At 33.4% G+C, this 72089-nt stretch overlaps 2 protein-coding genes across 7 annotated transcripts in view; one reads left to right on the top strand and one right to left on the bottom strand.

Annotated features, from left to right (window-relative positions):
* LOC143239301 (uncharacterized) overlaps positions 1–4588 on the bottom strand; it is a 15668-nt gene extending 11080 nt beyond the window's left edge. The window contains exon 1 of the mRNA XM_076480230.1: positions 4267–4588. Within this exon, the coding sequence (XP_076336345.1) occupies positions 4267–4565 (299 nt within the window). The 5' untranslated portion in view covers positions 4566–4588. The remainder of the gene's footprint in view (positions 1–4266) is intronic.
* Positions 4589–18627: 14039 nt separating this feature from the next.
* On the top strand, positions 18628–68995 carry LOC143238207 (poly(rC)-binding protein 3-like). 6 transcript variants are annotated; one of them, XM_076478224.1, is made up of 14 exons: positions 18674–18871; positions 25000–25131; positions 33308–33782; positions 35911–36019; positions 45974–45997; positions 47081–47113; positions 48396–48551; positions 51020–51145; positions 57253–57381; positions 59267–59383; positions 60604–60685; positions 62729–62936; positions 65844–65963; positions 68164–68995. In XM_076478224.1, exons 4-14 carry the CDS (start codon positions 35939–35941, stop codon positions 68411–68413), a joined length of 1326 nt encoding a protein of 441 aa, XP_076334339.1. In that variant the 5' UTR covers positions 18674–18871; positions 25000–25131; positions 33308–33782; positions 35911–35938; the 3' UTR covers positions 68414–68995. The 6 variants fall into 6 exon arrangements, with proteins under 6 accessions (XP_076334342.1, XP_076334340.1, XP_076334344.1 ...); XM_076478227.1 differs by lacking the exon at positions 33308–33782 and having other exon boundaries at positions 18628–18871; positions 48396–48512; XM_076478225.1 differs by lacking the exon at positions 33308–33782 and having other exon boundaries at positions 18628–18871.
* The last annotated feature ends 3094 nt before the right edge of the window (positions 68996–72089 follow it).

Genomic DNA, 72089 nt, shown 5'->3' with positions numbered 1-72089 from the left:
ACTGAAATCTATTAAAGCTTGACTTATTGGCAACTACCTGGCTTTAAATATCAGAAAATCAAATTATGTGATTATATCTAGAGAACTGATAAATGAGAACTTGATGTCTAATGCTCATTCATTAAATATTTTTAGAGTGTTTATTCAAAGAAACCTCTAATGGGTTGAACAAATTTTAATGATTTCAAATAAACTTGCAAGAGCTATTTACATCATGAAACGATGCAAGATTTTTTTTCCTGTATGGGTTTATAAGATATATTTTCCATTATTTATATTCCAATGATTTATTCTTTAAGTGTCTTGGGGCACAAATATTAGTGCTTTGAGACCGATTTAGATATCACAAAAACAATTTTTGAGGCTTGTACTGGGTACATACTGTTCAACTGTCGCAAACAAATTCAAGGAATATGGTCTTTTCATTATTTATCAGGCTTGTACTTACCAAATCATCCGTAATGCTAAAGATATCAGTACTTTTAATTCTGAACTCAACTTGTTAATTTTTTCTACAGAAATCCATTACTCTTTACATCACCACAAAATTTTTCTGTCCAAGAAGTGCATTAGCTCTTAGTTCAAAGCACTTTTACTGCTTCGCTTCTGTTATTTTAAACTGAATGATCCCAAACATTTGGACTATCCATAGTTTCAGATTATTCAAATTAAAGAATTTGAGTTTTAAAATACTCTTCTATATGTGGATTAATGGCTATGTAAAAATCTGTGTGTGTATGCTTTTGCTTACTCATCCTACCCAGCTGTAAACCTTGTAAAATGAATGACAAATACTCCATAAGTTGTGTACTTGTCCAATTACAAAGATAATTTTACATTATTTTCAATAACAATCAATTATCAGCACTTCAGTCACAACTGAATGTAGAAATATTAGTATTATAAAGAACAAACATTTTGAAACAGATCTCAAAAGAGCTTCAACACTCGTATTCTCTCAATCAGCAATTTTGAATTTGTTGTCCACAGCTACTTTCAAGTGGTCTGTGGAAAGGAAGCGACTACATAATGTTTAGGCCCCACTGCAATAAGCCACAATAAAAAACACATTCTGGTGAGCCAAGAACAAAAATGTTCGAGAACCACTTTATTATAGTATTTCTCATTTTCTATATTAGATCAACTTTCTAATCTTTTCCACCTATTTTATAAACATTCAACTTACAGCAGTAATTATCATAATGTAACTTATAAACTATTCTCTAAAAATCTAAATATAGAATAATATTAATTCAGAAAAGAATTATTTCTAAAAACTGTTATGTTTATACTACCTTAAAGGGATAAAAGATTTATTAACTGAAAGACCCCCTTAAAAGTCCAGAAGTACTGTATTCTCTGTTGTTAAAGATGTTATTTTTTCCTCAAAATAAGTCTAAAAAATGTACCCTGCATCTTCCAGGCCAAAGATTACATTGTTCATAGGCCTAAACCTAAGCCTAGAGGAAGCATTTTGATACTAGACAGTAATACAAGTTTTTTTATATGATCCAGAATGAAATGTACAAGTTATTTAGTATAAAATAACAAATAAATAAACAAGAACAGGTCACTGTACATATGTTGCTGTAATACCAGCACTCTTTTTAACTCCCCAGTCTTAGAAAAATGTTATTACTGATAATAATACATATATTTTAGTGGTAATATATGGTATACATTTTCAAAGGTAGATATGGTAAGCATATAGCTAAAAAAAACAAGAAGTCGGCAAGAGGATTCATGTAATGCAAGATTGATAGAAGTGATGCAACCTTATGTTTTTCATTTTTATTCAAAACTTAGCTAATCAAAATGGGTGTGTGTTTTTGATGCTCGGAAATACAGTATATCTTGGTTATGAACCAACACTATATATCTTCTGATTTTACATAAATTAAAGCACAGCAAATGAAAACAAATACTTTTTCCAGGCAAGTTTCAAATTTTATTGGTATTTAATTAATTATCCTTTTCCTCATTAATTGTGCTTATATTCTGCACTAGAAAAGCTTATTTATAGTTTTAATATTTATGCAAATAAATATACACTGTATAAAACAAAATGATAAGTTAAAAATTTTTTATATCTGAAACAGGACTGTTCAGTTTGATTTTTAATTTCATGCAAAGCTACTCATGGGCTATCTGCACTAGCCATCCCTAATTTAGCAGTGTAAGACTAGAAGGAAAGCAGCTAGTCACCACCACCCACCACCAACTGTTGGGCTACTCTTTTACCAATGAATAGTAGGAATAACCATCACATTATAATGCCCCATGGCTAAAAGGGCGAGCATGTTTAGTGTGACATGGATTTGAAACTGTGACCCTCAGATTACGAGTCAAGTGCCTTAACCACCTGGCCATGTCAAGCCTAAAACTGGATGATTGATTTATGAAACAAGCTCTCAATTCACAATAGTGGAGATCAACACTTTAAGATGAGAATTAATGATTCATTGAAAAAAAAATGGCTTTAACTTTTTACTTTCCTTAAGGGGTGATATGCAAAGACAGCCTTAAAGAAATATTTTTCAAATTAATGGTTGAAGCTCTTTCATAAATTTCATCAAAGTTTTTATGATGAATTTTGTGAGAGTCAACAGCTAAACTAAATTGTCCAATTCTTTCAAATACACTAATAAAATCTAAGGTCAAGAAATAAATGTCCCCAATTTTAAAAGCATTTTTCACATATTTTATTAACAATCTGAAATTATCATCACAATTTATATTTTAGCCAAACTGATTTTTCTTTGTAATTCATTCATGCACAACCTTTTAAAAGTTATATCTAAAGTTTCACTGTAGGTTAAAAACTTACATAATCCCTCTTATACTAAAATAAAAAAAAAGTTCTTATTTGTACTTATTTCCACTTTTTAACACTTACTATTATACTTACAAATTTAATACTTTGAAGTTTATCACATCTTACACTAAAAATGTTATTCCTCCTTGTGGTGGAATTACAAAATTTTTAAAAGTAGTAAAATTCCTTTTCACTTGACCTGAAATAACTAATAACAACATGACCACTGAGGTGTTTCCAAAGTTTCAAAGCAGAGGATCTGAGAAAAGATGAATTGTACCTTGAGAAATATATATGCAAATATGAACTGATAACTTTAAATAATGGATATATTCATAAAACTGTGTCAACAGTTCTGTTCCAAAACAAACATGTATTCATATTTGTAGTGAATACAACACAAGTACTTGTAATAAGTGTTTAAGTAAAGGTTTGATAGATATAAATAATGATAAAAACATATCAGTATTATCTATAATTTATGTTATCAAGAGTATATTTGAAATAACATGCAGGTTTGAACAGATGAGGCACATGCTAAACATGGCTTACATTTTCAACCAACTGAAATCAACTTCTTGTCTGTACAGAACCCATTTTTCACATTATCACTACACAATCTATAGCTTGTGTAACTAATTGCTCCTGTTGGCATAACAATGTGTCGTTCGGGCTGCTTCAGCATGGTTTAATGAATGAAGTTATAGTTTCCTCATATGGGCATATTCAGTTCTGATTAAAAACTTTAGTAACACGTGATCTTTATTATACTCTCAAACTTATTACAATTAAAGCATAATTAATTATACATAACATGCTGAATTAGGAACATGGACAAGAAAATACTACACAAGGCAAGACTCACTTAACAAACAATTAATGCTAACAGGGTTTTTTTTGAGCAACTTTGAATTTTCCTAGTGGTATTTATGTGAAATGACATCATTTCTTTCTTTTCTTAATAAATCCTTTTTTTTCCTTGTAATTTTACACACACCAAATCATGTAATCATGTTTTTAATGTTTCATATATTTCCTCATTTTATTTTCCATATGAAGTTAAGCCTGCTGATATTTTTGAAATTAAATAATCATGGTGTTTGATGTCATAGACAAAGGTGGGGGGTCTAAAACTTAAAAGTGGAACCCAAAGTCTGGGCTACATGCAACCTGAACAATATGGTAATTACAAAGTCAGATAACTTTCCTATAAATTTATAGCTAGATCTACCTAATATAGTACAGTAACAAGTTACAACTACAAACTGTTCTTGAAGTTCAATACAATTGTTTTTAAATATAATTCTTTGGTTCTTTTTACCAACCTTCTCACCACATAAAAGAAAAATAAGACATTAAACTGCTTAAAACATTTGCACTCAAATTGCTTAATAATACACATATGCGATATACATAACTAACTCATCTAAAGTTACTTAAATTACACTTACTCTCGTACAGGCTCTGCTTCCCAAGGATGCACACAAGGAGGATCAGGTAAAGGCTGAGATTTCAATTTCATAAAATCTTCATCACTTTCCGTGTATCGGTCAGCAAAAAGTTTCTCAAATTCATTTAAACGTTTTTGCAGGATTTCAGAATTTTCCGAACTCCTCTTAGCTTTACTGTTACCTTCTTTTTTTTCGCAGTTTGCCGAACATGTACTAATATTACTCTTGTTTTCTTTTTCTTTTACTTGTTTAAGATTTTCTTCGCTACGAGACTTATCTTCTAAATTTACTGTCGCCATTTCAAATTATTTCATCAAATCACATTGTTTCTTAGCGCTACCTATGTTGTAAATTGCACTTGGTATAAGTCTAAACAATGTTATTAATTATTAATTTTGTAATATTCTGACATATTCTGCAAATTTTCAAAAAAGGTATTTCCATAGAGAAAAATTGAAGTGTTTTTGTCAACTTTTAATGAATATTCTTCAGAAAATATATATAAGAAATTCCGTACAAGATGTTTCAACGTTGCAACTTTAAAAAAATGTATGTATACAATTATTCTTAGCTTTGTTCAACATAAACTGAAATTTTTTACTATACATTCGTTACCGTAAATAAAATAATGTTTTCCAAAATGTAAGTCTATTACATCATTATTTTATATTACAGCTTTGTCAAAACTACCCATTACCTACAAGTTAGTTAATACAGTTGAAATCAAATAAGAACACGCTAACCATTTAATTAATAAAACATTGAAACACGCATCTAAAAGATCAGAATAATATTAAACATTCATGGATTTATTTACGAGATTTTTTAGTCATTTCAACTGGTCATATGGTTATCTAAATTGACGCAAAGATTATATTTTGAGTTTTATTTTTAATGCAAAGAAATCTGTAATGAACCGCTATATAATATCGAATAATAAATTAAGTATAATGCCGTAACACTATTCACATATGTAAGTTAATTTAACTTAATATAAGGTGAGTTAAAAAGTACTCACAAACCCCATAAATCTTATATACACATTAATATTATAGCAGTTATTTTTGAATAGTTTTGATTGGTTAACCCAAGCTGTGTTGATAAGTTTTGAATAACCAAACCTGTGCTTCATGTCAAAGGATATGGCAAATTATAGAATATTTTACTTACAGATTGTATTTTCAATCTTATCTTAAGAGAACACTACTATGCAATGTATTCTTCAACTTAAAACTATCTGAACAAACATAACTTATAACGGTAAGTAAATAACGTGTAAATTGATTGGGAAATTGTTAAAATAATAGGGTTTACGGAAGGGTACGTTATGCATGTGGAATACGTCATCAACTTTGTACCTATCGATACGTTTACAAATATCAATGCTCTTCTGTCCAAATAATATCAATATATACATATTACAATATCAAAATTATATTTTAATTATTATGGAAGTGCATAGGTATTTCGTCAAAGGCCCGGCATGGCCATGTGATTAAGGAACTCGACTCCTATTCGTCGAAATACAATGAAAATCTCTACACTAAAGGCCAACCTATATATGTTTTAATTTTTTGTTCTTGATCAAAATGTATGTTTCAGTCTTTCGGTTTAGAAAACTGCGACATTTACATAAAATCTTAGCACCCGATAAGATGATATATGTTTATTGTGTAGAATGCTGTTCATTATAATATTGGGCCCGGCGTGGCCAGGTGAGTTAAGGTGTTCGACTCGTATTCCAATTTTAGTGGGTTCGAATCTCCGCTACACCAAACATGCTCACCCTTTCAGCCGTGGGGGCGTTATAATGAGACGGTCAATCCCACTATTCGTTGATAAAAGCGTAGCCAAGAGTTGGCGGTGGATGGTGATGACTAGCTGCCTTCCCTCTGGTCTTACACTGCTAAATTAGGGATGGCTAGCGCAAATAGCCCTCGTGTAGCTTTGCGTGAAACTCAAAACAATCAAACAAACTGGGCAAGTCTGTAAGAAAAATTCTGCTGTTTGTATTTTTTTTTAAAAAAAGAGATAGGATAAAGATAATTGAACTTCCGTTACCTGTCTTTTGGTTGACCCGGCATGGCTAAGTGGTTAAGGCGATCGACTCGTAATCTGAGAGTCGCGGGTGGTGATGATTAGCTGCCTTCTCTCTAATCTTACATTGCAAATTTAGAGACGGCTAGTGCAGATAGCTCTCGTGTAGCTTTGCGCGAAATTAAAAAAAGCAATTATAATATTGAAATAGCATTATTAATATTAAGTTTGTGGATGTTATACTGGTGTTCAGGTATTATAGAGTGTATGAGTCGATACTTTTTTTTCATTTACATATTAGACAATATGTATCACTGAAGCATCTTCACATTTATATATCTGAAGCATTTTCTAAGTTCAATACCAAAAAGATTCTTAAATTGTTAGAGACTTCTTGCTGTAGCTCATATTCAGTCAGTTCTATAAATATAATTTTAAACCTGAAAAACACTTGTATCAAGTAATTAGCCACAAGTACAATGGTTGAGTCTAACAACGCAAAATGCATAATTTTTCTTTATGTTCATTGGCCTTAAGATTTTGGCCAGCAGTGTACATTCCAAAATTATCTTCGTTAATATTTACAGGACATACTTGATATTCACATTAATAGATAGCGCTGAAGAGAATTAACACGGTATTTTATCAAAACTAGAATTTTGCAGTATTCAAAGGTTTTAACATAAATGGCTTATTTCTTTGTTTAAAATTAAGCACAGAGATACAGAAGGAGCTATCTCCGTTCTCTGCTCACGCGGGTATTGAAACCCCGTTTTTAGCGGTCTTAATCTGCATACATGCAGCCGTGCCACTGGTGTCATGTATAATTTAAATGTGACTTTTGTCTAACATTTATTATATTAATTTTTTGATGTTTGACTCCGTAATAAAAATCAGGGAAAGTATAGTTTTTGCTTTCTATGAGCTTAAATAACTTGATTAAAAGTTATATTTTCAAAAAGCTGAAACATTACTCAAAAAGAAATTGTTAATTCATAATAATATATATTTCTCAATCATAAAGTAACAATTAACATCTATATGTATTTTAATATTCTCGTGCCAAACAAATTAAATCGTGAAACAAATTTCTAGAAGAAATTCAAAAGACCAAGCCTTCGAATTTTTAACGCAATTTTGAGTATCTGCGGATTGGATTATCTATTTAGTCTTAACGTATATCCAAACGATTAAAGTTGATACTAAAAATAAAAATACTCAAATATATCAGATTTTAGTATGAATGTTAACTAGATTATAATATTTCCAAAAAAATAAAGGAAAATAATCTTAGTGAAGTATACTGTTTTGTTTGTGTCCAGCGAAATATTAATGATCTTTATTAATTTAAATTTAAACTAGCCTCTTTCTATTAGGTAAGTTTTTAGTTAGGTTATAGCATATTTGGAGAACTGAGGTATCAACGAAAGTCGAAAAGTTTAATAATTGCTATTGATTTCCTAAAATCCTCGCCAAAATTTAAATTTTCGTTCATAATTTCTCAGGGATTAAGTTGATCACAATGTGTTGAATAAGTTACTTTGCTAGAGAAATTTTTCAAATAAAATCGTTGATCGAGCGCAGCAAAGCTCAGTTTATAAATTAAGTTGGTTATGGATAATTTAAAATGATGAGGCGTAGTTGACAGAATCGTCTGCTAACTGCATCTCTGGTGGTACTTTAATAGTGATCTCTAAACGAACCTTGGGCTCATTAGCAGGTTGATTTATTTCTGGTAAAGTTTTCTGTGAAACTAACCATTTGGCTGCTGTCCTGTTTACAAAAGCAATCAAGATGAATGACTTTTGGCTTTAACGACCCGTCTTTCTGGATTCTGTTAAATTGCACTTTATTCTAGATGTTTCCATTGTCATGTTCTTCTATCTTTGTTGTCACTGGAATTGAATCATTTGGTGATGTAATTGCAGTGTAGTACATAAGAATTTTCTGATCGCAATTGTGAAACTAGTTGAAGTTAGTTTCTACACAAAGTATATTCCCAGTATGGACTCCTCAATGTTAGTTACTTATATATCATGCTGCGACTTCCTATTTTTCTCTTACTGGAAGTTTATTATCATTTGCTATTTGCATCAAAACATCTCATGTTTTTATTTATGAAGACGATTTCACATATTTCAATACCGAATAAGGTCAAATAATGGTATCTGTAAAACCAGTGTTGATAGATCAACAATGTTTCAAAACTTTACAATAATTAATTCATTAACTCTTGGACTAATTACTTTGAATAATAAACTTCTTATCTGAGATGGGGAATAGGAAGAGTTTTATCTGGATTTTGCCCTTTAAATCCAGTTATTGTGATGTCTAAGAGTTAACTAGGGCCTTAGGCATCTTTAATGTCCTTTCTTCAGTCTGTTTAGAACTCTGGAAATCATCCTCAGATTACTGTTGACTTGATTTATTATCACAGTATCGACTGCAATGTCCATATGTTCAATATTTGTATCAGTTCGCTTTTGATTTTTTATATCATGTTTAATTTTCTACATCTTTGTGTCTCAGTTCCTAAAAATATGTTCCTTTCTTAAGTTGCAGTTGAATCAGCTAATGTTCTTTAATTTACTTCTTCCATTCCAAGGAGCCAGTTGTTTGACGCATTTGAGTTATTTTAAACTTGCATTACAATAAGTAATTACATTCTTTGTTTCTCTTCTCATTTTCTGTCTTTTTCTTCTGAATATTTTAATTTTCTCTAATTCTCTTTGTGTTTTTTCTTTAATTTCTTATATGACGAACCAGTTATATCAGGAAGGTGCTTTTAGTTGTTTATCTACAACTTCAGTTTATCCAAATTAGATCGCAAACTGAACAGATTACCTTGGAAATATATATCTACTGTGGTTTAATCGAATTCATATTTAGCCCCACTAGTTGCTCAGCGGTATGTCTGCGGACTTACAACACTAAAAACCGGGTTTGGATACCCGTGGTGGTCAGAACACAGATAGCCCATTGTGCAGTTTTGTCCTTAATTCAAAACACCAACAACTGATTCATATTCCCGCCACCTACAAAGTTTTATACGTGAATTGTTTATTTATCAACCAATCCTTCAATTCTGGGTGAAATAATTTTGTAGACCCTGGATATTTTAATTTCTTCCTGTTTTTCCTTTAACTCTTTATATTTAAAAACATAATCATGTTTCCATTGTTTTATCTTATTAAATAAATGCACGATCTCACTTCAAGATCATGTCGACGTCTGGCCTAATTTCTTTTTTTTTCTCACCAAATCATTTATTTCTGACACGTGCTTTTAGATTATTTTTTTTAAAAACGAGGTACTGTCAAACAGCAAAAAAAAGTTTTATTTCATGAGCTGAAAATAACTTATATTTTACACAGTTTCTCTGGAAATAACGATGTGCCTAACTTTACAAATAACCCTAAAAATGCAACTCAGTAATTAACTTCTCTTATATTTCTACTACTATGTCAAAACAAACTAAAATTTTGCGAAAAATAATTAATTGACCAATGAACAGACAAACTGATTAATACATCAATTACTTTTTTGCGACATTGTACGTGAAGGTAGTAGGAGAACCGAAAGCTCGCAATTAAAGGAGAAAAAAATATCTCAGAGAGTTATCGGTTTATATTTGTCGTATTCTGTTTTACATTAGGCTTAGCATAAGATGATGGTTAGAACATTTGACTAGCAATCTGAAGGAAGCGGGTTCAAATCTCTTCCCTAAACATGCTTACCTTTTCAACCATGGGAAACTTATAATGGGAAGGTCAATCCCACTATTCATTTGTAAAGACTGGACAGAGAGTCGTGATGAGTGGTGTTGACTAGCTGCTTTTCAAAGGTCAACTATCATTGCGAGAAATTAAAAAAAACAAAACAAATCAGCTAATTTAAATGTCGTTTCAAATAACGGGGTAGCTACACTCCTGTTTCAGACACACCCATGGAGGATACGAAAACTAGGGCCATTACAGCTGTCGACAAACCACACCATGTAACAAGCATAACGACACACCACCATGCTGTAATTGGAACTATACCCACTCGGCAAACTACAACTCGTGCTTCACATACAAACAAATAAAAAAAGAAACCAATAATATGAAAAATAACATATGAGAAACAAACAAAATACTAGAGAAAACCAAAAGCTGACCCTTACAAAATACAGAAAAACAAAACTTTTAAAATATACCAAACGGGAGTAAAAGCTATAACCACAAATTGAGGTGAAATAACAACAAAACGAAGAATACCGAACATCGAATCACAAAATATCGAGGAAGATGCGTAAACACCAAATCTACCCTTCCAAATCCCCGTAAAGATGAAGCTCTGACGGCTTACACCCCTCAAATAGTTTCTTAAATGTTCAAAAACATTCAAATCAGTAGTTTAAGATTTTATCACGTAACCTTAAAACACAAACATACTCCAGCCATAAACAATAATGAAAACGTCTAGGTTACAAAAAATACTGGACATAAATAAGAATCAGCTACTGTACTGAAGGTTGAATAGTGTATTTCTACATTTTTTAAAGGCATCAATGTCAACTAGTAGTATGAATAAGTACAATAGTGACTTAGATAAGAAACTAAACTCCAAATTTGATACTTTGGAGTAATGTGCCAAGTCAATCAACTTTTATCAGGAATACTTCTCTATCAAAAAAACCTCACATATTGGATTTCTGCCATCAAAACATCGATTAAGCAATCAGATTCTATTCCAGAGTATGCTTTAAAGGAGACCTAAATTTCTAAGGGTGATATATATTATCTCTGACAATCGTATAGATCGAAAAGTAGTAAAACGTCTGGACATACAGTGTTCTGGAAAATAGAATAAAAAAAAAATTCTTATCAATAAAAAAATCGAAAAGTAAACACTTCAGTCTACAACACCAGATTAAAATAATCTTTAACAATCTATTATCCGATACTCTAATAATTATAAAAAGTTTTAATTTGAAACGCAGCGTTGATGATGAAGTTAAAAAAGAAACTTCTGACGAATATTCTTTATTCCTAGGCCTAGCATGGCCAGGTGGTTAAGGCACTCGACTCGTAATCTGAGGGTCGCGGGTTAGAATCCCCGTCATCCCAAATACGATCGCCCTTTCAGCCGTGGGGGCGTTATAATTTACTGGTCAATCCCACTATTCGTTCGTAAAAGAAGTATCCCAAGAGTCGGCAGTGGGTGTTCATGACTAGTCTACCTATTCCTCCATCTTACTTACCCTGCTAAATTAGGGACGGCTAGCGCAGATAGCGATCGAGTAGCTTTGTGCGAAATTCTAAACAAACCTTTACTCCTATGAAATTTTTAACTTCAGTATTTTTATGACTAAGTTTATTATTTATTTTTCAATTGTCTATTACACTTTGGAAATACTTATATCAGTTAGGTTAACTTCATCTTAAATTAAAAGGTTCAAAAGACCGCAAAATTATACTTTGAGCATTAAATCGTTTTCTGAACACAATAAAAGTCTAAAAAATTATATACAAAGGACATCAAAATAACAATCATAGTTTACCTTGAAAATAAAACTTTGATGTTTGGATGTATATTAATTAATTTTAAGGCATTCAAAGCTATTTCAAATTTCAATAATTAGATCGTGCGATAGGCCTAACTACAGGTGTAATAAATTCCATATCAACAGACTTCGTTAAAGCAAGATAGCGATTTCATGAATCCTCCAACAAAAGAAGTAATTTTTAACACACACACGTATGTATATATATATATATATATATTGTATAATATTTCGTGGAATGTTATATTAAATAAATTACAATGGAATTGCTCTCGGTATAAGGCAAGCACCAGAGTATGTAAATACACTATGAACATATCAAGAATAAAATCAATATACACTGCTGACCAAAATCTTAAGGCTGATGAACATAAAGAAAAAATATGCCTTTTGGGTAGTTAGACTCAACCACTTATTTGAGTAGAGTTTCAAAAGATGAAAATACGAAAAGGTAAAATAAAAATAAAAAGAACTTTTTTAGCATTTATTAGAGAAAATGTGAACACTATGAAATTAGCCTAAATACTAGCTGGTAAAAAGTTTAAGACTATACTGAAACGAAGCGTTAATCGGTAAATACGTAACAAAATTTAGTCATTTGTGTGCAACCATTAGCATTGTCAACATCTCCCACTGACATCTCCTGTGTTACATTGAGTAAAAACATGGCAAAGGCTAAAAGGTTGACAGAGTTTGAACGTGGCAGAATTGTCGAGCTACAAAACAAGGTCTCTCTCAATATGCCATCGCTGGTGAGATTGGGTGTAGTAAAACTGCTGTTGCAAATTTCTTAAAAGACCCTAAGGGATATGGAACGAGAATTTCAAGTGGTCGGCCCAAGAAAATTTCGCCGGCGTTGAGCGGGAAGATTCGACTAGTTATCCGGCAAAACACCAGCCAATCATCGACCAGATTAAGGCTCTCACGGACGCAGAATGCAGTTCAAGAACAATAATACGGCATTTACGATAGAAAGGGTTTAAAAACCGTAAACGTTTTCAAATGCGCCATGAAACAGCTCGGTTAAACTTTGTTAAAAGCACCAAACATGGGACGTAGAAAAGTGAACGAAGGTTTTGTTCTCTGATGAGAAAGAATTTATCCTGTATGGTTCAGATGGCTTTCAACGTTACTGGTACGATAAGGATATCCCACCGGAGACATTTTTACACGACACAGTGGCAGAGGTTCCATCATGATCTGGAGTGCTTTCTCCTTCCATGGAACAATGGAGCTTCAGATTATACAGTGGCGCCAAAAAGCAGCAGGCTACACTGACATGTTAGAGAGAGCACTCTTATTGACTGAAGGCCATCGCTTGTATGGAAATGACTGGATCTTTCAGCAAGACAACGCTGCAATCCACAATGCCCTAAGGACAAAGGAGTTTTCCATGACGAATAACGTGATTCTTTTGGACCATCCAGCGTGTTTGGCCGAACTGAACCCCATTGAAAATATTTGGGGGTGGATGGCAAGGGAAGTCTATAGAAATGGACGTCAATTCTAAACAGTGCATGATCTTCGTGAAGCCATCTTCACCATATGGAGTAACATTTCAGACAACCTTCTACAATGGTTTATTTCGACCATACCAAAGCGAATGTTTAGAATTATTCGCAATGACGGCCGTGCAACTCACTACTGAGACCTCTTGTTGGTCATTTTTTACCCTGTTTAGGACTTTTTTTTGGTATGATATTAATCTTTTGACCAGTTAGTATTTAGGTTAATTTCATAGTGTTCACATTTTTCCCTATTAAATGCTAAAAAGGTTTTTATTTTTATTTTATCTTTTCTTATTTTCATCTTTCGAAGCTCTACTCAAATAAGTGATTGAGTCTAACAACGCAAAATGCATATTTTTTCTTTATGTTCATTGGCCTTAAGATTTTTGACAAGAGTTTATATAGATTGCTTTTTCATGATAATCAAGTTATGAGAAAAGGATAAATAAACACATGCGAAACTTTTATTGTGGACTATTACTACTTTCTAAATAAATAAATATGCACATATAATTTAATTTAAGATATAATTCGGTACACAGGAGATGGAAACTTGGGATTAGAATATATCAAACTTCACACAGTAGTCGTAATTTTTTGTAGTTCAATGTGTTTTACTTCATTCAGAAACTTATAACCACTACAATAATCTTCGGGCTTTCATTTTGTGTATCTATATTTGACCGATCGTCTTTTCACCCATATGTCGGAAATTTAGATTAATGTTTTAGAGCATTGTTTAGGCGACCACTCCACTGGTAACACTCTAAACGTTTTCTTTTGATCATATCAGGCATAATCTTGCAAAACTTAACCAGAGGGCTATTGTTTCGTTCTATTTATACACATTGTGAACATTGGTGGAAAGTTTTATTCTGAAATATTTGTTTCTAAAATTACCTACTTACTTACGAACCCAACGCTACGCAGGAGGCCTTCTGTGTTGTGTCCACTGTAAGGATTAAACAGATCTACAATTTTGTTGTTTTAAGCTACGTTACCGCTAAAATAACAAAGAAGAAGGAGAACACAGCACACTCACACATTTTCTTATTTCATATAGTTTGCAAAAGTAAATTTTTACAAACAGTACGACCAACCATTTTATTTGCTCTTTTCTTTGCTTTTCCTGAAAATTATTATTATATAAGATTATTAGATTATTGTATAATTATTTGATAGCAATAAAGTTTAAAAAATTTATAAGTGTGGAAAAAAGTTCCTTTAAATAATTTCGATAACAGACAAAATAAGAGTCAAAAGTTAGTAACTGGTGAGCGGCTATCAGTTGGAGCCAATCAGAAGTTGATTACTGGTGAATGGGTATGTGGTTGGAGCCAATCAGAAGTTGATTATTGGTGAATGAGTGTATAGTTTGAGCTAACCATAAGCTGATTACTGGTAAATGGGTATGTAGTTGGAGCCAATCATAGCTGATTACTGGTGAATGGGTATGTAGTTGGAGCCAATCATAGCTGATTACTGGTGAATGGGTATGTGATTGGAGCCAATAAGAAGTCGATTATTGGTAAATGAGTGTGTAGTTCGAGCTAATCAGAAGTTGATTACTGGCGAATGGGTATATGATTGAAGCCAATCATAAGTTGTTTAATGGCGAATGGGTTTCTAATTGGAACCAATCATAAGTTGATTACTGTGAGATGGAACCCAACAGTGATAAAAGCTTCTTCTGTGTTTGTCGTTCTGTAGAAACAAAGTAAAATTTCGAGGCTTTCAGTTAGAAAAATTGAATATATGTCGTCGTAGTGTGTGATGTAAGTCAACTGTAAGATATTAGCGGTAGCTTTAATGCTACGAATCAGTAATCTTCGCAAGGATTGTTGTTTTGAATTAAGCACAAAGCTAATTAATGGGCTATCTGTGATCTGCCTACCACGTGTATCGAAACCTGGTTTTTAGCGTTGTAAGTCCGCAGGCATGCCGCTGAGCCACATGCACACGCTCTCCACGCGATTGCTGCGCGTGTGAATTGAATGTAAGTACACAAACGAAACTCGGTGTACTGATTATATGAATATTTTGTATACGATTTGTTTTAGTGTTAAATTAAAAAAAAATCATATTTCTACAAATATAGGTACTCTGCTAAAATTGTGGACATTAAATGGATTATCTCACTCTAAATCTTTTAGTTTACAAGTTCCTGGAAGTCATAATTATATACAGAAAACCTGATGAATAGTTCGATCATCTATTTATCTAAAGCAAAGTCGTTCATCTATCCGTCTGATGTCTCAAATTGTGCTTTAAGGAGCTGATAGAACCAGTTTATATGAGACTCGAAAGTGGAGTTCATGTGTGCTTTCCACCCAAAAATCGAGTTTAAACTGATAAGTCATCTGACGAACTGCTCGAGTTTGGTTTCAGTTTTACGTATCCAGTGCCACAAAAGGACTCAGTTTGGCAAGACAGTAGATAGTAAGTTACCGGAAGTTGACGTCAAACGAAAACGTCTTTTAATGCTGCGCTTATCACTGATAATTTTGGATAGGACGTATCCTGTGCCATGGCTTGGAATAGTGTAAAGGGACAGCCGATACCCCATCCTAAACCACACGTTTTAATATATGGTATGCGTGAGTAATTAATATTAAAACATGGGTTATGTTATTTACAATTTTGAAGTTAGAATATTGAAAGTAAACGACATTTTGTAGCCACGTGGACTAAACACCGTCAAGTCAGAGTTCTGTAAAGTTCGGATGTAGTTGTTCTTGATGTTAAACAGAAGGTAGTTAATAGGCAGTGTCTGCTGCTAAAAAATGATTTGTTAAGCCAACGTTCATTTATAACTTTTTAAAAAAGTTACATACGATATGTTCTAGATAAATCTCTGCTGTATTATCGTCTAGTTTTCGTTGCTAAAACTTCGTGACAGGTTTATGCGTCATTGCATCTTCTATTATCAAGTATTTTTTATAGTCTGTTCATACACATATGTGTACTTTTTATCCCAAATACGACGAAGATATTCACAGACCATAATTCTAAGTGTCCTTCTAAAAATATATTGTTTGCTTAAAGTACTTAAAAGTTTTTAAGGTCCTAATCTTTTTCTAAGAAAACTTTAAGAATTCTAACTTTTAAAGAAAATCGGTTATTTTACTGGGTTATTAAAAACGATATGGACTTTTGTTTTCATACAAAAAGTGTGGCTTCACTACATTATAAAATACTCGTAAAATAACGTTGTTTTTGTTGCTTTATTTTTATTTTACCTTGACAAATTCACGTGAAACATGAGGATGTAATTGAAAACAAACAAAGTAAACTTGAGAATCTTCGAAACGTTTTACAAGAATATTAAACCTATTGGGTCTTACATACCTATTTCACATATATCTACATTAAGTTGTACTTTACTATCATTGTTGAATACTGATTACCAAAATATTAAATTATGATACAGAAAACCCATCAACTATAATAAAATATGTTAACTGAGATTGTTCAGGAGTTTTATTATGTTGCATATTTTAGTAGATATAGTGTAATCCGTTATATTGTATACTGAAACAAGTATAATGTGATCCATTATATTCAATAGTTAAATAGGCATAGTGGAATGTTTATATCCAGTATTTAAATAGGTATAATATAATATGTTATATACAATAGTTAAATAACCATAGTGTAATACGTTATAATCAATACCTATACAGATATAGTGTAATGTTTTATAGCTAGTACTTGTTTGTTTGTTTTGAATATAACATATTATATTATATCTATTTAAGTACTGGATATAAAACATTACATTATATCTGTTTAGGTATTGAATAATTTAGGTATAATAATATAATATGTTATATTTAACAGTTAAATAACCATAGTGTAATACGTTATAATCAATACCTATACAGATATAGTGTAATGTTTTATAGCTAGTACTTGTTTGTTTGTTTTGAATTAAGCACAAAGCTACACAATGGGCTATCTGTGCGCTGCCCACCACGGGTATTGAAACCTGGTTTTTAGTGTGTAAATCCGCAGACATGCTACTGTGCCACTGTGGGGTTAGCCAGTACTTAAATAGGTATAATATAATACGTTATATTCAATACCTAAACGAGTATAGCGTAATTTGTATATCCAGTACTTAAATAGGTATAATACAAGACGTTATATTCAATAGTTAAACAGGTATAGTACAATACGTTATATCCTTTAGTTAAACATATATATTATAATGCCTACTTAAGTAGGGTAGAGTAATGCGTTCCATGTAAAGCGTAATCAGCGGATTACAAAATATTCACTTTAGTTTATAAGGTGAAACCCACCACATAGTCAGCAGGTGACAAACGAGTTAGTCGTCCTTTCTTTTTTTTGTACCGAGATTTTCTATTTGAGAAATAAAATCAGATGACGAATCAAAATTAAAGTCTTTAGTTTGTGTTTTGTTGAATTTCGCGCAAAGTTGTCCTTAATTTTAATGTCATAACCTAAAGAGAAGGCAGTTAATAAACATTTCTCATTGTCAACTCTTGCGCAATTAATGTCAGATTTCTATCGTTTGACGGATTATTTAATTATTTAGTAATAATAATGGCAAGTACATCCCACCGTAATGATAACAAAATAATGTATTTCTCAGAAACGTTTCTTACAACCACATCAATTTGTAGATCTAATTTCGTAAATAAAATTTTAAGCATAAACTCTTCCATTAAATGTAGGCTTAGCTACAAATAGAATGGCTCAATATAAACTGCAAGATGTACGCCTAATTTGTAAAATTTCCTCACAAAACAAGTCGGCCAAAAAACAACTACAATTCACTAAATAACAGAAGAACAGACGTGATAACTGTTGCTACAAGCTGAATTGCTCTGCTGAAGACTCATTAGCTCACGGCTTAGCTCAAAAACTGACTGGCAATGAACTAGCTTAATTATCACTGATTACTCATATCGTATTCTTGCTCTTACATATGAGGCGCATCTTTTCGACTGTTAACCTTTAAACGTCGTGCGCCCTCTAGTGAAGTATTTAAAACATAGTTGAGTTGGGAAATAAATGTCTGTGTGATTTACTCTGGTTATATCCTGCTCAAAGGCATCTCAGTTATTTGTCTTTCTCCGAGGGATACGTTTGTTTTGAATAGGAGATAAACAAAGGTAACAATATAGGCGTCAGTACTACTATTTTAACTCGTCTTAAGCCCATGCATGCAAGATTGAAGCTTTCAATCAACCTCTCCTGCTGCGTTGCTAAGCAACTAAATTAGTTGCGGCGTCTAACACCAGACGATTGGTGGAACAATAAAGACTGTTCCAGATCTAAACTAGGCTAGACTCGTTTACTTCTCCTACGAGCAAGAATCCTCCGTGTGTGTCGTCTCCCACGTTCACTATAATCGTGAAGAAGAGATTTATTAACCAACGTGAGGAAAGAAGCACTGAAAGGGTGTTGGTAATTCATCTTAGAGCCTTTTTTATTGGTACGGGTTCCAAAATTTGATCTTGCACATGCCTGAAAGTAAATTGTGGTAAGTCTAAACTGTTAATTTGAAATTCAGGTGTACTTTCTCTTCATTTAATGTTTAAAATTTTCCACACTTTCTATGTTTGTTTTAAAAAATTCTCAATTAATAATAATTAATCATCTGTATACCCAAGTTCAAAATAAGAAAAATGAGAATAATTCCCATCAGTGACGTTGTTAGGGTCTGAAAAGGTGCGTGTGTTTTTCTTATAGCAAAGCCACATCAGGCTATCTGCGGAGCCCACCGAGGGGAATCAAACCGCTGATTTTAACGTGGTAACTCCGTAAACTCACCGCTGTACTAGCAGGCAGCGGGTCTGAAAGGTACTAGACAAGAAATTTTGTGTTTTTTTTCCCTTTACTCGCTAAACCTTTTCTGCAACAATATTTGTTTTCCTTATCTCACAGGCCTGGCATGACCAAGTGGTTAAGGCACTCGACTAGTAATCCGAGGGTCGCGGGTTAGAATCCCCGTCACACTAAACATGCTCGCCCTTTCAGCCGTGGGGCCGTTACAATGTGACGGTCAATCTTACTATTCTTTGGTAAGAGAGTAGTCCAAGAGTTAGCAATAGGTGGTGATGACTAGATGCCTTTCCTCTAAGTCTTACACTGCTAAATTAGGGACGGCTAGTGCAGGTAGCTCTCGTGTAGCTTTGCGTGAAATTCAAAACAAACCAAACCTTATCCCGCCCCAAATTTCCACTAACACCTAATCATCTAACATTGAGTTAACCGCTTTAAGTGATAATTTCTAGTTTTAGGGATTTCATAATTCCGGTTATTTGCTATTATTTGCCAGCTTTCTTGTGAAACCAGAAGAAACAAAAATAAACTGAATTGTACATAAATATAGTTTTTGATTTTAAAGTCCATAACGTCATTGGGGGTCATTTCTATGTTTTAACACAGCTTTGACAAATTACCTGTTTTAAATTCAAAACGAGAATAAATGGATTTTTTTATTTTGCACAAAGTTACAGAAAGGGCTATCTGTGCTGTGCCCATCACGAGTATCAAAAATCGCTTTCTAACAGTACAACTCCACAGACAAATACCTCTATATCATTGGGGGCAAATTAAGGGCAAAATATAATAATAATATTTGTAGAACAGCTACCAACTTATCTGTTGAAAGTCTCCATAAATTTACAAACTTGTTTGGAGAAGTTTTTATAAATGTTTCTCAGCTGTTATGATCCAGTAAATGGCATTGTGTTCTCCGACTGTTTTAATGATATATTCTGTTCTGTTTTGATTTTTGTAATTGAGTCGTTCATTTGCATTTGTTACACTTCTTTTAAAACTTTACTGTTATTATTTATCAGATAGCCTAAAGATGGCTTCAGATTTTCGTTCCGAATATTCATGCATAGTTGCATTAAGAGCTGTCTGCACATCCCAGTTTTGAATTGATAGTCTAGACCCCAGATTAAAGGTAGCAACTCAGCATTACCTCTCGTCAGTTCTTGGGATACTCCGATCGAATTATAGGGTTTGACCATCACTCCTATAACGCACTCATAGCCCCAAATTACTGAGTACGATTTCACTGCAACGGAACACAGCTGTGGACTTTCAAATTTACCGTCCGGCACACTAATTACTAAGCCACGCTAGGTTTACCCCAAGAGAGAAGATGAAAGCTTGTCCAATATATTTATATTAGATACTGAAATATTTTATGAACATGAGAAACTTACTACTGAATAAACATTCAGTAAACGTTATTATTCTGGACATATGTGCTGGTGTGTAGACCATGAATGTTATAAAACGTGGCCATAATTCTACTGTTAAGAGATTTGAGCACTAATCTAACAGGTCATAATCCTCTTAGGTTCAGGTGTTGTCATCATTGATATTGGAATACTAACCAAAGGGAAGATAATTAGTCTGCAACACCCACCACAAGATGGAGTTGCGAGGCTATTGAAACCGAGAAGAACGTTTGACTTTCACTTTTATAATTCAGCTGCTTCTGGAAATGAAGAGTGTGTTGAGCGCAACCAAATTTAAAACTCTGGACCTCTCGATCTGGTGCTCAGTATGTTAACCAGAGGGTGGGAAAACAACAGTAGAAGGCAGATAAGTACGAAAAAGAAAACTTGAGCAAGCTTAGTTTAAATAACATTTATTAAAACTGGATAAATAGTTACCAAAACAAAACTGTTGATGGTTCAATGTTTAAAGCATCCATACCGTGTATTAAAATATTGACAATTTATACAAAGAACTAACGGATTATAGGTAATGTCTTAAATTTGATGTCATGGTTAACCGTACGGTAAAATTGTTTTAATTAATTAATATTGCATCGTTTCAGCCAGTAGAAGTGGATTATCATCAGGCAATGTACAAGTACGGATTCAATATTATGGCTAGTGTGAATTCAAATGTTATTGTCTTAATTCCTTGAAAACATTTCCACGGGAAAGCTGATCACAATCTCATATTTAATCATTTATGGAGTTTTCATCTCATAATAAAAAACTGACTTATCATCTTAATATAAAAACTCTATGAGGTAGTTATTTTTATTGGTATGACTGTCGATTCTCATTTTACTGTTTCTTTCCATGAAAACCGTTTTTTTCTTCTTACGTGAAATTTGTACAGATTTCGGTGGGTCGATTTGACCGACGTGTATTGGAGGTTGGAAGCATTTACTCCAACTTATCCTATGCTTTAGATTCTTGTTCATTCGTGCGTTTTCAGCGTTTTGAGAGGAATAAAATTTATTTTTCCCGGTGCCAGTAAGTTTTAGAAATAAATATACGTGTCTCACTATAAATTGTACACAAATTATTATGAAATAGTTATATGTAGACATAAACTTAAAAGGTTTGAGATTCTTTCACTGAAAACAAGGTCATTCTGGGAGGAAATGACGTCATGAATGCATGAACTAACGAAAATTCCTTGTCATAATTTATAAACGGCTAATCCATAGTGTTAAAAATGGACAGGTAAATTCATATTTCATGTTCTAGCTGGCCTACATGAAAGTTTAATGACGATATAACGTGACCGTTTCCTAATCTGAAATATCCTAACTTATACAAAGAGGTGTATAAATGATGTATCCTGAACAATTTCTAAGAATAAACTGACCCAAAATGAAGCAAATTCAATTCATTGGACATAGATAATAACACAATAGTTTTGTACCTTCATCAACTAAAAAAACAAGAAACACCATCAGGTTCCTCCCGAACATTCTTGACATACTTTGGTTATTTGGAGCCTCCTCTGTTTAACGAATAGTGACGCTAAGACTATTAAACTTTTATGGCCTGGAGCTGAAACAAAACTACAATTTGAAGAATTTGTAATGTGGTGCTATAGACGAATGATGACCATTAGCTACATAGAAAGAAAACCCAACGAGGAAATATCGGAACGTGCAAAGACAAAAATACAGCTGGCAGATATATATAGGAAACCGAAAACTTGCTGCTAGGAACATATAATTAGACTTGAGGGAAGGTTGCCAAAAGTTTTGATGGGTAAACTCGAAGGAAGAGATTCACGTACTCAATGACACTAGAAAATGTATTGAGGATGAGAGACTTGAATTATGAAAATTGGTACATGTGGTGAGGAATAAGGGAACAACGGTTTGTTTGCGTTCAATTTCGCGCAAAGCTACCCGAGGGCTATCTGCGCTAGCCGTCCTTAATTTAGCGGTGCAAGAGTAAAGAAAAGGCAGCTGGACGTCACTACCCACAGCCAAATGTTGGGCTACTCTTTTACCAACGAATAGCGGGATTCGTAATCTGAGGGTCACAGGTTCGAATCCCCATTACCACCGAACATGTGACCCTCAGATTACGAATTGAGCGTTCTAACCAACTTGCCATTCTGGGTAGGGAACAACTACAAAAACTCTAGTTGTCGATCCGCAGAATCGGAGAGAACACCTGATTGATTGGCTGAATGTCCAACAAGGTGCAAGAATACAAAGGTTGTGAAAACATGCTTTAGCAGTTACAATTGTTGTGAAAGTGTTTTTCAGGTTATTTTGAAAGAAGTTGTTTCGTTATATTTTTGGTTAGTCATGATTCCTGTGACCATCTTATCATTTTAATTTTTAAATATTTTTATACGTACTTTTAAATCAATTTTAAATTGATTATTTTTGCTGCCAAATATATGTTTATAGAGAGTAATAAATTAATAAGAATGATTAAATGTTTGATATTTATTGAAGTTATTTGTTATTTATTACTGTTTGAAATCTCGCAAAAAGCTACACTTGTGCGTAATTGTCTTTAATTGTGAGCCTATGTGGAGATATAACCCTTCAATATTTATCTCCAACTGTTGGTCTACTAAATATCTGATCGAAAAGTAGGATATGGCTGTCACTTTTATTGCGAACCAGCGGCTCTTACGTTTGCAGCTCGTTTGTGCATAAACACATTCACAGTTCGAACACACTGACCAATAGGCTACGCTCAGTCCATGTTAATTGCCGTTCCGTTAAAGTAAATGAGACATTTATTAATTCGACACAGCGCTACATCGAATCATATGACAACACCTAAACCTTGAATGATGAGGACTCTTGGATATCTCATGTACATGATCAATCAGCGCTCGTGTAGTGTAACTTATTCAATAGTAACGAGATATTCAAACTCAAGTGGGATCAGTGCAACAGAACAGTCGCCTGCGATCTGGGTACACTCAAGATCTTTTGAAGGATAAAAACATCCCCCTGCAACAGAACAGTCGCATGCGATCTGAGTACACTCAAGGTCTTTGAAGGATAAAAACATCCCTCTGCAACAGAACAGTCGCATGCGATCTGGGTACACTCAAGGTCTTTGAAGGATAAAAACATCCCCCTGCAACAGAACAGTCGCATGCGATCTGAGTACACTCAAGGTCTTTGAAGGATAAAACATCCCCTGCAACAGAACAGTCGCATGCGATCTGAGTACACTCAAGGTCTTTGAAGGATAAAACATCCCCTGCAACAGAACAGTCGCCTGCGATCTGAGTATACTCAAGGTCTTTTGAAGGATAAAAACATCCCCCTGCAACAGAACAGTCGCATGCGATCTGAGTACACTCAAGGTCTTTTGAAGGATAAAAACATCCCCCTGCAACAGAACAGTCGCCTGCGATCTGGGTATACTCAAGGTCTTTTGAAGGATAAAAACATCCCCCTGCAACAGAACAGTCGCCTGCGATCTGGGTATACTCAAGGTCTTTTGAAGGATAAAAACTTCCCTCTACAACAGAACAGCCGCCTGCAATTTGAACATACTCATGGCCATTTAAAGGACAAAGAGTTGGCAGAACCTGGAATGAAAAATTCATAATGTGAACGATATTTTGAGAAACTAATGATGAAGAACTGCGACAAACAAGTTGCTGTTTTATGTACAGATTATGATAAAACCTTCATGGTTATTGGCCAAATGAACTCGCACACCAACTAAACTATCTACCACTAGCGAGTGTAGTTTAAGAAGACATACGAATCATACAATATATATGCAGTCGTCCATGTGTCTGTCTACACATTTACTTCATTTCGTTTGAAACATTGTTTCAGTACTGATATAATTAGAAACTGTTTGTTTTTGAAATTCGCGCTAGCCGTCCCTAATTTAGCAGTGTAAGACTAGAGGGAAGGCAGCTAGTCATCACCACCCACCGCCAACTCTTGGGCTACTCTTTTTACCAACGAATAGTGGGATTTCCCGTAACATTACAGTCCTCCCACGGCTGGGAGGGCGAGCATGTTTGGTGCGATCGGGATTCAAACCCGCGACCCTCGGATTACGAGTCGAACGCCTTAACACACTTGGCCATGCCGGGCCCAAAAACTGTTTGTGTTTTGGTACTTTATGCAAGTACCTATGGTTCAATGTTGGCAATCAACTATGAGTATCCGTAATCTAATTCTATTAATTAACAATCGCCCACCACAGGCACAACGCTGTGTTTGGGGACACACACCGCTAAAAACCGGGTTTCGATAGTCGTGGTGGGCAGAGCACAGATAGCCCATTATGTAACTTTGTGCTTAATTCCAAACAACACAATATGTTATAATTACTTATTTACGTAATTATTACACACTAATTACTAACTAGTTTATCGGTTTTAAATTAGATTTCCACAAGGAAACTCCATACGAGCAGATAGCAACACCCGTTTCGTCTATCACGAAGACTCAAGACCAAATCCCGACAACAACCAGCACAAAAATAGTCTTCCAGAGGACTTTCATAAAGACGACACCAGGTTAGGAACTGAAACGTGGGATAAACCAGACTAGTAATAAATAATACTAAATAAGTAAAAATATATTAGTAGGTGATTAATAATTACACTTAAATTACTGTACATGTTGTTAATTATTATAAATATTAATAATTTCATCTCTTGTTTTGTGTTGTTATTGGTGCCAATCCTGGTATTCAACAAAATATAAAACCGTCCGCTTTTATGAGTTCACTTTTAGCAGATTTCTGACTCCATATTTCTTACACGTGATCGTATATACCTTTTTGTATTTAAAAATGGCTAATAGTTAAATTTATGAGCGAGTAACTTACACGGACGTTTCTAAAAAGATAAAAGTGGATTTTATATCGAAATAAAAAGTTTACTGTATTCAAACTTTAGTTTCCATAACAGCAAAAATATATACGTATATATATAATCTCAGTGCATGCTGATTGCTAGATTCACAAACTACGTGTCCTAAAACTACATACGACACTAGAGTAGAACGTGCCGATGCATGTGATTAGGTAATCTAGCTACAAGCATTGTTATATTTTCAATTTCTTCACTATTGTGTAATCGATTGGAACGACTGCGCTTCCCAACTGAAGCTGGGTTAATTAGTTTCTTTCTACTGCTTTTCTTTAAATCCAATTGGAGAACGTTGAAACCCTCATTTGTAAAATCCTCAAATGTATTTTTTTCCTTGTCTGCTTTATTTCTCCTCCTATTTTGTGTCCTTACAAATATAATTACAAAACTTATTTTTTCTCTTTCTGAAACTTTATTGGATACTTTCTTGTATTCTTATTTCTGAGTTCTCAGACGTAAACGTGTGTATATTTTTACTTGTTTTTGTTTTCAGTACCGGTGTAAATTCTTTTTACTATATATATATTTTTTTTGCAGTTTTTGTTTTTTCGTAGATACGAGTAGGTGTTATAATAACATTTCTTTGCGATACAACAAACGTATATTTTGCATAATAGAGGTTATTTCGTTGTGTATTTTCATATCAATGCTTTCTTAAGATTTTCATATCTACAAGCTAGATTTCGTTTTGATTGAATTTAAAAACTGTCCATCTGACAATAGGACTGCTTTTCCCTACTTTCAGGTTTTACTTAAATTGGTTTACAACGTCATAATAAGAGGTTCCATTCCCCTCAGTGGATACAGCAGATAATCCGATGTTACTTTGCCATAAGAAAAACACACTGTTCAAACTGGTTTAAAGTTCAATGTTTCCACTTCAATGTGTTCAATCTAATTTAAAACTTCACGGTTGCTTTTGCTTACCTGTGTTAGAAGTAGCTTATCTCTGCATGGTTTATTTGCTTACCTGTGCCAGAAGTAGCTTATCTCTGCATGGTTTATTTGCTTACCTGTGCCAGAAGTAGCTTATCTCTGCATGGTTTATTTGCTTACCTGTGTTAGAAGTAGCTTATCTCTGCATGGTTTATTTGCTTACCTGTGCCAGAAGTAGCTTATCTCTGCATGGTTTATTTGCTTACCTGTGTTAGAAGTAGCTTATCTCTGCATGGTTTATTTGCTTACCTGTGCCAGAAGTAGCTTATCTCTGCATGGTTTATTTGCTTACCTGTGCCAGAAGTAGCTTATCTCTGCATGGTTTATTTGCTTACCTGTGTTAGAAGTAGCTTATCTCTGCATGGTTTATTTGCTTACCTGTGTTAGAAGTAGCTTATCTCTGCATGGTTTATTTGCTTACCTGTGCCAGAAGTAGCTTATCTCTGCATGGTTTATTTGCTTACCTGTGTTAGAAGTAGCTTATCTCTGCATGGTTTATTTGCTTACCTGTGCCAGAAGTAGCTTATCTCTGCATGGTTTATTTGCTTACCTGTGTTAGAAGTAGCTTATCTCTGCATGTTTTTTTTTGCTTACCTGTGTTAGAAGTAGCTTATCTCTGCATGGTTTACTTGCTTGTCCGTGTTAGAAGTAGCTTATCTCTGCACGGTTTACTTGCTTACTATAACCGTCCTTACTTTTGAACTTTTTACCAAAACAAAGGTAGCCAGCCAGCTAGAATAACCAACCGTCAGAGAGACTTTGTTTGGTTAAAGAAGCGAATAACGAGTTCAAATGTCACTCGTATACACGTTATGATCTGGAATTGATGAGCGTGTTGAAGCTGTATCACGTGCTAGTTGTATCACGTGTTAGGCCTTATACTCTTTTTTTGTAGTCCTAAATACTTATCTACTGTTATCTAGCAAAAAAAACAACAAAAAACTAAAGCATTTTTAAACTTTGGAACTAGTCTGTTCATCACGGTTCCTTTGTACACCATAAAGTCTACTCATAAATCTTTTATGTTTATTGATAGTCAAACTGGTCCAATACCTGAAATATAAAGAGTATCAAACACCCGTGTTCCTCTGTGGAGTTCAAAAGTTCCCCTTGTGATTCCAAGAAGATTCGTTGCACCGAAGAAGCTTTTTCATTATTACTTCTATAGCCATGCCTAGGAGGTTACTTAGTCGAAAACAGCCCCCATTAAAACATGCGCATCTGGTACCTGAGCACGTGTGGCACGAGAAGTCTCGCTAGCCTTTGAGTGGGAGTTTGAATACAGTTTGAAACTTAACACATCCTGGATCATAAAGACAGTTCTTCCTATAAAGTAGGTCTGGCAAGGTCAGGTGGTTAAGGCACTCGATTCGTAATCCGAGGGTCGCAGATTCTAATCCTCGTCACACCAAACATGTTCGTCCTTTCAGCCATGTAAGTGTTAAAATGAGGCAGTCAATCCCACTATTCATTGGTAAAAGAGTAGCCGAAAAGTTGGGGGTGGTTGTGATGACTAGCTGCCTTCCCTCTAGCCTTATACTGCTAAATTAGAGACCGCTAGGGCAGACAGTCCTCGTATAGCTTTGCGAGAAATTCGGAACAAACCAAACCTATTAAGCAGGTGCATTTCGAGAAAATGATGTCGTATACATTTCAAAGACAGTTCTTCCTACTAAGCAGGCGCAACTCGGACTAATCTATAAGAAATCGGTCCAGAATTTTCACACCTTGATGATGAGGGTACATATAGTTTAGATAAGAACCATCAACACCAAAAGTTTCAATTAGCCTTCTCATTCTACACGCAAAGCACCTATTTATTTCCAAATATTTTAAGATTCACTGTAGATAGGATAAAGCATGAATAAAATCTAAAACATATCTCAATAACGAATAGAAATCTTCTGCTGTGAAAGTTTAAAGAATTGAAGCCGCAAGTGTTGTTGAATTATCACTTTTCTGTTGCTAATACACTTTTTAAAATAACTTAAGCCTGTAACATTTCGACATCTATGATTATTTGTCCACTAACAATTATTATTCAATGTAGTTTAAACCATTAACGTTCGTCTATTTGTTATTAAGTATAAAGTTCTGTGTTCCTCAGCAACACAATGGTAAATTTATGTATTTACAATGCTAAGATCCAGGGCTCGATTCCTCACGGTGAAGGCAGCATATAACGTGGCTATAATATACAACAACCATTCAAAAACACAAAGTGACATAATGTGTTTTATATAGGCTGTCTATATCACGAGTTAGAAACCATCACTCTACAACAACCAATCAAAAACACGAAGTGACATAATTGGCCATATTTACTGTCCATATCACGAGTTAGAAACCATCACTCTACAACAACCAATCAAAAACACGAAGTGACATAATTGGCCACATTTACTGTCCATATCACGAGTTAGAAACCATCACTCTACAACAACCAATCAAAACACGAAGTGACATAATTGGCCACATTTACTGTCCATATCACGAGTTAGAAACCATCACTCTACAACAACCAATCAAAAAACACGAAGTGACATAATTGGCCACATTTACTGTCCATATCACGAGTTAGAAACCATCACTCTACAACAACCAATCAAAACACGAAGTGACATAATTGGCCACATTTACTGTCCATATCACGAGTTAGAAACCATCACTCTACAACAACCAATCAAAAACACGAAGTGACATAATTGGCCACATTTACTGTCCATATCACGAGTTAGAAACCATCACTCTACAACAACCAATCAAAAACACGAAGTGACATAATTGGCCACATTTACTGTCCATATCACGAGTTAGAAACCATCACTCTACAACAACCAATCAAAAACACGAAGTGACATAATTGGCCACATTTACTGTCCATATCACGAGTTATAAGCCTTCAGAGTTATCGTTGAGCAACTAAATCCTTCATGAATTTTGGCACAGCTCATCCATCCATTAAACATCTGTGACTATCAACCACGTGCTGACATAAACATTTCCACTTTACGAATGTAGAGACACCTTCCGTTTAATTCTCAAACAACAACAAAAACCACGTACCTCCTCTGTTTGTTATGAATGCACGTCTCACAGTCATGTTTTAAAATTTTTGCGTACGTCAGCTAATGGAAAAAATATCCATTTCCTTGAATTTTCTTTTCAATGTACAAGAAAAAAATTCTTCGCATCGTGACCAAATTCCAGCGACAACGACTCCTTCACGCTCTGAATGAATGTGGTTTCACTGTCGTTTTCTCCTAGGTTTGGTGTTGCGTTTTTCTAACTCATAACAAGCAAATGCAGATAAAAGGGGTTAAAACCTAAATATCTAAAGTTTCCAAACACTTTAAAATTTATGTTTATGCAGCAACGTTCTGAGGCAGCCCCTTTTCTGTGCTATATATTGGGAAAAACTCTGAAAACTCTATTCAGAAAGGTTCTGAAATACAGCTAAGTTCCAACTTTTCATTAACATCAAACTGGAAGGCTTAACAAGATCTGCTTTAACGTAAAATTATATGTAATTTTAAAGTATGAATCTGACAAACAAAATCTCACGGAAAGAGCCACTCATAAGAAGCTCATACGCAGCTGCGTGAAAAAGATTACTAGTGTAACTTTCTTGTATATTTATTTGATAGTTTATCATAACTACTCTGGGGTTTTGATAGAGACTGTAAGTTTTATTTCATTTTTAGTTTCGCGCAAAGCTACACAGGGGCTGTTTGTGCTGTCCGTCCATAATTTAGCAGTGTAAGACTAGAGGGATGGCAGATAGTCATTAACACCAACCGCCAACTCTTGGATTACTCTTTTACAAACGAATAGTGAGATTAACATCACATTATAACGCCGACATGGCTAAAAACCTGGTTTATAGTAGTATAAGTTCGCAGACATACTTCTGTGCCACAAGAGGGACTTTCTTAGAACAAAGTCACACTGGGTTATCTGCTGGGCCTACTGCACAGAATCGAATCCCGAATTTTAATGGTGTACGTCCATAGACTTATCACTGTCACATCGGGTGGCTGGTTGTATTGTATGAGTGAATATACAAATTATGATTCTTTTATATAATTATCAAAGAAACCTTCTTATTCCATACTGTTGTAGTTAAAATTGAGATGTGTTAACATCTTTCTGTCTAGGCTTCTTCTACCCTAACGCTTCTATTCTTGTACCCAGACTAACGAACCGACAGTTGGGGCATTTATAATTTCTCAAACATAATGTATGCCTTCAGAAGATTCCTGACTGAAACTATTTCCTCTAACCCGATCCCATGTTTAATAGTGTGTTTTAAAATCTGTAAACAATAAAAGTGGAGATGAACCCGAAGTCGATAGCTCTGCTGACATTTTGTCAAGTTGCCAAACTAACTATTATTACACTTATGCACAAAAATGTAAGCAAAGCAATCCGCCAGTGTGACTGGTATATATTGTTATTTCTGGACTTCCTGACTTACTTTTTTGCAGCTCAGCAATTTTCATGCTTTTGTCTTCTGTACTGTAAAGTCCAGAGAAGGTTCACTGTTTATCATATAACGTGTTTCGTGGAAAAGAGACTGAGTCAAGAGAACATAAAGATTAAAAAAAACTCTGTGTAGAGACTGTAATGTGAGGTTAATAATTCAGAACGTTTGTTTTTAATATTGACTATAATGTGAGGTTAATAATTCAGAACGTTTGTTTTTAATACAGACTGTAATGTGAGGTTGATAATTCAGAACGTTTGTTTTTAATAATGATTGTAATGTGAGGTTAATAATTCAAAACGTTTGTTTTTAATACAGACTGTAAAATGAGGTTAATAATTCAGAACGTTTGTTTTTAATAATGATTGTAATTTGAGGTTAATAATTCAGAACGTTTGTTTTTCATATTGACTGTAATGTGAGGCTGATAATTCAGAACTTTATTTTTAATATTGACTGTAATGTGAGGTTGATAATTTAAAACTTTATTTTTAATATTGACTGTAATGTGAGGCTGATAATTCAGAACTTTATTTTTAATATTGACTGTAATGTGAGGCTGATAATTCAGAACTTTTATTTTTAATATTGATTGTAATGTGAGGTTAATAATTCAGAACTTTATTTTTAATATTGACTGTAATGTGAGGTTGATAATTCAGAACTTTATTTTTAATATTGACTGTAATGTGAGGCTGATAATTCAGAACTTTTATTTTTAATATTGATTGTAATGTGAGGTTAATAATTCAGAACTTTATTTTTAATATTGACTGTAATGTGAGGCTGATAATTCAGAACTTTATTTTTAATATTGAGTGTAATGTGAGGCTGATAATTCAGAACTTTTATTTTTAATATTGACTGTAATGTGAGGCTGATAATTCAGAACTTTTATTTTTAATATTGATTGTAATGTGAGGTTAATAATTCAGAACGTTTGTTTTTAATAATGATTGTAATTTGAGGTTAATAATTCAGAACTTTATTTTTAATATTGACTGTAATGTGAGGTTGATAATTTAAAACTTTATTTTTAATATTGACTGTAATGTGAGGCTGATAATTCAGAACATTATTTTTAACATTGACTGTAATGTGAGGTTGATAATCCAGAACTTTATTTTTAATATTGACTGTAATGTGAGGCTGATAATTCAGAACTTTTATTTTTAATATTGACTGTAATGTGAGGTTGATAATTTAGAACTTTATTTTTAATATTGACTGTAATGTGAGGTTGATAATTCAGAACTTTTTTTTTAATATTGACTGTAACGTGAGGTTGATAATTCAGAACTTTTTTTTTAATACTGACCGTAATGTGAGGTTGATAATTCAGAACTTTATTTTTAATATTGACTAGCAACCTTCCCTCTAGTATTTTACTGCTAAATTAGGGACGACTAACAAAGATAGCCTTCGAGTAGCTTTACGCAAAATTCAAAACAAACCAAACCAAACTTAACCGTCCGTTATTTCTATTTATGTTAGTTTTGCCAATTTAGTCACCTAGAAATAGCTCTCTCTCTCTCAAACGCCCCCTGTCAGAGGCGCAGTGATATGTTTACGGACACACACTGCTAAAAACTTGGTTTCGATACCCTTGGTGGGCAAAGCACAGATAACCCATTGCATAGCTTTGTACTTTATTCGAAACGAAACAAACCGCTCTCAGTGAAATCGAGTGTAATGTTATTCATCTTTTTTAAACTATTTAAATTATCAGCTGTTTAGTTTATTCAAATTATTATGCCAACAAACACCTAAATAAATTCATCATCTAAACTTTGACCACTGGTGGCAATAGAGAAATAACTGCTATAAATTAAAACCCTAAGACGTAAGTTTGGTTTTCGTTTAAACAGAATGGAAAGAACAAAGATATAAAAGCGCCAAGCATTAAAATATCCTTAACCATCCTGGGGTACATTTCTGTTCACAGTTGAATGATATTTTATATCCAGATACGTCAAGTAAGAGACTCCATATGTTCAAGTATAACCGTCCTTACTTTTGAACTTTTGACCAAAAGGAAGGTAGCCAGCCAGCTAGAATAACCAACCGTCAGAGAGACTTTGTTCGGTTAATGAACTGAATAACGAGTTAAAATGTCACTCTTATACACGTCCACATCTGGAATTGACGAGCGTGTTGAAACTGTATTACGCGCTGGGTTGTATCACGCGTTAAGCTGTATCACGTGCTAGTTGTATGACGTGTTAGGCCTTATACTCTGTTTTTGTAGCCCAGAATACTTATCTACTGTTATTTAGCAAAAAAAAAAAAAAACCAACAAAAAACTAAAGCATTTTTAAACTTTGGAACTAGTCTGTTCATCTCGGTTCCTTTGTACACCATAAAGTCTACTCATAAATCTTTTATGTTTCTTGATAGTCAGACTGGTCCAATACCTGAAATACAAAGAGTATCAAACGCCCGTGTTCCTCTGTAGACTTCAAAAGTTCCCCTTGTGATTCCAAGAGGATTCGTTGCACCGATGAAGCTTTTTCATTATTACTTCTATAGCCATGCCTAGGAGGTTACTTAGTCGAAAACAGCCCCCATTAGAACATGCGCATCTTGTATCTGAGCACGTGTGGCACGAGTAATCTCGCTAGCCTTTGAGTCGGAGTATGAATACAGTTTGAAACCAAACGTTTCTTGGATCCTAAACGGAGCCAGAAACAGAAACTTTGGTGCCAGATTCGGGTTCAGCGATCCAGAAAACCTACTCCTGGACTTCATCATCTCTTTGTCACAGAGACAACTTCTCCTCTCCCAGGGCTACCCCTAGTCCATCTGCCAAGATTGGTCCTTCTAGCTCAGAAACTTTGAGAGGAGTTCGCAAACTAAATCAAAACCACTCAATGTGAGTTATAACACTATGTAACAAAATTTTTACTTTTTCTTGTTCCTGGACAGAAAGTGTTATATCCCAGTTGCTTATGACTAAAGCAAATGGAAAAGACCTATTTTTCTCTTCAAACTTTGCTTTTGTGACCTGGGAGCGCATAACGAAAACATGACGGGAGACTAATATACTTTTGTGACATCACTGATTATGACGGGAGACTATATTTGGGGGCTGTTACTTGAAAGTGATTTACATTACAGTCGCAAATCTCGAAAAACTACTCACTTCTAAACATTTTTATATAACTTTAGTATAAATACCTGTAATTTTGATTTGTATGTTGTTTTATTCAGACCTGATGTGAATGAAAATGTAAAAATTTGCTTGTTTTTACATAGAAAATAGGTTAGTTTCTAAATTTCATTATCCAGGTCACAAAAGTTTGAAGAGAATAATGGCCATTTTCTGTACTTTAACAACATAAGCAATTAAAAAATAATACATACTATCCATGTACAACATTTATAGTGTAATAGGGTAAGACGTCTCCTTATACAATGATAAGGCAAATACCCAAAGGTAGATGCATTATGTTATTTTTTTCAGACAATAACGCCGAAAAACGGTACAAAACACAACGCAGATAACTCAAATATTATAATTCTGACCGATTTAAGATGCAGAAAAATGTTTTGAATCTTTGTTTGTTTTGTATTTTGTGCAAAGGTACGCGAGGGTTATCTGAGCTAGCCGTCCCTAATTTAGCAGTGTAAGACTAGAGGGAAGGCAGTAGTCACCACCACCCACCCCAACTCTTTTACCAACTAACAGTGGGATTGATCGTCACATTATAACATCCCCACGACTGAAAGGACGATCTTGTTTGGTGCGTCGGGGATTCGAACCCGCGACCCTCAGATTACGACTCGAGCGCCCTATCCATCTACACAGGCCGAATCAGTTTTGAATATATGAAAATAATTTCAAGATGAACCACTTTGAAGCTCATGGAATAAAGAAGAAATCAACCGAAAGCGTCATCTCAGGGAATAAAATGATATGATATGATCTTGTGATTCGGCTCACCTTTCTAAATCAGGTTTCTGTCGGAAATTTCGATAAGCTCGAGACAAATAAGTTGACCAACCATTATTCGTTCTGAACTGTGCTTAATAAGTTTACAAATAAACACAAGTATAAAAGCTATTAGACACGTGTAACTAGGCTATTGTCAACAATATTTGTTGGACACTTAAATTCTGATCGAATTCAGGTACATAAACTTCTCTTCATAGTTGGAGATTAAATATTGTATTGACGTGTGATATTAACCTACACGAACTTTCCGATGTTATTTATACAACATTCTAGGGCCATAAATCTATGTATTTACTTGTAAATCATATCCACAATATCTCCATTAACATTCTATATATCTCCGTCACACCAAACATGCTCGTCCTTTCAACCATGGGGGCGTTATAAGTCACGGTCAATCCCACTATTCTTTGGTAAAAGAGTAGCCCAAGAGTTGGCGTTGGGTAGTGGTGACTAGATGCCTTTCCCATAGTTTTACACTGCTAAATTAGGGACGGCTAGCGCAGATAGCCCTCGTGTGGCTTTGCGTGAAATTTAAAAAATAAACAAAATAAACCATTTGATATTTATTAGCGCCTATACATACGACACGTTCGATATGCTGTTTTTCATCTTCACAGCTCATAGCTGTAGCCCTATATACGTACACACACACACACACACACACACGATCCATCTTTATATACACTTTACCTAAGACAGTATTTTTATGTGATCTTACACCCCGTTTGCGTCACTGTATATACATATATATGAATATGACGCGTTATGTTACAATAAGTGTCTTAACAACATAGCTTGGCAATGTGTCTAGATGTCGGACGTACTTGTTGTCACCTGGTAGATGTGTAGACTCGTTCCTGTTGGTCCTATTCTGTATTATATTTCCGTTATCTGAGCCCAGCGATTTCTGTACCTAATAAGACCACCACTTCATCTACTTATATCTCGTATCTTTATCCTGTCTACGTGCTTACCCCCTAAACACCTCCAACTATGGCCATACGTGAGTTTATCTGACATACGATTTTTAATTTTTTTACAGCGTGCGACCTTTGACCTCACCTTGAATTATGACCACCGTAGGATCCGAAACTTTGTCCTACGATCCTTCTGCTATTACCCTTACTATTCGATCGATCATGCAAGGCAAGGTGAGTAGCCTAGATATAATTATTTATGTCATACATTATTGTGAATAACTTAGGTAACCGTGAAATAATATTCCACAACAGGCCGCAGTGGCAAATGTAATTAACTTTGTATTTGTATCTACGGTAAAGCTACTATGCTTTTCTGCCATTATCCTTAATTTTGAACTATTAGCCACACGGGAAGCAGCCAATCAGCAGTGCCCTATTATCTACCCTAAGGGATTGATTTTCAACTGAGAATGACAGCTGAAAATGCGGGAAATATTTTGACGTCTCGCATGTATTTGAATCTAGTTCACCAGCTCCAAAATCCAGATGTCTATCGCAAAGACAGCCTTGGTCACCAGATGTAATGAAATAGCTTGCAGTCTAACGAATTTCTAATAAGATTGGTTGTAAAGAAGCTAATCTTGTCTTGCTAGTATAATTAAGATGTCCAATTAATAGTTGTATATACTGAATAATTTTTTCATTTGTATTCTTTATATATTTGCTGGTATGAAGCCTGTGTTGGTCGTCAATAATGTTAAACTTATAGTCTCGAAAATCGACAGACATTTAATATCCACCATTGTCAATAGTCACTTTAACTGTTACTCTACAACACACACCCAAGGTGGGAAGAACCATACTGTTGTTGGGTTTTTTTGCAGCACTGGAACCTGAGCCATAGATTTTTCTATCCTGGTATAGCTTTGCTTGAAAGTCTGATTAAAAGTGTACTAATTATATAGGTCAAAACTATAATGCAACTTGTTAATTAATTAATGAAGATAGTTATATCATGTCAAATTAACTTGAAATACATACTGACATTAGTGACATCACGGGGAAAAACTGCATCCCTGTTTTCAATACCCGTGGTGGGCAGAGCACATATGACCCATTGTGTAACTTTGTGCTTCACTTGAAATAAACACAGTTAATAGTCCTCATTATTAAACGCCTGTTCTAATTGAATGTTACTGGTCTTCCCTTTTCATGAAATAATTTTAAAAACAACTTTTAGTATAGCAATAATTTAAATAGCGACATCTAATAACATCGGAGATTGTGGATCCAACGGTTCCAGGCGATACCGCTTAAAACAAGCGAGAGAGAATTACTCTTGTTCATAGAACCAGATAAAACCTTTCTGACTGCTTTACATCTGGTTAATACATAACATTCAACATTAGGAATGACTATACCTGAATTATCGAGGTCTCTGATTTGACCGTTAATCAGTCAAACATAAATATTCCAACGCGCGAGAAAAGAGTCGACTTCTCTCTAATTTACCTTCATATCACGATATGATTACAAAAGTATACAAAATCATACTTATTGTTAAATACTTTCAACATAATCTCCACTCCTATAAATTAGTTAAAATAAGATAAATCTAACTTTTCTCTTCAGAGTCATGCTACAAAGTAAAAACATTCTATATAATTTCGTTTTTTTATTTATTTATTTAACTATATGCAAGCATGTATAAAGAACAATTTTTATCAGAAAATAATTATTCACAGTTGACATTTAAAGGACTGAGAGTGGTGTTAAAATTAATGTCAAGAAATAAATGAATTACATAAAATCGCCAACACGTAAAGATAAGACAAATAATTTGGCAAAGTATGTCACACCATTGCTGTCAAATTCATATAAAAGACTTAGTCCTCGTAACAAACTACAATAATTTTGTGTACAGGCGTTGAGCATGATATAATAAAGAATACAAACCTTTACTTTCATCTACGTCCGCGACACATTCGACAGTTCCACTGTTTTTTACCAGTTTTTTAGGTTAGAACTTGAAGACACGTTTATTAAGGACAAAAGAAGCTTACGACGACGACACCACGTGTGATATGAAAGTATTACTGCAATTTTAATTATATTGTTGTCATTGCCTCATTTTTTAAAGCTGTAGGGGCGTTATAATGTGACGATCAATCTCATTATTCGTTGGTAAAGAGTAGCTCAAGAGTTGGCAGTGGGTGGTAATGACTTTCCCTCTAGTCTTACACTGCTAAATTAGGGACGGCAAGCACAGGTTTGTCCTCGTGTATCTTTGCGCGAAACTCAAAAACAAACAAACAAACTGGGCAAGAGTTTTAAGTCTGGAAGAAAAATTCTGCCAGTTGCTTTTTTTTAAAAAAAGAGATCGCATAAAGATAATTGAAGTTCCGCAATCTGAGAGTCGCGGGTTCGAATCACCCTCACACCAAACCTGCTCGCCATTTCAATCGTGGGGGCGTTATAATGTGACCGTCAATACCACTATTTTTTTGTAAAAGAGAAGCCCACGAATCGGCGATGGGTGGTGCTGACTAGCTGCTTTCCCTCTAATAATTAACTGCTAAATTAGGGACGGCTAGCGCAGGTAGCCCTCGTGTAACTTTGGGCGAAATTTAAAAAAAAACGAAACCAAATCTTTCGCTTCAGACTCAACAATATGTATTTCAAGTTCCTCTATTTATCTGAAGCTCAGTTTTAAAGTGACTCCTATCTTGATATTATTCACTAATAAAAATACAATAAAATAACTTGATTTTCGTACAGAAGCCACGTATTATTTTCATATTCTCCTTCTGATCTTCATGCAACAGAACTAAATACTGCTCTCCTTAAATAATTCAGTAATATTAAACTAAACAAATAAATAATTCATAAACCATCTTATAAAACGAACTTTCTTTCTCTAACAATAGTTCTTCAGACTTACTTCTACGTTTTGAGTGTTTTTATTTTCATTCTAGCCTGCACAGTAAACGACACATTTGACGTATATTTTTTTAATTCGGTTGTGTTGTTAATTATATATATATGAAATATTTAACTTACAACGCAAGAGAGTATGAAGTTGTAGTTTTAAGAATACTATCTAACTGTAAGCTCAGATCAACTTGTATTTAAAATCTTAATTAGTGCAACTGGTATCGTCTCTATACAGCAGAATATTTGTGTTAACTTTGACATGAATTACTTTTTTACATAAAATTATAATATTTTATACCAAATACCACGTGGTTGTGTAGTCTATACACAAACTATATATGTTATATACTCTGAGTGTCTTTTCACAGAGGGATCAATAAGTAACATTAAAACGACTTTGAACATGCATACCAGCATAGCCATGATGAAATAGAATGCCTTAGAACTACGTATTGACATCTCTTAGTGGTTCTAGGTAGTATGATGCTTTTAATAGCTGTTAACATACATATGTACAAAGTATTACATACCAATAGTCACTAGTCATATCCCAACAATTACCACATGTCTACCAACGTTAACTAGTTAATTACATCAATTTATACCAAACACATCTTTACAGTTAACAGCTATAGCAAATTAGCGAATATAATATACTTTTGTTTTATTTGAAGGTAAGCTACACAACAGACTAACCAGTTTTTAGTATTATAAGTCCGTAGCTATGCCGCTTTGCCACTAGGGGGAAGTGAGTATGCATGACATGCATTTGTGAACACTTTGAAGTAAGTATATCAACTTGGACCAATTATACACTAGTATTTGCCAGTTATAAACCACACATACTGATGTGTGTCATTCGTGTACCAAAACTGACTAGGTACCAACCGGTAAATACCAGTCAGTACCAATAATTTACGCATGTAACACTTGGTATATATTAAGCACTTAAGTTCAAATTAAATGTCATTTTAAAATCAATGGACCTCAGTGAAACAGCGGTAAATGTATGGACTTGCACGATAAAGCCCAGGTTTCGATTCTTCGTGGTGAACACAGCAAATAGACTAATGAAAATTTGCCCTAAAGCAAAGAGCAGCTAGGATTAACACTAAATAACTGAGGGAATTACGTAAATAATTATTCTATCGAATTATACGTCATTACACTTCGAGCATGTATATGTAACTATCTTATCGATATGGTTACGGTTTATGTATATATACAATAAGAAATTAACGAACCTACACAAAACTGTGATATAGGAACTCGTGTGAGTAGACGGATGAATAGATATCACAAGTTGGACACAAAAATAATGAAAGTATTTCCCAGCATGGGCCTGGCATGGCCAAGCGCGTAAGGCGTGCAACTCGTAATCCGAGGGTCGCGGGTTCGCGCCCACGTCGCGCTAAACATGCTCGCCCTCCCAGCCATGGGGGCGTTATAATGTGACGATCAATCCCACTATTCGTTGGTAAAAGAGTAGCCCAAGAGTTGGCGGTGGGTGGTGATGACTAGCTGCCTTCCCTCTAGTCTTACACTACTAAATTAGGGACGGCTCGGTGCAGCGAGTTAACAACCTACTCACTTAAATACCTGTTGAAGAATCCGCAAGCGATTGCGGCCCTATGTTCCTTGGTGGAATCTAACGGTAATAACTAACTAACTAACTATTTCCCAGAAACAAAATAATTTTAGAGAAAAAGTAAAGGCTTTTCCGTGTTGTTATCTTGAATTTCGTGCAACGTTATTCGAGGACCAGCTGCGTAGCTGCCCTAATGTTATTTGAGGACCAGCGGTATAGCTACTGTAATTTAGCGCTGACAGGATAGACTTAATGCAGCTAGTCAACAGCATCCACCACCAGTTCTTGGGCTAATTTCATTAAATAGTGTAATTTTATCATCGCTGTTGTAACAAACCCACGGCTTCAAGCGAAGTGTATTTATTTTATTTTTATTTTCTGCGGCAAGAGGCACGAAGTATGGAACCTCGGATTAGCAGTCCGACATGTACAAAAACTGGTAAATTAATTTTTAATCATGGACGAGCGTTTAAAAGAAAGCCATATAAAATGATCGAATGAGAAGCACGTCATACTGAATGAGAGTAAAAATCGTAATTTATTTAGATTATCGTTAATAGTATTATCAATCTAAACGACTCCTTCTGCGACAATTGAGAAAAGTTAAAGTCAGAAACTATTAATTTAAAACTGTTGACCCAATGGAAGACGGTCGGAAATACTTGCCGCTTATGCAACTAGTTTTAATCAAGTAGCAGGATTGACTGTTACACTTATGACGCTCATCTACCTGAAAGTGCGGAACGTGCAGCGACATATTTCTGTTAGAACCTTGATCTTTCTAGTCAATAATTCTCCACGCTAACAACTAAGCCGTCAGCAGTTATGTTACGTTAAATTATTGGATAATTAGACATTATTATCACGTTATTTTAAAAGAGGGTAGAATATCACTGAAAGGGTATAGCTATTAAGTACAGGTAATCAGATATGTGTTATGATGAATGAGCGTGAATTGTTATTACTGTCTTAATTACTGAACGAGACTTTTGGCTATTATAAAAAAAATATCCACTTTTATGCCCAATATAAAAAAAAACGGTAAATTATATATTAGTAGCCTTAGTGATTCAAATGGCAAGTTAAAATTTGACAAAACACGTCACTGGAATAAAAAAAAACTACAGAATTAAGAAAATGGTTGAAAAAAATTGACAAGGAGGGGACCATCATCAGTCAATATAACGACAGCCATTTTGAGTGTGCAAATAAAACCAAGAAAATCACTAACGAATCGCTTAACAAGATTTAAGTTTTTTTGGTATGTGTGTATGTGCGCATGCGCGAAAGCAGATATCGAGAAAAATGAAACTGACAATACACTTACATAAAAGTTACCGCACCGACCGAAGCACTGGATTTCTTTGAAGAACACAAACGGTTTTAGTGTAAAGGAAAAAGAAAAAACGTAAATGGGCTTGTTCTCTTTTATCTTAGTACTTAGAAGAAAAAGGAAAAGACGGTGAAATGTTGAGTTGTGCACAGAAGAAGCTTTGAAGTTCGTTTTCACCATTGGAACCTCAAGTGACTTGGTGAATGTATTTCATTGTCTATTTCTTAGGTTCACTCAGAATGTATTTCAGTTAGTCGTTTTTCTGTCCTTATTTTTCGGACTTATTGCTCCAAACGCATTTTATTTGTTATTTACTGCATATTTGGGTATTTTATAAACACAGGGAAGTGGAAATGGATCTTATATGAGCTGAATGTTAACACACCGATGTGGCTTTGCTGTAAGAAAAACACAAACACGCAGAGCATCGATGGAACACAAAACTTACAATTTCATAAAAAGTATTAAACTGGACGGCTAATTAAGTAAGCCGTCGCTGGGTTGCTGTTTTTTTTTGTTGTATTTTAGAATTTTTAACATGATATATCAGACTTACAGTTGCCTCGCACGGTTAAGTGGTAGGGAACTCGACTCACAATCCATAGAAGGGTTGTGATGCTGTAACAGTCAATTCCACTATTCATTGGTAAAAAAATATGTAAGGTATATAACTAACTCAGAAGTTAGGCAGTACACTTTAAGGAATATAACTAACACAGAAGTTAGGCAGTACACTTTTAGGAACATAACTAACACAGAAGTTAGGCAGTACACTTTTAGGAATACAACTAACACAGAAGTTAGGCAGTACACTTTAAGGAATATAACTAACACAGAAGTTAGGCAGTACACTTTTAGGAATATAACTAACACAGAAGTTAGCCACTACATTTTACGAACTATAACTAACACAGAAGTTAACCAATTCACTTTAAAGAATATAACTAACCCAGAAGCTAGGTAGTACACTTTAAGGAATATAACTAACGGAGAAGTTAGGTAGTGCACTTTAAGGAATATAACTAACGGAGAAGTTAGGTAGTGCACTTTAAGGAATATAACTAACACAGAAGTTAACCAATTCACTTTAAAGAATATAACTAATCCAGAAGTTAGGTAGTGCACTTTAAGGAATATAACTAACACAGAAGTTAGGCAGTACACTTTTAGGAACATAACTAACACAGAAGTTAGGCAGTACACTTTTAGGAATACAACTAACACAGAAGTTAGGCAGTACACTTTAAGGAATATAACTAACACAGAAGTTAGGCAGTACACTTTTAGGAATATAACTAACACAGAAGTTAGGTAGTGCACTTTAAGGAATATGACTAACACAGACGTTAGTCATTACACTTTAAGGAATATAACTAACACAGAAGTTAGGTAGTGCACTTTAAGGAATATAACTAACACAGAAGTTAGCCAATACACTTTAAGGAATAAACAAATAACTATACATGGCTTCACTCATTTATGGATAACAAATAACTATACATGATAGCGTGAAATAAAATGGTTATAAAAACACGACATACTTAACATATATATATTTTAAATACAAACATTTTTGTCCCAAAATAATAAAAAAACAAATAAAAATCTTACAGCTTTAATTTGACAGAAAGGAAAACTTTTCTAAGATAAGGGAATTCTGAAGTGTTCATTTCTATTGAAACTTATGACATTATGACCGAAAATGTTAGGAGAAACGTGGATACTAACTGATACATTGTAATCATTATAAACTGTCTGTATGAAATTGTATACACTTAGTTAGACCTATATAAATTGAATTACCTACTTTAATTACTGTGTTTTCTTTTGTTGTTGTTTTTAACACAGGTAGTTAGCTTTGATAAGAATTTAGTTATAATGAATAATATGCAAACATTTCATTTTTGTTTCAATACGTTTCAATCTTTTCTTTGATACTATAATTATAAATAATTATATATTTCTAGTAATAATACTAGAAAGAAAGAACGTTTCGCAAGTCATGGGACCTGTAGAACATGAAGAGCCATCAAGTATTGTATCTGTAAGTGGAAAGAAAAGAGAAATCATAAACAAATATGAACAGGAAGCATATATTATTGTATCATTGAAAACAAAATATCTTTGCCTTCAGTATCATATTTACGCCAATATGAAGAAAGATTGAATTTTACAGTCCAATCTGTACTGTTTTTTATTTGAATTTCGCGGAAAGCTACACGAGGGCTATCTGCGCTAGCCGTCCCTAATTTAGCAATGTAAGACTAGAGGGAAGGTGGCTAGTCTTACCACCCACCGCCAACTCTTGGGCTACTCTTTTATCAACGGATAGTTGGATTAACCGTCACGTTATAATAGCTGAAAGAGCAAACATGTTTAATGTGACGGGGATTCTAACCCGCGACCTTTGGAATCCGAGTCGAGTGTCTTAACCACCTGGCAATGCCGGGCTTCCAGTCTGTAACACGAAAGATCTATTCTGTATGATCCGATGATCTGACGTACCAATGTAAAATGTTTTGTGTTTATTTGTGTTAAACTTATTAAGGCTATCGGCCGCTTTTCCTACTTTTAAAACTTACCACAGGGAAGGCAGCCATTCATCAGTATCCTCCCTTACACACAAAGTCTGTTTCTCTCATAACGCACCAACAGCTTTGTGGTACCTAACGAAGTTTGAAGCCGGCTCATAAGTTACAAAATCTAGATCTCCACATGCCCACCTCGCGCCCATTGTAAAAACAGAAACAAGAGCCCTGTGGATACAGGTTATAAAGTTTCCTTTCCAGTAGACGTAGGCCAAAAGAGGTGAATTATTATCAAGGTCAAAGTAAATAAACGTTTCGTGTAGCTTACTTATGATAATAAAGTTTCGTTTATGATACTAACAATAATAATTAATTTATTGCATCATTCATGTTGAAAAAATTAATTACATTTCTTATTTTTCATGTTCTTTAACATGCTATTTAACATGTTATTTTTCAGGCTCTTTCATTGTATTTCTTGGTTAACAAAACTGATTAGACTGGACAACTTTCACATCAGTTTTAAAAATGTTTTACGAATAAAATAAATTAACTGAATTATGCACAAAATAGATTAGTGAATTAGGCACAGAACTTGTAGAAATGCATATAAACCATTGATTAGTGATGTGAAAAACATATAATTTTCAAGTTGTCTTTTACCTTATGTATAAGTAACATTAGCAATAACTATTTAAGGTAACTGGGGGAAAAAACCCATTGAAATTAATAGTTAAAGTTCGTTTTTTTTTTAAGCTCGTCATGGTTAGGTGGGTTAAGGCGTTCCACTCGTAATCTGAGGGTCGCGGGTTTGAATCTCTGTTGCACCAAACATACTCGCCCTTTCAGCCGTGGGGACGTTATAATGTGACGGGCAATTCCACTATTTGTTGGTAAAAGAGTAGCTCAAGAATTAGCGGTGGGTGGTGATGACTAACTGCCTTCCCTTTCGTCTTATACAGCTACATTATGAACGGCTAGTGCAGATAGCCCTCGAGTAGCTTTGTGCGAAATTCAAAACAAACAACCCTTTATTTTGGAACTAAATTGTGCAGTGAAAGTTTAATAAAAATGCATTGAAGTTTCAGTTTGTTTGTTCTGAATTTTGCGCAAAGCTACACGAGGGCTATCTGTGCCAATATTTCCTTATTTGGGAATGTAAGATTAAAAGCAACTAGTCATCACCACCTACCGCCAGCTCTTGTGCTACTCTTTTATCAACGAGTAGTGGGATTGACTGATCATTATAACGTCCCCAATGGCTGAAAAGACTAGCATATTTGTCTTTTCAAACTTCTGGTATGGAATTAAAACCCGTGACGCTCAGATTACGATTCAAGCGCCCTAACCATCTGGTCATACCGGGCCAAAAATGTTTCATAGTCAGATTATTTGTGAATAAATTGTCGTTTTCCTTGTTTATTTAGTGTAATAAAACTAACATTTGTTTTTATACAAATATAAAACATTTACTGATAGAAGTAAATCAGTAAATTTAGACCGATTCTTCTCTTCTAAGATCGTTTCGTTATCCAAATATATAAAAATAACTTTAAAAAAAAGGACAATATCTTTACGTTTTAGTATATGTGATTTCTTTGAGCAACTTTAATAGTTTAAAACTGTAGTTTTTATAAAAAATCTGTTTTTGGGTGTTTATAATGCTGTACTTCGAAATACAATGACACAACTATAAACATTTCAGAATGATATATTTCTTGAAATTATCTTTGTGAAGATGGAAATGAGGTTGAAAAGTGTTTTTAAAAAGTTACATTTTATGTTTCTCTTTCACTCTATAGGAAGTTGGCAGTATCATAGGACAGGTAGGAAAGTTCTTTAATGTTATCATTGAATTAAGGTCGTTTACTTCAGAGAATGTGAAAAGTAAATATTTCACAGGAAAAATATTCTCGTGACTGTTATAACTTCTATAATCTCGAACTAAACAGTTTTTCGCCCAGACAGTAAAGTAGCAAAATTATTAGGTTGATAAGTATTGCTTATCATACCAGTTATTGTTGTAGTTTTATGGAGTTTCGATTACCACTATTCGTAGTCCAGCCTAAATATTTTTGTCGCCGTTTTTTCGCAAAGCTGTTACTTCAGGTTTTCTGTTTTGTGTAGTTGACGTCTATAATGATAAACACAGTGTTTGACGTTAAGCACGAAGTTAAACAATTGAATACGTGTGCTGTGCTTGCTGTGGAAACTCGAGTTTTAGGTCAGTTAGCCCTCATACGTAACGTTGAGCCACTGGGGTGGGGAGGGAGTTTTAAAAAATAACAATCTCACATATGCTATTGGATCGGTTATTAATATCATTATATCATCAGGCATACAATTCTGATATTCAAAAATTCGGCATTTAATAAAATCGATGAAACGGTATTTTCATATTCTTTTCTTAACTTTTTTATATTTTCATTGCTACTTTTGCTCGCCCCCTCGCACAGTGGTATGTCTCCGGACTTGCACTGCTTGAAACTAGATTTCGATACCTTTGATGGGCAGAGCACAAATAGCCGTTTGTTTAACTTTGTACTTAACAACAAAAAAACACGTTATTTCTTGATTTCTTTTAGTTAGGCCTAAGTGTTCGTCACGAAAACAATGTTAAATAACGTTTAAAAAGACGTTATACCTACGTATTAATGAAATAATGCATTAAAACAAACAAATCGTAATACACAAATTATCCGTTTGATTGATGATTGTTTACTAAATAAGACATTACAATTTAAAACATTTTTCATAGATCAAAATACTTATTTTAATTATGTTCGCAAGTACATAATAAGCACGTATTCGGACTGTATGATTAACTTACTTTCGTTTGCATGTTGTTGCTTTTCTAAACTGTTTTCATTATTATTTTTTTAATTTTATCTACACTTGTTTCTTCACAGAAAGGTGACAACATAAAGAAAATTCGAGAAGAGGTAAAACGCCAGAAATAATAATATTTTTTTTTTTTGACAATGTTGGTTGTTTTCAAGTGAAAAGTTTAACGAGCGTAAAATATAATAAGATATATTTACTACAAAAACCACAGTGGTTGGACAAAAGAAAAATATAGGTGGCTTAATAAAGTATGGTTTCGTTTTTGGATGTTAGAACTGATTTTAATTCTATATAAAAGGATTTCCGCAACTTTCTGAAAGGTATGCTGAAAAGTTAGGCTTCACGTCTCGAGAACAAAATTCAGCATAAAGCGTGGCGAACTAGTTCACTCATGATGATCGTTTACAAGTTTAGCCACTAACTCACCTACTGATCGAACTTTTATGATCTGACCTCCTTGAAAGTCAATGCGATCGTTTTTCTCTTTCACTTGTCTTGACATCTAGCGTGAAACAAAGAAAGCGTTTGTTTGAATAATAATACGGGTTACCTATCTAATTGTTCATTGAAATAAGAAATTAACCAATCACTTGGAAATTTAGTCCACTTTGTATCTGGATATGAGTGGATAGTCAAAAATTTAAGTCGGTTCTTATTTTCCTTTTTTTGTCCAACCTTTGTGTGATATGCGTTTAAAAATAATCCAAGTAGAGGTTATACTAATAAAATAAATCTCCAAATTGAGCCGTGAATGATTAATTTCTTTTCAAGTGATTTAAAAATATTCGTATACAAAAATATATTTTTAAGATGAAGTAAAATTTTTATTAAATATTAATGTTAAAATACACACTTCAGTACCTTATAAACTATATATAGTTTGTAGAAAGTTAACATTAGATATATATATACAAAACGAGATAAATGTAAGACTAAAATTGTTAAGTGTGCTTGATAATTATTCTTTAAAATATTTAACATTACTGCTAGAAGAGAATATATCATTATTTTTATTCCGTTATTACATCAGTAAACTAATTGATAAGGTAGTTAATGTTATCAGTTAAGATACAGTGATATAGAGTATCTTAAATTCACTAAACTTTAAATAAATGGACTCAGAACCCCCATGAGAGTGATTTAATGATTTGTTTTAAACATGGATCATAATTGGATGGGATCATAAGCAAACTCGTGTGTTCAACTTAAAAATTCAGATATAATAAGGGCATATATATATATATATGTGTGAGTGTTACTGTTCTTACAAGTGAAAAAAACAATACAAGAACAGTTTAATCATATTAATATTCAGTCATGTAAATCATGTTGAAGAATTTACATTTTATGATTAATGTTTAACATATTTTTACACATCAGAGTGGTGCCAAAATCAATATTTCAGACAGTTCCTGTCCAGAACGTATCATTACTGTCACAGGAATAACAGACGTTGTACTTAAAGCCTTTGCTCTGGTTGCTAAAAGGCTAGAAGAGGTACGTTTCTGTATTCTGAAACCTTTCAAGATCTCAAAGGTGTGTTGCCTCCTGAGTACAATATCTCAGTTTCTATTTCTTTTTATGTTTACTTTAGAGTACCTTATCTTCTGCTTATCTTTACTTTAGAGTACCTTATTTTCAGTTTATGTTAACTTTAGAGTACCTTATCTTCTGTTTATGTTTACTTTAGAGTACATTATCTTCAGTTTATGTTTACTTTAGAGTACCTTATCTTCTGTTTATGTTTACTCGGAGTACCTTATCTTCTGCTTATGTTTACTTTAGAGTACCTTATCTTCAGTTTATGTTAACTTTAGAGTACCTTATCAACTATTTATGTTTACTTTAGAGTACATTATCTTCAGTTTATATTTACTCTAGAGTACCTTATCTTCAGTTTATGTTTACTTTAGAGTACCTTATCTTCTATGTATGTTTACTTTAGAGTATCTTATCTTCAGTTTATGTTTACTTTAGAGTATATTATCTTCAGTTTATGTTTACTTTAGAGTACCTTATCTTCTGTTTATGTATACTTAGAGTACCTTATCTTCTGCTTATGTTTACTTTAGAGTACCTTATCTTCTGTTTATGTTTACTTAGAGTACCTTATCTTCTGCTTATGTTTACTTTAGAGTACATTATCTTCAGTTTATATTTACTCTAGAGTACCTTATCTTCAGTTTATGTTAACTTTAGAGTACCTTATCAACTATTTATGCTTACTTTAGAGTACATTATCTTCAGTTTATGTTACCTTTAGAGTACCTTATCTTCTGCTTATGTTTACTTTAGAGTACATTATCTTCAGTTTATATTTACTCTAGAGTACCTTATCTTCAGTTTATGTTTACTTTAGAGTACCTTATCTTCTATTTATGTTTACTTTAGAGTATCTTATCTTCAGTTTATGTTTACTTTAGAGTATATTATCTTCAGTTTATGTTTACTTTAGAGTACCTTATCTTCTGTTTATGTTTACTTAGAGTACCTTATCTTCTGCTTATGTTTACTTTAGAGTACCTTATCTTCTGTTTATGTTTACTTAGAGTACCTTATCTTCTGCTTATGTTTACTTTAGAGTACATTATCTTCAGTTTATATTTACTCTAGAGTACCTTATCTTCAGTTTATGTTACCTTTAGAGTACCTTATCAACTATTTATGTTTACTTTAGAGTACTTATCTTCAGTTTATATTTACTCTAGAGTACCTTATCTTCAGTTTATGTTTACTTTAGAGTACCTTATCTTCTATTTATGTTTACTTTAGAGTATCTTATCTTCAGTTTATGTTTACTTTAGAGTATATTATCTTCAGTTTATGTTTACTTTAGAGTACCTTATCTTCTGTTTATGTTTACTTAGAGTACCTTATCTTCTGCTTATGTTTACTTTAGAGTACCTTATCTTCTGTTTATGTTTACTTAGAGTACCTTATCTTCTGCTTATGTTTACTTTAGAGTACATTATCTTCAGTTTATATTTACTCTAGAGTACCTTATCTTCAGTTTATGTTACCTTTAGAGTACCTTATCAACTATTTATGTTTACTTTAGAGTACTTATCTTCAGTTTATATTTACTCTAGAGTACCCTATCTTCTGTTTATGTTTACTTTAGAGTACCTTATCTTCTATTTATGTTTACTTCAGAGTACCTTATCGCCAGTTTATCTTTACTTTAGAGTACCTTATCTTTTGTTTATGTTTACTTTAGAGTACCTTATCGTTAGTTTATTCAGCTTGGAAAAAATAAAATATTTTCATTGAGGTTAATTTTAAAATTAGCAGTTTATTGAGTTGTTTTTCTCCATCTGCTAACTATAATATATATATTACAAATTAACAGTTTCAAACATCAAGTTTTATATTTAAAACGTTTTCCAAAGTACATTATATTAAATTCTAGCCACTTGACAGTTTCAGTGTCATATATTACTTTGTTAGGTACCAGTGTGGTATATCATAGTGTTTCGTGAGATGTGTAGTACTCTACTCGCCATCTATAGCCTCAAATATTTTAAGTATCGGATTTAAGTTCTGTATAATAACAGAAACAACAATTAAATATTTTACGATTTCGATGGTTTATGCGTTACAGTTTTATTACACGTTTAGTATTTCGTGATCTTTCCTGTAGAATAGATAACAAACCAACATCGGCTTCTAAAGATAAGTAAAGCTTTTATTAACAGCCTATTTGTTTATTTCAAATTAAAACTTAAATCACTCATCTTTGTTCGAATAAAATAGCCCCAGCCAGTTAATATTAAAACAGTGTTGTTGTGTCTTGGTGGTTGCGATCGATAGTTTGTTTTGAAGGTTATCTGTTAACATGATATATTTCCAGAAGTTATATTTACATGATATCTTCCGAAGCTGATAAACCTTTATTCAAATACTAACATTATTTTTAAGCTTGTTTTACTTTTTCGTCTTGATTGCATAATCTTCGATTGTACCACACAGTGAATTTTCTGAGCTTATTGTTTTAACCTTTATAGGACTTACACAACATCTCTAACACTGACCTTGCCAGGCCTCCGGTAACTGTTCGCCTCATCGTTCCGACTAGTCAATGTGGCTCAATTATCGGTAAAAATGGATCGAAGATAAAAGAAATTATAGAAGTGGGTTTTGTTAATTAGCTTCTAAACTTCAGTTAACAATGAAGTGTTTTGTTAATTAGCTTCTAAACTTCAGTTAACAATGAAGTGTTTTGTTCAGCTTTAGTTTCTTTGTTTTTACGTGTGTGTTATGTTCGGAAAACGGGTTTGACCTCGTATGCGTTAACTTTTCATATTCTCTCCCACTCTAAATAAGAAGATATTTATAGTATATGTATAATGAAAACATAATATGCCCTTTAGTAGCTTATCGGCAGTTTATTTAATTACTGTGGTCTAAAGCTTTAAACGTATAGAATCTACATAATTTAGGCTTGCTAGTAGATACTACAGAGTATATATTAATATTTGTTTCTGTAATAATGTACTTATTAACACGAAACATAACATGTATCGAAATGCCTTCAATTATGTTTAGCTACTAAAGAACATGTATCGAAATGCCTTCAATTATGTTTAGCTACTAAAGAACATGTATCGAAATGCCTTCAATTATGTTTAGCTACTAAAGAACATGTATCGAAATGCCTTCAATTATGTTTAGCTGCTAAAGAACATGTATCGAAATGCCTTCAATTATGTTTAGCTACTAAAGAACATGTATCGAAATGCCTTCAATTATGTTTAGCTACTAAAGAACATGTATCGAAATGCCTTCAATTATGTTTAGCTACTAAAGAACATGTATCGAAATGCCTTCAATTATGTTTAGATACTAAAGAACATGTATCGAAATGCCTTCAATTATGTTTAGCTACTAAAGAACATGTATCGAAATGCCTTCAATTATGTTTAGCTACTAAAGAACATGTATCGAAGTGCCTTCAATTATGTTTAGCTAGTAAAGGAACAAGAAAACAGTTTTTTATTCATATACACCCACATTTTAAAAGTTGATGGTATGTGTAATTCTATATAACTGACAAACTACAAAGTGAAAAGGAATTAATATTAATTACTAACGTGTCCGGCATGGCCAGGTGATTAATCCAAGGTTTGAATCCCCGTCACACCAAACAGGCTCGCCCTTTGAGCCGTTAAGATGTTATAATGTTACGGCAAATTTCACTATTCGTTAGTAAACAAGTAGTCCAAGAGTTGGCGGTTGGTGGTGATGACTAGCTACCTTCCCTCTTCTCTTTCTCTACTAAATTAGGGACGGCTAGTGCAGATAATCCCCGTGTAGCTTTGCCCGAAATTAAAAAAACAACAACAATTGCTGAGGTTTTATAGATTGATTAAATGAGTAACTTCTTATTCAAGTGGTGCTGATTCACAAGTTGAAAAAAAAAAAAGTGAAGTTTTATGTGAAAACGTTAAAATAAAAAGGAAAGGAAATTCATGGATGTCCTACTTAGTTTGTCCAAAACTGACGATAAAGGAACTGTTAAAGCGAAGGATCCGACGAAAGTATAGCAGTTAATAATTTAACAGCAATAGAATCATGCTTTAATACCGGTTTATGATCCAAGAAATGAACAATTAGCAACGTATGTTTTAACAGTTTCTCGTTTCAAGTTGCTACGTTACAAACTAATAATTTAACAGTGTAATAGTCATGATTCAATACCAGTTTAGGACACAAGAAATAAACAGTTCATAAAGTACATATTAATAAGTTACTACATCATTTTAAAAAATGTCATTCATTTACTAACAACGAAGTTAACGAGTTATTTTGTTTGATATGATCTACAACACTCCGGGTTAAAACCTGGTGAGATTACTTCATACATTAACATGGGTTTATCAACCATAACAATACCAGGTTATTAATTCTTCTTGTAGATGATTTAAGTGAACAATAATTTGCAACCGTCTGCTTACGTTACTTCATTTTGTATTGTACAAAATAGGTAAACATTGTTTAACTTACACATTTGTGGTAACACAACTGTATTAAATATTTAAGTGAACTAACTACAAGTTATAATATTGTAATTCGATGTAATGAAATAACCATTATATAATACTTAGTCAATAATTTTAAAATAACAGCTACTGTTACCTTTAAACCACCGCATAATTTGGTCGTTTGATTAGTTTTGTTTTTTGTTTAGTTATAAAGTAATATTAGTATACTTTATTTGTGCGCTAGTACCGCGGTATGTCTCCGGATTTACAACGCTAAAATCAGGGGTTCGATTCCCCTCGGTGGGCTGAGCAGGTAGCCCGATGTGGCTTTGCTATAAGACAAACACACACATAGTTTATTTGCAGGAATACATAAATAAAAACCCTCTTTAAAAACTGTTGAGATGAAATCACATACTTCAATATAAACCAGATTTGAGGTAATAAATACAGATTTGGTGAAATAACTATGTTCTATGTAAAAATATACACCTGGTGATTGTTATTTTAGGGTAAAACTACACAATAGGCTATCTAGGTTTTGTCCTTCTACGGGAATCGAGCCTTGGATTTTACCACTGACTAATTCACGAGGAACAAAATACATAGTGAACTCCAATGTAGTTGATGAAATTAATTACAATACTGAGATAGTTTTGTTTAAATCGTTCACATGACTCATATGTTATTCTGGACTTTATAGCCAAAAACAACTTGGACCCATAAGCCTAATAGTCCCTAAGTAGTTTAGAAAACAGTGTTTAACCGAACAATGAAGTATGGATTTCATCGATGGGAATTTAGTGTTAAAATATCATTTTTCGTGTCTCCTTGTATCATGTTTAAACCCAAGATCTTACGTAATCCCTGAAGCTCATTTCTTTCTGACTTATATGTAATTGAGAGAGCAGAACTTTGTCCGTTACACTCACTATCTTATCTCTGAAGACTTAACTCTAATGATGACACGTTTGTGGTAATGCCTTGACGTACTGTATCTCCTGCTCTGTGTAGTTCTTTTCTTAAGAACGTGCCAAATAACATCATCAACAAAAACTACTCCGATCTGTTCGTCACAACATCGTAAAGTCCAGAACTATAAATAGAAGACATACGATATGATTTACTAACATTCTTTCAAATCCGGCAATTTTTGTGCAGCATAATCTTTCCAACCTTAAGAGTTCGGCCAGGTGGTTGGGGCGCTCGAATCTTTCCTTCCATCTAGTCTTGCTGCTAAGTTAGGAACGACTGGCGCAGATAGCCCTCGTGACCTTTGCGAAATTTAAAACAAACAAACAAACAAAATACAACATTAGATCAAATTATTAATCATATAATAACCATTGAAGAAATTCTATAGCAACAACTGAAGTAATCCTATAATAACCATTGAAGAAATTCTATAGCAACAACTGAAGTAATCCAATAACAACCATTGAAGAAATTCTATAGCAACAACTGAAGTAATCCTATAATAACCATTGAAGAAATTCTATAGCAACAACTGAAGTAATCCAATAACAACCATTGAAGAAATTCTATAGCAACAACTGAAGTAATCCCATAACAACCATTGAAGAAATTCTATAATAAAACTGAAGTAATCTAATAACAACCATTGAAGAAATTCTATAGCAACAACTGAAGTAATCCCATAACAACCATTGAAGAAATTTCATAACAATGACTGTAGTAATTCGATAACAACGACTGAAGTAATTCTATAACAATAACTGAAGAAAGATCAAGGCAACTATATAACTAATTTCGTAACAATGAATGGTGTAATTTACTACCACTAATTTATCTTTAGGTGAGAATAGCTAACTAGCCGGTAGGTGTTACTGACGACATATATGAGTATATAATATTTTTTAAACAGAGATATTACCAGTCTGCACAAATGAACATTTACGTGCATTTATTTTAATTATTCTGGCCATTAGAGTCTTACGTATAATCTTCAGTTCAAACAATTCTGTATCATATAAAATCGTTCATGTATCCATCCAAGAGCCAAAGACTTTTAGTCAGTTTAATTCTACATCCAATTTATTTAAAGCCAAATTACTATATAGTTCTCATGATGTAACTACATCACATCGTATCCACTCTTATCAAGCTGTCATTTAAACCGTAGCATCTTTATGGAAAAATTCAAATCTATCAGAACTGTTAATTCAGGTTTCAGCTTGTAAAACTTTAACACTCCGATTTAGGTCCTTCGTTTCCCAGGAAATACTCTGTACCTAACTAATCCCAGAGAAGTCTTGACGTCACTTTCTTTTTGGGTGTTAGGTTACTATGACAGCTTTAGCTTTTACTTAAAATCAAATTCCTATAAGTTGTGAGTTACGATACATAAAGTCCCCTTGTAGAATGTATAAATTTGGTTTACAATAAGTTACTACCATTACAATACCGTTGCTGTCATCTACTGATTAGCATTATTATATATTTCTAGGAACCAGAAGTGTCCAAACGTATAAAGGTATAAACGTATAAGTGATGTCACGTATATCTAGAATTTTTTTTTTCATGATCATCTCATATAATATGTAGTTTATATTCTATATTGAATATCATATCAACGTTTAAAATTACCTTTTTCATAATAATAAAGAGTTATAGAGCATTTACAAACCTTTATAATTATTTTAAAACTTTTAGAAATATTTCAGTTCAGCCGAATTTTTACAGTTAAACACAATTATAAAACAGTCATTTGGCTTGTTAGATATTTCAAGTGTTTTTTCTTCTCCCTTTTGTGATCAAAATAATTCAAAGAAAAACAACAAATGTAAATAACTTGAGAAATATACAGTTTGTTGGACAGAAAGACTCTTAAGACAATGAAACGTATATAAAACGACTACAATAACATGGTGATATGTAAAAGGCTACTACAACATAACGAACTGAGTGTATCAAATATAACCACCAGTTTTAACTAGTCCTTCTACTATTATGTGAAGAACTGAGTTGATCAAATATAACCACCAGTTTTAACTAGTCCTTCTACTATTATGTGAAGAACTGAGTTGATCAAATATAACCACCAGTTTTAACTAGTTCTTCTACTATTATGTGAAGAACTGAGTTGATCAAATATAATCACCAGTTTAAACTAGTCCTTTTACTACTGTGTGAAGAATTGAGTTGACCAAGTATAACCACCAGTTTTCACTTGTTCTTCTACTACTGTGTGAAGAATTGAGTTGATCAAATATAACCACCAGTTTTAACTAGTCCTACTACTGTGTGAAAAATTGAGTTGATCAAATATAACCACCAGTTTTAACTAGTCCTACTACTGTGTGAAGAATTGAGTTGATCAAATATAACCACCAGTTTTAACTAGTCCTACTACTGTGTGAAGAATTGAGTTGATCAAATATAACCACTAGTTTTAACTAGTCCTTCTACTAGTGTCTTAAGAATTGAATTGATCAAATATAACCACCAGTTTTAACTAGTCCTTCTACTATTATGTGAAGAACTGAGTTGATCAAATATAACCACCAGTTTTAACTAGTCCTTCTACGATTATGTGAAGAACTGAGTGTATCAAATATAACCACCAGTTTTAACTAGTCCTTCTATTATTATGTGAAGAACTGAGTTGATCAAATATAACCACCAGTTTCAACTAGTCCTACTATTATGTGAAGAACTGAGTTGATCAAATATAACCACCAGTTTTAACTAGTCCTTCTACGATTATGTGAAGAACTGAGTTAATCAAATATAATCACCAGTTTAACAAATTTTTCTACTATTGTGTTAAGGATTGAGTTGATCAAATATAACCACCAGTTTTAACTAGTCCTTTTACTACTATGTGAAGAACTGAGTCGATCGAATATAGCCACCAATTTTAACTAGTCCTTGTACTACTGTGTTAAGAATTGAGTTGATCAAATATAACCACCAGTTTAACTAGTCTTTCTACGTGAAGAACTGAGTTGATCAAATATAACCACTAATCTTAACTAGTCCTTCTTCTACCATTCGAAAAACTGAGTTGATTAGATATAACCACCAGTTTAACTTGTCCGTCTACAACTTGGAGAACCGAGTTTGTCGTATATAACCGTCTAATCAAAAACTCAAGACATTATTGGTTTTGTCCAGTGTGCGTATAAAATTCTAACCGTTTAATCTAAACACAGTCAGATTGATTAAATGTAACAAAAAGAACGATAATTGATTACTACTACATGTATTGATATAAATTCACATTCATCCATCAGGTTACGGGAGCGTCCATACAAGTGGCCAGCGAAATGCTACCTAATTCGACAGAAAGAGTAGTTATAGTTTCCGGCACTGCTGGAGCAGTCACAAAGTGTATTTATCAGATCTGTTGCGTCTTGGTGGAGGTGAGAATTCAGTCAGCTGAGAATGATTTTTCTCTTTTACTATAAATTGTAAAATTTTGTTAATAAAAAAGAGACAATTGATTAATTTGTATTTATAAATATTATAAAGACTCATTGGTTAGAATCTTATATACAGGTCATTTAAAACAGTTTATACGATGTAAACATGATTTGTAGATTCCGTGTATTTTCCTAAATATAAGATAATTATAAGCGCGTGATAAGCAAGAGTGTCAGTTCTTCTGGTAATACAGGACGAAGAATGTGATTAAAAAAAACCACTGACAACACTAAATACATGACGTTCAACGTGCCAGACATGAAAATATAATAGTTTTGTATGTTTGTTTGAAATTAAGTCCAAAACTACACAGTATGTTATCTGTGCTCTAGCACGGGTATTGAAACACAGTTTCTAGCAAAGATAAAGGGACTCGTACTACACAGTTATATAATAAAATATTTTAATTTCCTTTTGACCGATTTTCATAGTAAACAGCCTGAGTATTTTGATTCGGTCAAAATATGAATTTTGTTATTTGAAATGTTAAGGAACAAAAGTTAAAATACTGTAAAGATAAACTAGAACATATATTTTAAGTATTTGTGCTTTATATTTCTATTGTTTCTTGAAAAGAATCTACAGATAATCTTTATGAAATAATGCTTTTGTTAATTAGGGTTTAAAAGAATCTACAGGTAATCTTTATGAAGTTATGATATTGTTAATTAGGATCTAAAAATTTACAAATAATCTTTATGAAGTAATGCTCTTGTTAATTAGGATTTAAAAGTATACAGATTATCTTTATGAAGTAATGCTCTTGTTAATTAGGATTTAAAAGTATACAGATTATCTTAATGAGGTAATGCTCTTGTTAATAGGGTTTAAAAGAATATACAGATAATCTTTATGAGGTAAGAAGATTTATTAAAAAGTTACCGAGTTTTTAATTAACTTCTTAGGAACTGAATTCACAAAAGTTAGTAACTAACTCTGTATTTCATGCGACTCTTTTTCATGTTAAACATGCATTAATAATGTTGTAGGACACTATAATAGTTCCCTGGTAGGTCAGCGTATGTGTCAGGACTTATGTTGCTAAATTCGTGATGACGAGAAACCCACTTGGAGTAAAAATGTATTCTAAAGACAGCTGTTATGGGTATTAATAGAATACATTGTTGCTAAGTTGTGGGTTCAATTTCACGCGTTGTACAGAGTGCAGATCGCCCATTGTGTAGGTTTGCGCTGAAAACAACAAACAGTTTGTAACGTTAGACTGATTCAATGTTGATTTACGTGAAACTTTTTATCACGAGAAAATGTTTGTTGTGCTACTTTACTTTAATGTAAAGCGCGCGCTTTACAACATAATAACTGGCAGCTTTATATTGTGAAAAAAAAAACACACCATATGCAGTGTTGACAAATTAACAACACTTGCTCCAGTACGGACTACAATTATTGACTTATTCTAGCTCAGTATTGGTATAAGTTTAGTGCCATGTACTAATATTAATCTAAGCTTAGTGCCATATATTGATACGAACCCATCTAAGTTTAGCACTACGTACTGATATGAACCTATTTAGGTTTGGTATAGTGCACTAATATGAACCCATCTAAGCTTAGTGGAATATATAAATATTAAAGTATCTAAGTTTAGTATTGCGTATCAATAAGAACCTATATAGGTTTATTATTGTGTATTAATATGAGCCTATCTTAGTTTAGTGGTATATAATAATATTAAACTACCTTAGTTTAGTACAACTTATTGATACGAACCCATCTAAGTTCAATGCTATGTGCTGATGTGAACGTATTATTATGACTGTCTTTGGAAAGCGTGATTCTATTTAGTTAATGTTATTATTACAGTCTCCTATGAATGGAACAACAATACCCTACCGTCCCAAGCCAACAACACCATCAGTCATACCCTCTGGTGGTCAAGCCTATGTCATTCAAGGGCGGTATGCTATACCACATCCTGATGTTAGTGTAATGCTGTGAGATAGCTCTATTTTACTTAGTTGGTCCTTTTATATTATGTTTGTGTATGCATGTGTAAAAAGTAACATTCTGAAGTGCTTCTTTCAATTCATAAAACTGTGGATCACTTTTAAATTACTTAATTTTTGACCAAGTAATAAAAGAAAGTGTTTCATAGTCCAGACTTTTAAGCGTCATGTTTAATTCGGTCCTTCTTATCCACTACCTTGCTAGCCTAAAAGTTTATCTAGTTTTAACAGTCTATAAGAATATGGCATTATTGTTAACTTAAAAATGTAAATTTAAGGTATAGAGAGAAAAGCTGGGCATCTATTTAAACATGGTTAACATGAATATTTTCCTAACATTTACATCCTATAATCCTGTAACACTACATCTAAACCTTGTTACGTAAAAAACCTCTTGGATGCACCAGTGCCTGAATTGTGAATTTTAGAATAAAAACAAACAAACATCTTTTTTAGACCCATCTTTAACATGTTAAAATTGTGAAAAACATCCTTTTTGTGCCTCTTTAAGTCTTTAAGCCTTAATCTTATGGATTTTTAGCTTGTATATTAATACTTAGATCCATTACCACCTTCCTTCTTCCCAGGAAAAATGGCAACCGCAACATTTAACTGATCTTCTGGTTTATGAACGTTAAAAAAGTGGCTTGTGTATTACGTAATAAATATAACTGGCATTCTTTATTGACACCACATTGTGCAGGATAAAGTAAAATCAAATTACTTCTGCACAGTGACGCCCTTTGGTGGGAAATATTGGAACTAAAATACAGCTGGAAATTCAAGATATTAACGCGAGTTTTGCACTCTATATTTATTTTCCCTGAGAATGAAATTGTAACAGTATTTGTGCATAATTAAAATGTAGACTTTAACGTACTAAATCTTTCTCTCTCTCTCTACCAGTTTGAACGCTAGAAAATAAATGAAATGAAATATTTTATCTAGACGTAGACGTCACATTTATCATAAAATGTTCAGACTTTGAAACAGCATATATTCCTTTAAAGAGATGTTAACAACGTGTTTTCTGTTTTTCATTAAAACTTAAGCCAATAATAAAACGCATTTTAAAATCCAGACTAACTCTGGTTACAGCTTTTGTCTTCATTTTAATGACTTAGTTCTATTATTTTTCACCAGTCACCTACGTAATTTATAACTACTTTAAAAATTGTTCTTCTTTAACTGCAGATAATAAAGCTCCATCATTTAGCTGCTGTGCAAAATGCGCCAATGTTGTCTTGTCATACACTTGGACCTCAGTCTACTCAAGGTAAGCCCTCATCAAAATATACATCTATCTTACATATGAATTCGTCATTACTATAACCACTTACAGTTAAACGTCCTATGAATTTGTGTGTGCTCTGTTTCGACTAACCTCCATCACACCGAACACGCTCGCTCTTTCAGTAGTGGGGGCGGTATATTGTGACGGTCAATCCCGGTATTCGTTGGTAAAAAGGTAGCCCAAGAGTTGGCGGTGGGTGGTGATGACTAGTTGCCTTCCCTCTAGCCTTACACTGCTAAATTAGAGACGGCTAGCGTAGATAGTCCTCATGTAACTTTGCGCGAAATTCAAGACAAACAAACTGTTTCGACCATAGGACTTATTAGGCCTAATGATTTGAGATTTTACTCACAAAAAAAACACAAAAAAACTCTTGAATGAAATCAGAAAACTATAATTTTAAGCTAGCTATCTTTTATGTTACACATATTATTGATTGTGTAAGAACAATATCAATCAATAATGATAAATGTAGTACGAATCCGTTCGTTTGCTGTTAAACATAAAGATACACAATGGGAGATTTTGTTGTGCTTACCATTGTATGAAAACCAGATTATTTTACTGTCATAAATCCAGAGATTTACTTCTGAGCTTCTAGGAGAGTGTTCTTTTCACTCTTTAAGAAACGTTTATATAAATAAATATTTAATCTTATTGTGAATATTTTTACCAATATTTTTTATTAAATAACAAAAAAACAACATAATACAAATATTTTATTGGATGAAAATAATTTATTTTGTAGCGACGTCAGAGCATTATTTAGAAACAGTAACTTCCATTGAAACTAATCTTTAATTTCAATTGCTATTGTAATTCAATAACATAAAATAATTGTAGTTATTCAGATTTTGGAGAAGATACCAATACGATCACTATAGTGGAACCGAGAGCAGCTACAAACTGAAGCTGAAAGAATTGTTTTTAAGCTAATTGTAGCATAGAAAACAAGTGGAAAAATGTTTTTAGCACATAAATTAAATGTATAATAATATACCGCTTTATTAAAATTAAAACGTTTTAAAAATTATATAACTCTTTAGGATAGATATACAAGTAACTTTGAATAATATATATTTCGTTTAACGAAGGATTTTGTACTTATGAGAAACAAAAAACGTTTTCGCTTAAAGGTATATGCTTACAACCAATGATTCAGATGGTTTTGCTTCAATAAATAAGCCGAAATATGGTAATTTATATGAGTTCGGTTAATGAAATATGTCTGCAACAAGTGTTGTTTGAATTTCGCGCAAAGCTACACGAGGGCTATCTGTGCTAGCCGTCCCTAATTTTGCAGTATAAGACTAGAGGGAAGGCAGCTAGTCATCACCACCCACCGCCAACTTTTGGGCTACTCTTTTACCAACGAATAGTGGGATTGACAGTCACATTATAACGCCCCCAAGGTTGAAAGGGCGAGCATGTTTGGCGCGACGGGGATGCGAACCCGAGACCCTCATATTACGAGTCGCAAGTCTTAACCCACCTGGCCATGCCAGGCCTCTACAACAAGTGATTCATACGGTTTTGCTCAAAGGTAATTGTCCACGTAGTGATTTGCAAATAACCATAAACACCAGAAACATCCAAGTGTAAACTGTTAAATGGATATTTTAAAACTAGTAACAACATTATAGTTTTGTACAAGTAAAAGATAATGAATATAACTGTCATTGTTTAACAGAATCAATGAATGATGAAACCAAAAGTAAGCAGTTTTTTCAGCTGAGATAAAATGTTTAATGTAAAACTAAAAGTCATAATATTTAAAATACAGGAAGTTATATAAACACGAAGCAGAAGAAGTTTAGTTTATATAGACCGTAAACTAAATTACGAATGTGCGTTCTTTTGTGTCTATAAAATACAAACTTTGATTCTAATTTCTAAATTTAATCAGCTACATATCCGATAATCTTGTAACTTTACGATACAATAGGTTCTTAAAATGCTGATTTATGATTTATAGAATACGCTAGTGATATTGAGTCGAGCGTTGTTTTGTTTTCTTCAATACAGCTGTAAACAAAAATCTGGAGGTTTATGTTGACACTGGAATGTTTGCGTCACCAAATCTGGCACTTCTTTCCATGCGTAATACTTTGCGGCGTAACACATCTGTTACCTCCAGCACAGCGACACCTGAAACTACTACAGAAATGAATATTCCAAACGATTTGATTGGCTGTGTGATAGGGAAAGGCGGAGCGAAAATCAATGAAATTAGGTGAGATGCATGTTGTTGTTTTTTTAAATATTTATGTTAAAATTAAACCGAGCTCAAAATTTGGATTATCTTGTTGGTAACATGGAAAACACTTGGCTGATAAACAACAAAATATATTTTCTGATGAAAAGCCAGTATATGCAGACAAAAAGAAATCGAGTTACACAGTGGCACGAGGCAAACAAAATAAATTAACATTTTTCCCATCTGATTGACAGCATGTTTCCTTCTTTGCTTATTTTATTATTATTTAAATAACCAAAAGACAAAAATACTCGTCCTTTCAGCCTTGGGGGCATTATAATGTGAGAGCCAATCTCACTATTCCTTGGTTTAAAAAAATAGCTCAAGAGTTGGCGGTGGGTGGTGATGGCTAGCTGCCTTCCCTTTAGTCTTACACTGCTAAACTGGGAACAGCTAGAGCAGATAGCCCTCGTGTAGCTTTGCGCGAAATTACAAAACAAACAACTGTTTATAAAAGCAGCAACAGCATTCAGATGAGCACTTAACCATTAAATAGCATTACCATCTTCTGATAATCTGATCCACACTTAATCTAAATGACATCACCATCTTATCCTACCCTGATTCATATTAAGCCGAAATAGCATGATTAACATCAACATCCTTTCGTATCCTGAACCTCTCTTAACCTAAATAGCATCACCACACAATCTTAACCTGATTCGTACTAAACCTAGATAGCATCACCACACAATCTTATCCTGATTTGTACTAAACCTAGATAGCATCACCACACAATCTTATCCTGATTAAACCTAGATAGCAACACCACACAATCTTAACCTGATTCGTACTAATCCTAGATAGCATCACCATACAATCTTATCCTGATTCGTACTAAACCTAGATAGCATCACCACACAATCTTAACCTGATTCGTACTAATCCTAGATAGCATCACCATACAATCTTATCCTGATTCGTACTAAACCTAGATAGCATCACCACACAATCTTATCCTGATTCGTATTAAACCTAGATAGCATCACCACACAATCTTATCCTGATTCGTACTAAACCTAGATAGCATCACCACACAATCTTAACCTGATTCGTACTAAACCTAGATAGCATCACCAACTTTTCTTATCCTGATTCGTACTAAACCTAGATAGCATCACCAACTTTTCTTATCCTGATTCGTACTAAACCTAGATAGCATCACCACACAATCTTATCCTGATTTGTACTAAACCTAGATAGCATCACCAACTTTTCTTATCCTGATTCGTACTAAACCTAGATAGCATCACCAACTTTTCTTATCCTGATTCGTACTAAACCTAGATAGCATCACCACACAATCTTAACCTGATTCGTACTAAACCTAGATAGCATCACCAACTTTTCTTATCCTGATTCGTACTAAACCTAGATAGCATCACCAACTTTTCTTATCCTGATTCGTACTAAACCTAGATAGCATCACCACACAATCTTATCCTGATTCGTACTAAACCTAGATAGCATCACCAACTTTTCTTATCCTGACTCTTAACCTAAGTAGTACTGCTTCCTCTCTTGTCCTGGCATGATTTAAGCTAAAATAACTTTAATTTTAAGCTATTTCACCGTGAAAACTTTTTATTGTTTCATTAGTTGAGACGCACGAGTTGGAGGTTATTGCGTCATTATTAATTTTATTTCTTAAGATAGGTAGTTATACTTCTCTTTGGTGCTTTGTATCTGAGATGAATCTTAAATATTAAAATCGTAAAGACGTTGGTCGTTTGTTGACTAGAGATTTCCAAAATCCACCTCATGAATGATATATATATATTATTTACCTATAATTAGCACTAAATACTCTCTGGTTTTGAAGTTTTATGATAATTTTGTAAATAGAATCAAGCTTCCATCTTATAATCAACTGTAATTACATCCTACAACTTTTAGTATTAACCAAAATTTAGCATTATTTGTATATTTTATGTTGATATCTTGCATAATACATTAAGTAACGGTTTAAAAGTAACTGTTACATCAGAGGTTGAAGCGAAACACCAAATTCGTATATATTTTATTCTACTGTCAAAAATAAGTGTTGGATGTAAAATAAACTTTGATTTACGTGTTACATATGATTGTTATTATTATATTTTATTATAGGAATATCATAACTGTCCTTTGCAATATTAGATCCGTGAAAGTAACAGGGGAATACTGTTTACAGGTTTCAACTGTGTAATTAATTAACCAAGTAAAGAATGTATTGATCTTCACATTTTCCATAATTCTGAAAATGGTTTTGTTGTGAAAGAGAACGTTACTGCCATCTATGTACCTTTTTTAATTTCATGTTTTTGTTATTTTTCCAGTATTTCAATTTTCATTTACGCTAGTTCTAAGATAACTTCCCTAAATGTAAAACTTTCGAAGAGAGTATTATTACTATATTTTGAACCTTTAACATAATTCTATTACTTCAGATTTCACTTTATGATAGCATTTAATATTTCGAGATCGGAATGAACAGTACAATATTTCGTACATTTTAAATTCGAGTAGAATAAGAAAGTCTTCTGGTATTTACTGATGTTCCACACAGAGTTTGTCCGACTGAACGTACAAAAAATTATCTTATTTTCATAATGTTCACCTCTAATATTATTTAAATAACTTACAGTTTATCGCACGTTAGAATTACAGCAAACAGCTGCTAACTTTTTATCTTAGACAGAGAAAATGCATTACTTCCAATGAAGCCGTTTCTAAGTCATGAGACTAATTATCACATTTCTACATGAAAATGAAATATTAGTCAAGCTGGATGTTTGAGACAGAATGTCTGCAAAACATTCACAATCTTTAATGAGCTGTTTGTCGCACACAACCTTCAACGTGTCTTGTGTGTGTATTACAATGCATGTAAATAATTAACAGACAACTTTCTGGAGCTACAATCAAGATCTCTACCGCAGAAGAAAGTGCCAAATACAGAACAGTGTTAATATTAGGAACGCCTGAATGTATTAGTGTAGCACAACACCTGATCAACGCAAGGTAAGGTAAATTAATAGTAAACAAACATTGCTAGTTGCCATTAGCCGTAAGAGAAAGTGTAGTTTGTGCAATCCCAATACATTGATTAGTGACATTGACGAAAATACAGTGACGTAATTTTTGTTTCATATAGTTGCATAAAATGGATAAAGAATTACAACAGTAAGAACTATTTTGACGTAATCTACTTGCAGACGGTCACTCTTTGAAAAATATGATTGTTGTTTTAACTCATACGTAAAAAGTGGAATGTGATGTATATTTTAATTGTACTCTACGGTTTGTTCTACTTAAAAATGTATTTTTTCACTGTTAAGTTTATTAGTAAGAAAACACAATTCTTCTAGCACGTGTTCCAGGGATTACAGGCACCAAGATTAGCTATTGAATTTCCATTTTCGTTTTCAATATCACAAAACACACACAAAGTTCAAACCTCAATTACAAACGGATCTTCCGTGTCGCTGTGGTTGGAACACACCTGAACTATCTGTCGTATGGAGCGATGTCATATAGCGATAGTTGTGACCACACAAAGGACATTGTCTCAAATTGGTATGAATCAACTTTTATCAACAATTTATTATGCCATGTTCACACTTCATGCACGCGCCTTAGGTAGTGTGAAAATAACAACACAGCGTTATCACCAACAGTCGTCTTTTACTGGTAAAGCACTATATACGTTTATTTGTACCAACAAAGAACACAACGTCATCACCAACAGTCGTATTTTTTGGTAAACCAGTATACATTTATCTGTATTAACAGCAAACACAGTGCCATCCCGAACAGTCGTCTTTTACTGGTAAAGCACTATATACGTTTATTTGTACCAACAAAGAACACAACGTCATCACCAACAGTCGTATGTTTTGGTAAACCAGCATATATTTATCTGTATCAACATGAAAAATAATCTCACCAACAAGAATTTTCTGGATTACACTAAATATTCCGATGTTTGATCATCACCTATAGACTTAACTCTCTAAAACAAATTTATATTTAATTAAAGGCCAGAACTCTTAGAAATATAAACATTCACAGTATCTGTAGTTACTTAACAGTACTGATAATATTACAAAACAAAAGACAAATCAAATAAATATGTGTTAACTTATATGAGGGACACCTACTGAAACTTATCTTGTGGAAACAAAATGCGGCGCTTTACACACAGTATACACTTTAATATGTACAATTCTATACATTACTTTACTTAAGTAATTACTGCTGTCTAGTAATTAGTTTAAACAAACTTTAAAGACCGATATCTTACTCGTTAATTATTATTAACCTCTGCTTACAAAATACTTTCATAGATTACAACTTGAAAGTGATCCAGTAATTAATATGGCCAATCTGAAACCAAAACTAAAACTAATAATGTGATTTAATACCTTTTAAAATTATTTATACTCTTCAAAAGCTAATAAGCAGTTTAAAGTTTGTTAAGCAAAAAAAAACAACAAATTCTTCTTGGGATAAAATATTGTTAACACTCGATTTTTATAATAAGTAAACAGACTTAATTTCTCAATCCAAACCTTCAAGAGTGTATGATAAATATTGTTAATGGTGTGATGATACTTTTACGTTTATGACCTGAAGTACCTCGTTCTGTGAATAATGATACTTGAGGAAGGAAGCACAGATGTCCTATCTGATAAAGACGGATTAATGTTCCATTGCAACACGTATCGTGTTTCCCTCAAAATAAATCACTTCTGATAAACCTTTTGTTTCCAATTTTTCTATTCTTAATAATGTGTGTTTACTTAATTTATTACCAGGAATCATATGCTAAGCTAACAACATCAATTCATGATTATATTTTTTATATATAGACCTCAGTAGAGAACACTGTCTTATTTTCCGTCTCTTCTAAAGCGAACCTTCAAACATCTAACTCTTATTGTAATTTTATTTTAAACAATTTTGGATTTCCTTAAATCCATAAGACTGGTACGAACAATCTAAATTAAATGTGATGCCCAATAGGATAGCTTATTTCGCAGGAAACAAATGTATCCTTAGGAATATTTTTTTTTTTATTTCTGTATATTTATATAATTTTATATAATATTATGTTTATCTTTTCAAACTTCAGTTAACAGTTGGATTTCTTTTTTCCAGGATGACGTTTGACACTATCTAATATGTTATTCTGTTTCTTTCCCCAATTATATGTCTCTAGCATAGAAGCTCATAAGATTCTGGCCATGGACCCAAATTCAAACCATGTTATATCCCAAAACTATCTGGTTAAGCCGTCTCCACTGGCTCTAAGTCCTGCTGCTGTCTATACTCTGGACCCTAGAGCTCTCTTTGCCTATTTCAACAACTTCACATTTGAAGGTTTAAAGAACTCTGCTTTTAAAACACGTGTCGGCTTCTTTCATAAGGGAAGTAAGAAGTCAGAGAGCAGTAAATATTCTCCGTATTAGAAGAAGAGGTGCAGCCCGTGACACGTGTCACACGTTGTACGACAGACAGTGTTGATTGTGTCACGTTTGTCTTCTATTTCATAAGGGAAGTAAGAAGTCAGAGAGCAATAAATATTCTCCGTATTAGAAGAAGAGATGCAGCCCGTGACACGTGTCACACGTTGTACGACAAACAGTGTTGATTGTGTTACGTTTGTTTTCTAAGCCCAAGAATCTGATTGGTGGTGATGTAACTGACACTTCTTGTGCTGGAACAGATAAGCAAGAGCTATTCGTGTAGACAGAAACCTACGTGACACTCACACTGTACTAGAGGATATAGCAATACATTTTTACAGGTTTAGATTGAATGAACTGTAATAATAAGAAATTAGACATACTAATGTTAAGTTACATACATCAGTCTATATAGTTTACTGAGATGTTTCTGTTTTTATGTTTTTTTATGGTTTCTTATTTTCAAGTCAACAGATTTACTGATGTTTTGTTTACTAATCTCGGTGCACACTGTCATCCAATAGTTCTGTAATGTTGTGTAAACTAGAAGTCCATAAAATAAACTCTGGTATCTACCAAGTTAGCATTACTTTACAAAGCAGTAAGTTTAGATTAAAAACAAACTCCACTAATCATCGAGTTAACATTAATTGTTTTATAAAACAGAAAGTGTAGAAACCAAATTCTAGTATCTATTAAGTTAGCAATGATTTATCAGAAATTAAGTGTAGAAAAAACTTTTATGTTCATTAAGTTAGCACTGTTTCATGAAACAAAATCTGGTATTTATAAAGTTAGCACTAATTGTGAAACAGTAAAAATAGAAAACAAACACTAGTATCCATTAAGTTAGCACTGTTTCATGAAATAAACTCCGGTATTTATAAAGTTAGCACTAATTGTGAAACAGTAAAAATAGAAAACAAACACTAGTATCCATCAAGTTAGCACTGTTTCATGAAACAGTAAGTGTAGAAGACAAACTCCGGTATCTATTAAGTTAGAATTAATTATTTTGTGAAACAACAATTATGAGTAAGTTCCTGTAGAGTGCAATCACTCCGTAAGTTTTTAACATTATATTATTCAATTAATCAATATGAAACATTAATATTCCATTTAATCCGTATTATTTTGACCTTTGTTTTTATTTATATCAATGGTTTACAGATGTTTACAGAGGTATGTAAAACTAAGACAAATTTTCAAACTCTTTGTTTTAATCATAACTTTTTGAGCTTCACAACATATCTAACAGTGTGCCTAACCTACACAGAATGTTGCGTAAATGGCAAACTAAAGAGTTCACAAAACTTAAAGAGAAAAATCTGAGTGTTGTGTTTTATGTGATAACATTTCTTTGTTATGAGCTACCTTAAACTGAAACTTTTCTTGTTACAGAGTTTAAATTCGGTACATTAACGTTGATTAGACTTGCTCATGAGTTTGGTAGTCAACCGACAACTTTATTTCCAAACACCCATGCCATCATATAACAGAGATTTAAAAAATATATACTTGTACAAAACGCGAAATAAAAATTGACCATAACCATAACCCTTCCATAATGAACTTAAATTAACACGTACAGTTTCATGTGCTATGAAAATAATATCTTCTTTATCTTAAAAATGGTTCATACGGCTGTAGTCTCTTGGAATCCTTTTCGGTTATAATTTCGCGGCCCAGGTGGTTAAGGTACTCAACTCGTAATCTGAGGGTCTTGGGTTCGAATCCAAATCACATCATACATGCTCCCCCTTTTCAGCCGCGGGGCGTTATAATGTGACAGTCAGTCCCACTATTCGTTGGCACGTGTAAAAGAGTATCTCAAGAGTTGGAGGTAGGTGGTGATGACTGGCTGCCTTCCCTCTAGTCTTACACTGCTAAATTAAGAACGGCTATCGCAGATAGCCCTCGAGTAGCTTCGCGCAAAATTCAAACCAAACTGTTGTGATTTATTTTACTAATCAAATCCAAACAGAATACATTAGGTATTAAATACGTTGTGTCTCATTCTCCATATTATTATCTATAAATTATTTAATGGCATTGAACTAACTCTTTCGAACATTAGACCAGTTGTTAAATTTGCACTAACAGGTATTTTTTAGCTATGAAGTTTTAATAAATATCCACAATCACTTTATTTACCACGTGATTGGCCATTTGTTTAACGATCAATAGTCCGGCTTTATACCCACTTGATTTTGTTTATAGCACTCTAGCCATACAATTTTGTTTATGTTTGATAACCACGTGCCTTTGAACAAGATCAACAGCCTTTAACACATTAATAATTTTCGTAATTTGTTATTAGTATCCTAGATCAGGATTTAAATATTTTTTCGTGATATAATATCGATTGTGATGCAAGCCATTGTTATTTAGGTGCGTAAAAATCCGAGCTATAAACCAAGTGTTAAAATTGCTTGGTCTGATGAAAAACTTGATGAAATCTAAGTTTGTTCATCAAATGTCACCAGCTACCGAATAATGGTGTTATTAAAACGATTAACCTTTTATTTATTAAAACCAGGACTGTGATGAAATAGTTTTAGTTTCTGAATATTTTAAGGACCAGCTTATAATGTATATTTTCTTTCCATTCTTTCCTTGTTAAAATAACAGATATTTTGTTTATTTGGAGCAGTAATATTCACGATTTCCTTTTCTAAAATTTTACGAAACGACAAAAAATAATTAAGAACAAGATTAAATTTTGAAAGATTTATTTATTTATTTCCCTCGTGTTTGGTCTGCCATTGGTGCCAGCAGTGAGCTTGAGAGCTTATAAAGCGAATCCTTGGGGTTCAATTCTCCTCCTGGTGGAGAAAGTGCAGATAGTTAAAACAAAATGCTCTGTTAAGAACCATTTTATCACCTCTCAACATTGTTGTTTGACTATTAACACAACTGAAAATTCAAACATGTAAATTATTGCACCAGTGCGCTCTGGTGTAACTTTCACATTTTTCACGAAATAATGGTTACAATCTGTGATAAGAATGGATGCATATTTTTATTCCATGAGTTTAAAACTAGAAACATCAAATATCTGTTTTTTTTAGAAACTTTATATAGGCTTGCATGTTATTAAAAACAGACCTGCTCAATAGACCATTTGAGTTATGTCCATCATGGGTATCAAAACCAGGACTTTAACATTATAACCTATAGACCTATTACTGATCAACCGGAAGTAAACTGCTGTTGTTCGTTGTGTTTTTTTTTTTTTAGTACATAACTTCCCAAAGTCCTCTGTTTACTGTGGGGAATTGAATACCGCATTTGAACATGGGAAGTTTGTAAGCTTACCGATGACTTACGAGAGGTCCCAGTTTAAGAACTTGATGATCAAATTACGTTTGAAATATTTAGGAAAACAAATTATTTCAGTCTGTCATCTACAGGCCGGTGAATGTTAGTTTATTACTCATAAGCCTACACTAAACTGGTACCGGTGTATGTTAGTTTATCACTCATATATGTACACTAAACTAGTACCGGCGTGTGTTAGTTTATTACTCATAAGCCTACACTTAACTGGTACCGGCGTGTGTTAGTTTATCATTCATAAGCCTACACTAAATTGGTACCGGCGTATGTTAGTTTATCATTCATAAGCCTACACTAAATTGGTACCGGCGTATGTTAGTTTATCACTCATATACGTACA

This window comes from Tachypleus tridentatus, chromosome 13, assembly GCF_004210375.1.
Source record: "Tachypleus tridentatus isolate NWPU-2018 chromosome 13, ASM421037v1, whole genome shotgun sequence".
Taxonomy (NCBI): Eukaryota; Metazoa; Arthropoda; class Merostomata; order Xiphosura; family Limulidae; genus Tachypleus; species Tachypleus tridentatus.
The sequence above is the reverse complement of the archived record's forward strand: the minus strand, read 5'-3'. Positions and strand labels throughout refer to the sequence as shown.

Coding starts and splice junctions, on each gene's coding strand:
- LOC143238207 (XM_076478225.1), top strand. CDS start 35,939: ATGACCACCGTAGGATCCGAAACTTTGTCCTACGATCCTTCTGCTATT. Junction 45,998..47,080: donor TTGGCAGTATCATAGGACAG/GTAGGAAAGTTC, acceptor GTTTCTTCACAG/AAAGGTGACAACATAAAGAA. Junction 65,964..68,163: donor CAACACCTGATCAACGCAAG/GTAAGGTAAATT, acceptor ATATGTCTCTAG/CATAGAAGCTCATAAGATTC.